The sequence below is a fragment of the Pseudopipra pipra genome, chromosome 6, assembly GCF_036250125.1.
Source record: "Pseudopipra pipra isolate bDixPip1 chromosome 6, bDixPip1.hap1, whole genome shotgun sequence".
Classification (NCBI taxonomy): domain Eukaryota; kingdom Metazoa; phylum Chordata; class Aves; order Passeriformes; family Pipridae; genus Pseudopipra; species Pseudopipra pipra.
Window position 1 is genome coordinate 19,962,521 of NC_087554.1, and position 72,089 is coordinate 20,034,609.

The 72,089-nt window shown below is 37.5% G+C and overlaps 2 protein-coding genes across 3 annotated transcripts; one reads left to right on the plus strand and one right to left on the minus strand.

Moving 5' to 3' along the window:
- Positions 1-4,100: 4,100 nt before the first annotated feature.
- Positions 4,101-18,593, minus strand: APIP (APAF1 interacting protein). 2 transcript variants are annotated; one of them, XM_064657738.1, is made up of 8 exons: positions 18,438-18,593; positions 15,826-15,926; positions 12,832-12,880; positions 11,395-11,512; positions 10,201-10,336; positions 7,491-7,658; positions 6,841-6,963; positions 4,101-5,607 (listed from the first exon to the last, which is right to left on the minus strand). In XM_064657738.1, exons 1-7 carry the CDS (start codon positions 18,465-18,467, stop codon positions 6,864-6,866), a joined length of 702 nt encoding a protein of 233 aa, XP_064513808.1. In that variant the 5' UTR covers positions 18,468-18,593; the 3' UTR covers positions 4,101-5,607; positions 6,841-6,863. The 2 variants fall into 2 exon arrangements, with proteins under 2 accessions (XP_064513808.1, XP_064513809.1); XM_064657739.1 differs by lacking the exon at positions 18,438-18,593 and adding an exon at positions 17,880-18,352.
- Positions 18,594-18,763: 170 nt separating this feature from the next.
- PDHX (pyruvate dehydrogenase complex component X) lies at positions 18,764-54,628 on the plus strand. Its single transcript, XM_064657737.1, has 11 exons — positions 18,764-18,943; positions 25,337-25,420; positions 30,116-30,216; positions 33,560-33,765; positions 35,177-35,275; positions 40,034-40,208; positions 42,215-42,362; positions 45,190-45,248; positions 48,761-48,919; positions 51,132-51,196; positions 53,166-54,628. The coding sequence occupies exons 1-11, from the start codon at positions 18,808-18,810 to the stop codon at positions 53,428-53,430; spliced, it is 1,497 nt and encodes a 498-aa protein (XP_064513807.1). The 5' UTR covers positions 18,764-18,807; the 3' UTR covers positions 53,431-54,628.
- The last annotated feature ends 17,461 nt before the right edge of the window (positions 54,629-72,089 follow it).

Here is a 72,089-nt window from a genome sequence, read left to right on the forward strand (position 1 = left end):
GGCAAGCGAGCATGACAGCAGCCTTGGGATTTTTTGCTTTCTTTTTTCCTGGCAACTGGCTTTTGGGTTCAAATAACTTACTCATCCAAGATGAGTGAAAAAAATCCAGACCTCTCAGACACTGCTACAGCCCCCTAGACATAAGCCTCTAAGCATGTTAACTGAAGGAAGTACCAGGTGACAAGTGTGACAAATTCTCCAAATAAAAACTTAAAGCATGCAACTGAATTTAAAACGGAAGTCAGAGACCTCCAGCCCTAAGTATTAAGATGTTCAGAAACAGCACTGTTGTGTGGCTTGATTTTTAATTGCTAATGTACTTTCTCTTGAGGTCCTTCTACCAAACTCCTATGTGGACAGTTCTTCATTTATATACAAGTTAAAAAACCCACTTGCTATGTTTTCTATAGGTGCAGTCCTGAACCCTTGTTTTTGTGGTGCATGCAGTATTTCCGAAGTTATCATAACCTGAAGGCGAGGGCATCAAATAAAATGATGACCCAAGAAGATGCGGTAGCTTGATTTTGAACACATGACAAAAATCATAAAAGGAATAATTTTTTTATTGTATTAATTAAGTTGCAGGGACTGTTAAGTTAAACTTAAAATAACCCTTTTAACAGTTGTTGAGGATAATGAATTACCCAGGAGGAGTTAGAGCCTGCTGCTGCCAACTAAAGTGCTTAGAGACTTGAGATAGAAGTGAACGATAAGAAGCAGCTTTCATATATTCAAATAAATTACATGTTGGGCTTGGTTTAATCCTGGCATCAGAATGATCTCAGGGGTTTTCCCTACATTATCTTAGTCTATGATTATGCAAATATCCTTTTAATGTAGTGACTCCTTAACAGGAAATCAGTCTCATACTTGCTCATATGCTCTTATGCTCTTGCAGTCAACAGACGCTTGCAAAATCCTAGTGTGTCTGAGATACAAAAGGCACATTAACTGTTTTAAGTACCAAAATTTTGCAAACACACAATAACAGGACATGCCTGGATATGTCAGGGATATAGCAGATGAATCAGGAAAGAGATGTTTCCTAACACAAAAATATTCTTGGGTTTGAAAGTTCAATCAGAATGCAAATGGTACTAAGTTCACATTTGGTTTCAAAGACTGTAAGGAAATCAGGGGAGGGGGGACAATCTTATAGAAAAGCAGGATTGAAACTGAATAAAACATGGAAATGAGACGAAGCATAAAGACAAAAGAAATGTAATCATTAGTGTTACATGCACAGCAACCTGCAGAGCCCGGGTAATCTACTGACATATTGCAGTGATGTTGTTTTCAGGAACGGCACTGAAATGGGGACTGTGAGGGTAACCTGCTTTGTTTGGAGAACAGGAATTTAAAAATGACATCTTAAAAGAGATGTTTCATCTGGAAAGACAGCTAGCTGGTATCCTTGGGGAGGTGAGGAACTTAAGTCATAAAAATTGTGCTGTGTTACTTGTGGTAATATTAATATGTATCTGAGTAAGCAGGAGAGCTTAGTTTCTGATTTCTTGCTTTTTTAAATTTCTTCTAGGTGAAATTAGTTTATGTAACCTTTTTCCTTAAAACTACAGGGTTCTAGTATGGAAACAAATAGCAGTTAAGCATTTGAGGACAAACTGGTATACACTAGTGATATGTACTCAAGGTGATCCCCACCGACCTTTTTTTTTTTTCCTTGATTGAAACAAAGACAGCTAAATCCTTGGGGAGCCTAATGAAATTAAGCACCTAACTTTCCAATGGGATTTAGGGTAGTATCTGATTCATTCAAGCTCTTTTGAAATTCCCATCAAAGTGAACTGTTCAAGGCATGACCTTAAGGTAACACTTGGATCAGCCACAAAATCTAGACTTCCAGCTCTTTGTTTTAAACGTAAGACCTATTCTTTCTTCTATATCCAGTGTATTCTGTTTGTAATTACCAGAAATTACCATCAGAGAAATCGGAGCTAATGTGAGGCTCATTAAAGAGCAAGAATTTATGTTTAACTATTTTAAAAAATTCTTGTTGATCTGGTTTCTGGAGATTAAACCTGTAATTTTATCTGTCATAGATGAGAGAAACTTGCTAGTACAATAGCACAGTATCTTAAAAGTAAAAAAACCCAACACACATATGCAAGTATATATAGAGAGAATGTTTGTAAATGTTATTCAGACTACATGAATTTCCACGATTCCCCATTAAATCCCATCTAGACAAACCTGCTCAGTCCATTTTCTGTACTGAGCACTAGCCAGTCACTAGTTTTCTTCTGACTGTTCTAGCAAAATCTAGTAGATGCTAGATTAAGTCTTGAGACTATAGAAAATATTAAAAATTTAATATATGGAAATGCTTTTGATTTCAATAGATTAAAATCCTAAGAAACAGACAATGGTTGTGGTTACACTCGAGGTTCACCTCCAAAATAATTTTGCAATGGTGCACTCAGTATGCTGAACCCCTAGCACTCAAATTTAGCAGAAACATGACCCTGTGCTAATGATGTCAACCAAAAAATAGTGAGATTTTATTTATCATCTGATTTACATAGTAAAACCTTGGCCAGTATCAGGATAAATGCCTGACAGCTCTTTTCCAGATTCAGGGACTTAAAAATCTGCTCTTTTAAAAATCATGTTGGGTAGTATTCTTCGGGAGTAACAGCTTTTAACATGAAGTTGGCTTGAAATTAAGCCAAATATACAGATCCATCGACTTCTATGAAAGCTTTAAAGAGCTGGTAGCAAAGCGCAGTCACAGGCACCTCCACACACTCTGCTACAAAAGTCTCTCAGCTCAGAGGGCTCTGGGTCTGCAAGGCAGAATTTAAATTTCACTTAACAAGTAGGCAAAGAAAACAAAAACAAAGCCTGCAAGGGTTCACCTCTCCTTAGAACAAAACCTAAATGAAAGTCCAAAGCAACTTGAAAAATGAAGCATTCTCCTAATTTCCTTATTGCTTACAAATCTCTAGAGATAACTCTCTTCCGTAGGAATGCCTAAACTTGTATCTGCTCAGAGCTTTTTTAACAATTTTGAAATTAGGAAGGATTAATATCGAACTGGGTATTTTTTTCTGCTGCTTGATACAATAGTAATCCATTTAACGTGCTCCAGGGATTTTTTTGCCAATTTGTCGTCATCTGTAAAACAGCAAGAAATTGTTGCAAACCTATTTGCCCAAAAAGCATGGCAAAAAACAACCTAGAAGAAGGCTACTAATGTATTTGTATTGTTCCATTAGACAGTGAGCTTTTTTAATGTTAATTTTTAAATTACAATTTCAGAGATAAAGCAAATTGGATGCCAGTTGTTCAGGCACTACAGCTTTCACTACAGAACATATATTGGCATCATAACTGCTTACTCTAAGTTACGAGTTCTGTCTCTTAATGTTTCAAGATGCTGTATTCTGCAGTTTTATTTCCTTCTTGGAAAGCAAACAGGATGTTTGGTAGGAAGTTACTTTTATTGAGAAATGTTGGAACTTAGCTTTTTGGATGAGCCACTTGAAATGGGAATTATGTCATTTTGACATAAGCCTATCTGGTGATACTAAACCTAGATAATCGGCTCAATGGAGATCAAGCTTTTCCTGCAAACATATAAAAATATCTAGCTGGCTTATTAGCCCACAATTCACATCAGAAAATGATATACACTTAAAAATTATGTGAGCTTAGAAGTTTTAAATCACATGATCAATTTTCCTATTTTTGTTCTACATAATTGGATCTGAACTGGAGGAGCTTTCTGAACACTCCAGAAAACAGTAATCATTTCACAAGTTTATGAGCCACCAAAGCTGTAAAGGCACTAATTTCTTTGATGACAGTTCACATGAGAAGAGTGCATTTAGCTCAGTTCTATATCACTGAATGGGACTCCAAACATCTTGGAATCCTATATGACAAAACTTCTTGACTACTATAGAAATTGGATGTTTTACACAAATTTTAGAATAGCTACAGAGTGGCAAATTGGAGCTGGATGAGAAAGTGAATATTTGTAATTAACATGACCCTAGAGGAATATATTTGGCAAAAAAACCTTTCCTCATGAATGTTCTTTTATAGTTTGTCATTATACATGCAAAATAAACCAATACTAAGTGTAAATATACTGCTTTATACGTTCTTTATACTTACAGAACATTAGTATTATGGAATTATACAATTATGATCTATTCTGAAAGCATCATCAGAATACCACAGGAATTTACTTTTTGCAGAAATCAGGCAGTTCAAATATTTATCACTGACAAACAAGTGTCTAATACTGAAAAAATGTATTGATAAACATACAACCTTCAATAAGGTAGTGATAACCACTATTTCACAATAACCAAGGTCACTCCCCCCCCCCCATAATGCTTAAAGATTGCACACTGCAGGTACAGCACTGTATAGTAGGGAAAGACAAACACGTCCAACATTTCCAAGACATTGAACTTAACTGTCATCTCCATGAAAAGGGGAAAGTGTTGTCTGCCATCTCCAGTATCAGCCATCTCATCTTTTGCCCTGGCTCTGGATCTCTTTGAACCCACCTTTGACTTGATTCAACATTTTACCAGTGCCTTATTAGGAAACAATTTAGTAATTTTCCTTCCCCCACTCCCACAGTAGTTTCCTTTTAGGTTGAAGAGTTAATTAACCTCATGGAAGCTCAAAAAAGTGCCAGAGATGATGTAGGGGAAAGTGGCAGGAATGCAAGGCCCCTAGCAGAGAACACGGTCAGTCAGTGCTTACCCTGTCTCAATTCCCCCTTGGGCATAAAGTCTCAACGCTCAACCAAAAAACTGGTCACTCAAGGCTTACACTCAAGGCCACTGGGGAGCCACTGAAGAAGATCCTGAAAGACACTGTGTCATAAATATGCGATACGATGTTTTAATGAGCACTTTGATTAAATCTACCTTAGGGGGGCTAAGCAGAGGTCATAAAAAGCTGTCTTAAAGTTGCAATAAACAAAATCTTACTCAAAGTGAAGGAATGTAAAGATGTAAAAACCAGACAAGACCCAGAGCAGTCTTTCAGTAATAACTACAAAATATACACTATAAAATTATGTGTTTCCTACTCATTATAATGACAATTAGGAGAATTTAAAAATACATACGCTACAGGCTTAATTAAAAGAAAAACAACCCTATGAACATGGCATGAAAGAATCACAGTTCAAACAATGCTTTAAATTTTATTAACTTCTAATTAAGGGGTCGTCCTCACTTTTTTCCTGAAGAATAAAAGCTACTATAACTTTCAGAAATAGAAAGTTATAACAACTTAAATGATGTAGAATTACAGCAGGATCAGCCAATGCAGATTGTTGAAATATCCATTTTTAAGGCACACAAACAAAATGTCATGTTAGTTCTCCATAGTTGTTCAAAATCTTTTTTTTGCATCTCAATTTTCATTCCTCCTACTGTAGCACTTGACAGGATTCATAAATAGCAACTCAGTTGTTTTGAAGTCTCCTTTTCTTCTTGGGTGCGTTGAACAGTCAAAACCGCCTGCTGGCATCTGTCAATCCCCTGAGTATAACAGCACCCCCTTCTGGCTTCAACAGCATGAGCTGAAATCTGGAACTCCCATCACCATGTAAGAAACCTGTACAGGAGAAACAAGGTAAGAGAGAAAATATTCTAAAACTAGGCATTCAGTCATAATAAATAGGCAAAGGAATATTAATGCCACTACATTAGCCCAACCTATTCAACTGTAGGGGCTGAGGTGTAATTTTAGAATGGTTCTCATGGGCCAGGAGGTAGTTCTGTTCAGGTGTGGCAGCCAGCATGTCTTTATCACTGTATGCACTGGCAGCACTCCAAATGTCTGCTAACACAGAGACTCACTGACAGGAAGCCTCCTGTCCAGCTGCTTCGTCCTCCAGTGTGGGCATAAAGGCTAATGATCCAAGTCCCCGTCTGTTCTGGGCTCATGCAGCCTGAGCAACCATGCGTCATTTCTTCTGATGAAAACGTGGTGGGTGCAGTGGATTATCTGATAGCACAACTCTGCAACAAGTTAGCCTATCCTGTTTAATTACGCCACCACTTTGGCCAAGAAGTCCTTTTATAATCTCTGTACTGGAATCTTTTAACTTGCTTACGTTTTCAGGAAGAGGTGTCTCAAACTCTGAAGTGTTATGCTGCCACTGTGTTTTGCCATACCAAGCTGTACATTGCTTTTGTGAGAACTGTTTCAGGGATCCTTCATGTTATCTGTGTTATCTGTGTGCTTTTACTTTGAACAATTTCTTATGAAAACTTTCAAAACCGATCATTGCTACACTAGAAAACAGAAAGTCAAGGTAATTCGCTGCATGAGGTAAACAGGTGACAGTAACCAGTGAAACTCTAACTGCAACCAGCCAAGTCCGCTGAAGGAAAAAAACAAATCCACAAAACCCCCCAACCAATCCACCCTACAAGTAACACAAGGGATGGACTGATATCAAACCTGATCCTGCAAGATGAAGAACAACTGTGGGTGTTCAGACGTCTCTGTACAGATTATTTTACTAGGCTGGGGTATTCTTAGTCCACTGCTTTTACTGGTAATGCTTGATACTGTTTTGTTTTAAAAAGCAATTGCACTCCATGCTGTAAATAGGTGCTAAATATGGACAGAACATACTCGACTATTAATACATATTTTTTTTGTTGTATTGTATGGAAAAGGAGCGTTATTTCAGGCATAGACATAATTGCAGTGGTAACAAAGCAGACTGGGGGGAGATGAGCAATACTGAAGTTTCCTGAGTGGGAAAGAAGACTGAAGTGATGGTGTCATCTGTAGTCCCTCCCTCCAAACAGATCATCTTTACAGATAAATTCACACCTGAATATAAATGTTGTTGACATTTACAAGATCCCGTTTTCTCCAGATGGATGTTTTGAAGGATCCAGCCCATGCTGCTTCATCTGCACTGCGATATCAAACAGGTAATCATAACACTCACACCTAAAATTAATAAGGAAAAAAAGTGAAATGTTAGTAAGGCTCAAGTCTTACCATGTTTTATGAAAACTAGTATTTTCCTTCCTTAAGCTTTATATCACCAATGCAATAGTCTGAATGGACAGCTCTATTACTGTTACTTCCAACACTGTGGTATGGAAAGTGCCCAGCACTTTTGTTGCATTTCTATCAGCAGATGAAGTAAATTCCAAAACTGGTACTAGGGAAGACTACACAAACAGTATTGGGAGGTGTCATATAAAAGCAGGGATTGTCTGCAGGTTTCATATGAGGAAGGACTTGTCCATATGAAAGGAAAATGTTGGCAACCTTATTAGCTAACACTGATTTGAGAGAAAAAGCAAGCACTGGAATTATGGATGAACCCACTCCCAAAAGCTCCCCATACATGCAGTGAGGCCTCAATGTTCTGAATCATTGTCAATGGGTTGAAAATACACACGACATTAAGTTCACTAAGGTTTTGAGGTATAGCAGCAAAAGACAGCACGTTGCTGAATTGTACTCACATCGTTTTGGCTTTTTCCCATGTTCCTCCCCACACGTAAACACCATGACGTCTGACCAACACAGCACAAGAGTCTGGGTACTTTTCCATTGCACGTGCCATTCTTTCCTTGAGATCCTTCTCTTCTGGTGTATTTTCAATAATGGGAACCACTAGTGTATCATCATATCTGAAAGAAAAATGAATGTTCATGTATTTAAAAAACCCCTGTGCTTGGATCTATGAAGCTTTTCCCTAAGAAAGAGATTCTCCTTTGACTGTGTAAAGATGTTAATAAATTTTCAGCACTAATGATATCTTCTCTTGTGAGTCATGCTGGAACATAAGAATTCTCAGGAACATCTCTCACTCCCAAACACATACTATGCTGGCAATACTGAGCTACACTTGAGGCACAAAAAGAAAATAACACTTTAATCTATTAGGTGTAGCTGTTTATTCACATATCACTTTGTAGTTGGGTCTCTTTACAACTTTTTCTAACTCTCCATCCTGTATTGGCATCATCTACAAGCTTTACCTCAGATTAAATTATTTAAAAGAATCATATCATGAAGAAGGAAATGAAGCTGCTTGCTGGAGAGCAGAAAAAAATTAATTCAGGTAGTCCAAAAAGCCCCTGGAAGATTGTCCTTCTGAGGCATATAAATAGAAAGTAGAGTCAACACATGAAAAATAAATTCTCTGTGATGGAGTCATTGGTGGGCTACATGTGATCTTAAGAGAGCCTCAGAACCCCAGTTCCAAAGACAAGATTATGCATGTTACTCAGTGGAACTTGCCTAAGAGTTCTTCTGAAGGAGGACTGGGATATTTGGCATTGTTTGAACCTTAATTAACACTGGCAGAAACTTGTTTAAATAGTTTTAATAAGTCCCCACTTCAGGTTCAGGTTTATCATTGAGATCACTTAGATATTTCATGAGTGGATGCTAGTAGTACTTACTTTTATAAAACACAGAAAGAAAGCAATGGTAAAAAACCCCAAAGCAACAGCTTGTACTTCAAATCAAATATTCAGAAAATTAAAGTCTCATCCCTTACAGTTTTCAATGCTGATACTTTCTCAAGGAAGCTATAAAAATAGTGAATGAAAAAAATTAAGTGGCATTTGCAGTTTGACTCATATATACTGATCACCAAAACTAGATTTGAGGCCAAATGAGCTAACGGATTGGCTTCCTAGTTCTGCTTTCTACGTGAGCTTGGATGCGGGTATAAATAATATAATTGATCCCTAATGATAACCATAAGCTTTTTATCAAAAACTAGAATCTATAAAATGTCAAGAAAACTCTGAATGAGCTAAATACTTGATATGTCTTTAGTTTTATGGAAATACAAGCAGCCTACATTTAGTCAAAACTTAATTTAAAATACCTTGTCATAGTCTGGATTTTCAAAGCTGTTTACTACTGATCTAATTCTCCTTCTACAGAAGTTGAAGGGAAAATTACTCTGGCATCACTAGAGTCGTATTTAGGCAAAAAAATACTTCTGATTATCATATCTGTAGCGTTTTCATGGATAGCTTCCAATTAGAAACAACATACTTTCAATCCCTTTCTTGAAAGGTTCCATTTTCTACTATCAAATTTCTTTGGAATTCAATGGGGACCCTTGTGTGAGACAAGACAGTGGAATCGCTCTAGTATGGATAAATATGTGCTTATGAACCATATAATCTGAAGCTTTGATTTTTTCAGTTTTTCTGGTAAATTAACAGGGTGATACCAGACAACTTGGAGATATGGAACCTGATAAATATTACGTCTCCTGACTAAAATACGATGTCTCCTCACTAATATTTAGCAATATTTGAGAGTTCAAAATGCATATCCAAAATAGAAAATTGATGTGGATGTTTTTAAAACTAGTGTTGTTAGAAAATTCAATACAAGGGATTGTATTTTGCCACATTAAAAATGCACATGCTAATGCTGATGAGAAGGTAAAGGTTGGCAAGTTAACCAAAATGGAACAAAATATGCTTGGGCATAAAATCACATATGGCTTGCTCCCTTGCCAAAGGGCAATAGTTAGATACAAAAATTAACATCAAAAAGTGGAAAGAATTTAACATTTCAATTTCTCATCTACTTGTCACATGTTATATAAATGTTGTTTGCAGATCCCAATTCAACACTCTGTGGGTGGAGACCTCAAAACAAGCCATCACACATAATTTGGAATAACTCAGCACTTACCTCAGAGCTCATCCTTGAAAAGTAATAACATTATCTTTAATGAGCTGTTTATTCTGAATTCTCTTTCAAACTCTGTCAAGTAAAATCTGAAATCCTCTACTCTCTTAACATGCCCTAAACTAGCACAGGCAGTGATATGTGAAGTCCACCCAAATGTAGTTTTCACATGCTATCAATGCAACCTAATGTTGGTTGGCTCCAGTTTCAGCTTAACACTGTATAGATGTGTCAACATCTCAGGATGTAGCTCTTTATTTGGTTTGTTGCTGTAGCTCAACAGACCACAGTAGTCTTGACATTACAATATTTTATCTCAGATCTCTTCCACAGGCGTGTGACCTTACAGAAATGACTCATTTATTCCAGAGGTCTTTTTACTTCTTATTCCTAACATTTTATATTACACACTTTAATGCACATAACTTGAATAACTCATCATCTATTTGTATTGTTGAAAACAAATGATCAAATATCATGCCTCTTTTCTTAAATATAGAGAAGTACCTGTAATAGCCTCCTGAAGTACACTTTTGGATTCCTTTTATCATCTCCTGATGGGTAATACGGAACTCAGTCCCTGGGTAAAGAAGGGTAGCCATAACAGCAGCCTTGGAATGAGTATGGATCACTGCACCTGCCCCTAAGAACACAAAAAGAAGAAAAAAAATTTAGCATTAATTTAAAAATGTATCTATTAGAAAAATTTTATTCACATACTTGATTAATTTCCTTTGATTGGGTCTCTTAGCAAACGGTGATCTACTGCATTAGAGGAAAAAACATACAGCAATCTAAATGAAGATATGAGATCATTACTCACCTATAAAGGATAATTATAGATTGTCTTAGGACACCAGTGCTAACTTTTAGTTAGTGACAAATTCCAGGAGACAAACTACTTGTACAAATTCAAGGAGAAACACTACTTCTACATTTCTTTACATACTGCAATGACTGAAACACATTATTTATTTTATCAGAGTTCTGAGATTTTAAAGAATTCCCAAACTTATTTGTGAAATGAAAGTTTAGAGACTTTTACTTTGTTTTTATGTCTTCTTCAATTATCTACTGACTCTCTGAAAAAACATTTGTCATCACCTTACTGTGTCATGATGGAAAAATGGGCAGACAATAATTATAATCCACTTATAAAGTTGCAATGTTGCCATTCCTCAGGTACACATGTAAGCTTCTTGTGCAGGAAGACTTGAAGAGACTTCCTAAACCCTTTCTAAAACAACAGATGTAAATCTTACACAACATCAAAAGCTCGCTATTACTGTCCACCTGCAAGAGAAAAGTTTCATACCTTTTTCACCTATTCATAATTGTTAATCTCAGCCAATGGATGCAACGGGCTCTAAACCATAGCTGCTGGATAGGCAAAACTACTGGTTTAAAGCTGCTGTAAATCCCCCCACAACCTATCAATATACTGCACTAAAAATTAATGATGATGATCACAGGAATAGCTACACAAGAAGATAAAATTGTAAATTGTAAATGACACTGACAGGATGTTACTACGGATTCTCTTCCATTGTATATATATCTGTGCAAATCAATTTATTTACAGTTTCATGTTTATTTCATTGTAAATTCTATGTATAAAAAATATGGTATTGAATATCAATTTTGTGGATGTACATTTACAGTGTTTCAGACATGGATGAACTAAAGACATTTGCTACATACCTCTCATAGTGTAGGCGTTCATAAAGAGAGGTGTGCACTGGCTTTTCTTTAGCTTCTTGTGCAGTGGAGGACCACTGATGTCCTGCTCATTCATGTCACAAACAAACATATCTTCTGGCTGTAAGAATGAAGAAACTATTTTGACCTGTGATGACTTGAATAGCTTTGTTTTTCTTCTAGGGAAACAAATACATATGCACCGTATATTTAATATAGAATGTGATTTTAACTTTATAAAAGTGCTGGAATGTACCACATTTATTCTAGCTGTTAATAGTACTTACTGACATTGTGTAATGGAATTAATTTTAGGTACTCTTTTTATTATGAGGGTAATTAAGCAGGTATTTGTAAATCTACAATTTTCTCAGAAAGGAGACAGCCTGTACCCAAATAACAGAAAACAGATCAAAAGGAAAAGTAGTAACTGATTTAAAAAAAAAAGAAATGTAGATGTATTTTTCCTTTCCCACTTAAAGAACCAACAAAGGACACAAATTAAACTTACAAATAATCTATTCAACTTGTAGAGCTATTTCTTTTTAAACCTTGCTTTTAGTAGTTTTACATGAATGGTACCTTTGTATCAATTAGATACTCATAATAGTACAAAGAATTGGCCAGGGCAGTAATAAAACTTTCTTTTTTAATGTTAACAGTCAGCAGAAAATACAGTTGCAAGAGATTTCCTCACTCACTGCACTCAAGCCACTGCTACTGATAGCACAGAAGAGACCATCATGGTTATCTTACGTACCTCTGCCTGCCTTACTTGTTCACATCCCCAAACAATGCTGCTAAACCCTGCGTTTCTATCAGTGAAGGGATTCCTTTTACTCCTCATGGTATTTATCCTCAGATCTATGAAATGATAAATCCTTTCCACATATTATGCTATTCTGGGGGAGTTCCTGCTGTCATCAAATAGTTACCATTTACCATTCTCCCCTTCACTTACATTTTGGGGGTTTTTTTGGAAAAGAGACAGATAGACAAGGTCACCTTTTCATGGGGAGAGCCCAAATATTTACTGAGACTATCAAGAAAAATATTTGTAATCACTCAAATGAAAATAAACAGTGACGAGGCATTAATGCTTCTTTATGTATGTGCCAGAGTAACTTGAAACTGTGGCCAGACAGCTGTAAAGATACTCAAGCTTGACAAAGAATAAAGCTGCACTCGAGTTCAAATCCCACACAGTTTTGTGCTTATTTAAAGCAAAGAGATCTTCAAGACTAATATACACTGGCCACTGAAACACATACTGGCTTGCTATGGTAGTGGAGTACTGGGAGAAATCATCAGTTGTTTCAGTAAGCTGTTTCAACAGCGCAACAAGTTTCCAAGTTTACATAAGAAAAAATGAAACTCTAACCAAAGGCACTTTCCTGTATTTCAGGATGAGCTCTGAGGTAAAAGTACAGCTTAACGTACCTGTATTCTTTCCTTTTGGACTCCTGAAGGAGCGATGTAGATTTCATTCCTATGAAAAGTTGCAGACGGGGAAAATCAGTAAACACAGCTGAACAATGACTTTCCAACTGCACAGGCATTAGAGCCCTTGATCCCTGAAAAGGAAATAGCAAATCTAGCCCCTAAGAACTTTCTTGCTCCTTCTATACATTGACATGTAGATGGTCATCAAAATAAAACCAAATTGTAGAAGGGCCTATAAAATCTTTAACTTGCAGTGGTACAAAACCCTATTTTCACCTTTGTAAGAGGAAGTAGGAAGTGCAGCCTTATTTTTCCTACCCCAAAAAAAAAAAAGCCTCTCCCTTCAATAATTCAAATTCTAATTCCCAGAATTCAGAATAAAAATTAAATGAGAAATTGCAAGCAGATACTGATCTGTGACAAAGCAAGTCACAAAACTATTACTAAAAAACCACAGACTACCTATAAACAGTAATAATTATCTGTAGCATTCTTCAATATAAATACTTTACTTTTTAACAGTGCAGTTTAGGTTTTTTGTGCAGTTATAAATCTATTTGTATTGATAAAGAGATAACACTGATACAATGAAATTAAATGAAATTCAAGTAGAAGTGCATCACTTCTTGCAAGGTCTACATGAACAAAACCCACAAAAATTGATTTAAATTAAAATTATTTTAAGATGGTGTCTGAATTATTCTCCATATTAGCAAAAAACCCCAACTAGATTATCTCTCTCAATTGTAATCACTATTTGGCTTCAACAGTCACACAGTAAATTCAGGAGCACAGAGACATCTAGTGAATAATTAGTCAAGTTACAGATACATTTCCTACAGACCATGAGAAGTTTGTATTCCTGGACAAGAGCAATGGAGCTGGTGAAGGGTCTGGATCACAAATCTTATGAGGAGAGACTGAGGGAGCTGGAGTTGTTTAGGCTGGAGAAGAGGAGGCTCAGGGGAGACCTCATCACTCTCTACAACTACCTGAGAGGAAGTTGTAGCCAGGTGGGGGTCAGACTCTTCTCCCAGGTAACAAGTAACAAGAGAATTGGAAATGGCCTCAAGTTGCACCAGGGGAGGTTTAGATTTCATATTAGGAAAAGTTTCTTCACTGAAAGGGTTATCAAGCATTGGAACAGGCTGCCCAGGGGAGCAGTTGGCTCACCATCTCTGGAAGTGTTCGAAACACTTTAGGAATGGTGATTAGGGATGTGTTTTAGTGGTGAACTTGGCAGTGGCAGGTTTATGTGGACTCGAGGATCTTAATGGTCTGTATCAACCTAAACAATTCTGTGATTTTAATTCTTCTAAAAATAAAAACTCTTAAGATGATGTATATCCATAGGGGTAAAATGTCTGTGAAGTACATCAAAATGTAGCTTTATCATATTTGTAATTTTTAACATTCATGAATTAACACTGCCAACATTGCATTAATTTAGCCCTTTGCGTGAGCAAGATGACTGAGAGCGACATATGGAGAAATCAAGTGGTGATTCAGTTACCAATGAAAGACATGCAACTTTTTTTAAAAACGGACTTTTTTCTTTTTAACCAGAAAGAAAAACTCTAATGATGAAATACAGCCTTCAAAATACAAGATATCTGACAATGAATTTTAGATCCATTTTTTAGTATGTTAACTCATATCCAAAGTGGCATTTTTTTTCTGAATAGTTGATATGAACAGTGAGTAAAGCTGATTAGAATTAGCTGGTAAAACCAATTGTTGTATTTTAATCAAATTGTAATTGTTCAATTCTAAGATAGTCTGATCTCTGCCTTATAGCTACTCATTTTGAAACAAAGCTACTGCTACTGTAGATATAAAGCAGTATAGTACACACACATAACTATTCCTAGACCATGTACAATATTGATATCAACTAAAACATGTATTTATTTAGGCGTAGTCTGAGCAACCAAGTAACAGAACTGCTGAGGAAAACTATACTACTATGTTAGTGAATTCTCTGATAATGCCATTTGTCTTGCCACAACCAATATGAGTCACACTGAAATGACAAAGAAAATAGGTTACATTTAGCTACTGATGACAAATTAGTGCTAGAAAGATCCTTCCAGAGACAGCTTTGAAAACAAAAAATAACCCTCTTATCATTGCTCACATTGTTATTACTGCTCTTGGCTTTGCTGGCAAAAATCAAGCAGGGAGGTGAAATGACCTGCACAAAGTCCAAACAGCACAAATATTTGCATTTAGAATCTTTTCTTCTATATAAAAATATATATATATAATATATATTTGAATAGCAATGGCTGTGCATGCATGCATGCAAGTGTATATCAGAAAATGAAAAGTCAGACACTCTCAAGTTAGTATCACAACCCTGTGACTGGGGACAGAATTGCAGGCTTTCTGTAAGGCATTTTGCAGAACGAGAACTTTTTTCGTGGCCACTGAGAGGAGCCCTGTCTCCACAAAAGCTTGGAAATTATGAATGCAGGGAGACAAGCAAATTAAAACACAAAGCAGTGCTTCTTAGTAGCAGATACACACCAAAAATTGTTGCTATTACCTCTGTAGAATAGTAATCTCCTGCTTAAAGGAAACTACTTGCCTGCAAAATGTCTAGGGTGAGACTGATCTCATTTAACCAAAGGCATTTGAAAGCCTTGTGCCTGGTGTAACCCACTCTAAATTCCACAGTCAGCAAAATGAAAAAGAGGGAATGCATTGTGCTTTGAAGACAATTCATCTACCTTCAACAAAGATAGGAAAAGGACAGAAAAAAGTCCCCCTCTGAAGTTGTCTCTCTCCATTGAAGGGATTGCAGTGATTAATCCAGACTAGTCAGCTCCCTTCTACATGGTTAAATTTGACAGACTGTTCATTTCCCCCTCTGCTTTCTTGCTCACTCCTGACTTTCATTTTTCATGGAACTGAAATGCCCTCACCAACTACTAAACACAGCCAGCCCCTCTCTAACCATCACATTGTTTCTCTTTCATCATTACTTACCCATGTTTCAAGCTGATTCCTCCACCAGTTCCTGTTACCCAGCCTAAATCATAAAACAGTCTACAAAGCTCTGGGATAAGATTCCTTGGATGTAACTTATCCTAAAAATAAATTAAAGAAATAAATAAAAAACATCAGATATGCCACAAACCTAAGAATTTAAATTCTGAAACTGAGTTTAAAGGAGTAGTACTGTCGTACTGCCATACAACAGTCTAATTTATGTTTTCTGTGAATTTATTTTGCTTGATTTACAAATTTCAGCAGAACAGATTTTATTAGTTGTTGTACATTTTTAAACAGCAGTCAAAAATAGCATAGAAAATATAGGCAAATTGTTTTGTGAACTTCATATTCCTACATTTTTACAATATGAGGTTACTTCACATGCAGTTTAGCCAGAAGGTAAATTGCATTATTTTAACATTTCTTTCAGAAGGAAAAAAAAGTTCTTAATTTTTCCATATTCCATTGTTTATTACATCAATGAGTAAATCTGTATCTATACATTAACCAAAGGTATCTGTAGCATCAGAGATTCATTTATAGTTAATCTAAACCAGAACCAAGCCAAAACTATTTATTGGAAATGCTAAACATGATTCTGCACTGAACATATACAGCTGAGAAAGCTGTTCCTCACAGGTAGTAGTCTTTAATAAGTGAGTACTACACTGGAAAACAAAAAATTTTGAATATTGGAAGGGTATTTTTAGGTGAGAAACAAAATAATTCTAATGAAGAGACAGGAAAGCAATGTGGTGAGAATTCCTCCTCCGCTAAAAGCTTTGGACTGTCAGTTTTTGTAGCAACTACGAACCTCCCACTGAAACTGATAATTTATGGCCTTTTCAATTTTTTTTTACTGCAGTAACTAGAAGATTTAACAGTTTTTTAAAATGACAAATGATTAGCTGCTCTACTGCCCACCTTAGTCATTTATGCCCATGAAAGGATGTTTCCAAGACAAACGTTATTTTAGCAGCAAGAATCCACATTAGAGGGGAGTATTTTGTCAATACCCACAAAAGAGAGGGAACAAAAGCAAAAGAAAAAGCAGCACAGCAAAACTGGCAGGCAGTTGGTTAGTTGGTACCAGTATCTTTGCTGAAATATTTAGAAAAAAGTGCTGCTGTCACTGCTGTCCCCCATCACTCCAATGCCCCAGTGACCCAGCTGAATGCTGAGTGATTCTTGAGGGTCTAAAGGCTGTAAGAATCAAGCAAAGGGGAATTGGGATTTTGTGACACCTCAAGACTGTCTCCTGGCCCACAGAACCACAACAAGCCGAGGCTTTGCCTAATGCAGTCCCTCTGAACAGACAGAACACCTGCACACTGTTGCAGCTGCTGGAGGAAAATGCTTCCAGTTGGTGTTGGACTTGCAGAACGAGATGAGGGGAGGCACAGGTGCAAGAGCACAGCAGTGGTTCTGAGGCAGGAAACAGGGAAGGTGAATTAATGGAGATGGCAGCCTGGGGCAAGCTTGACAAGGTTTGGAGCGTCCTACTTTAACCTCATCTTTACAACCTCCAACAATAGCGAGGCACAGGATCCTCAGGCAACCCATTTAACTGTTTCAGGTTAGAAATATTTTCCTAATGCCTACCCTAAACCTTGCTTGACAAAACTTGAATCTGTCCTCTCTTACCTAACAGTTATATACATAAAAAAAAGGGTCTTCCCTTTCATATCTCTAACAACATTTTACATATTAAGACAACGACTCCATTTGCCCCTCATTTTATTTTACGACCAAGGAGATTCATTCCCTCATTCCTAACAGGCCACATCACCCAGTCTGCTGATTAGCCCCATGTCCCAGCTGAGGTTCATACTGGTCTCTCGACCAGTGCCACACACAACCCAGAGAGGTACTTAGAGCCCCATCCAGGTCATGTTTCATGTGCTCCAGCACAGTGTTTGGTTCGTCTGATGAAGCACAGCACTGCCAACTCACCTTCTGGTTGTGATGATGTATAAAACCCCAATCAAAAACAAAAAAATCACCCAAACAGAAAAAATCACAGAACAAACCTAAAAAACCCCAGTTACCATAAAAAGGGCCACAAGTCCTGTAGCTGCAGCCAAACTGACAGCTGGCAACGTTTTGGGAACTGCAGGGAATTTCCTAATATCTTGATAGAGAATCACAGAACTCTTAGGGTTGGAAGGGGTCTCTAGTGATCATCCAGTCTAGTCCCTCTGCCAAGGCAGAGCCACCTGGAGCAGGTGACACAGGAACGTGTCCACGTGGCTTTGGAGTGTCCCCAGAGAGGGAGACTCCACGACTTCCCTGTTCCAGTGCTCTGCCACCCTCAACGTCAGGAAGTTTTTCCTCATGTTGAGGTGGAAGTTCTCGCGTTTTACTTCATGCCCATTACTCCTCGAATACTGGAGGCCGAACACGCTCAGCTCCTGCCGCTGCATTGCCCGCTGGCCGCCGGGGCACTGCCGGCTCACAGTCAGCTTGTCACCCACCAACACTCCCAGGTCCTCTCTAACAATTAGCAACTACGAAGGCCCATGCTAATTACGGTGGTTTCATGGGCAGCCCCGGCCCCCGCGGTCGCTCCGCTCCCCAGACCACAGGGGGACCCCCTGCCCCGGTACCTGCTCCCAGTCTCCCGCCGCGGCGGCCATGGCGCGGGGTCCTCGCTCGGGGGCCTCTTGCGGGCGCCGCGGGGCGCCTGCGGATCGCCTGCGGATCGCCGGACATCCCCTGACCGCAGGCACCGACCTGGACTGGGGGGGATGGAGAGACCGGGCGGCGGCAGTGACCGGGGGAGGTGCGGGGGCGGGCGGGACCCGGCTGTCCCTGCGGTTGGCGTTTGCTCGTGCCCGGGGCAATAGGGGCACTCGGTGCCGCGGGCGGGGGCGGTGAAGCCGTTGCTTCGCAGGGCTGAGACGGCGGCACCGCGGGCGGGACGGGTTCTTTCTGCTCAGGCAGGGAGAGGGGCAGCCCCGGGGCGGGAGCGGAAAGATGGCGGCGTCCCTGCGGCTGAGCGGGGAGCGGGCGCTGAGGCTGCTCCGGGCCGGGCGGGCGGCGCTGGGCGCGGGGCTCCCCGTCGCCGGACGAGCGGGATGGAGGCACCTGCACGGCACCCGGGAGCTGCTGGGTGAGTGACAGGCCGCCGTGATGGCTGCTCTGCTGCGGATGTGCCTGCGGCGACCTGCGGCGGGGAGTGAGGAGTGAGGGCGGGTTGTTGCGGTGGATTGACCTTGGCTGGGTGTTTGGCACCCACCGCAGCCGCGCTGTTACTGCCTCCGCATCTGGACGGGGGAGAGAGGGTATAAGAGAAAGTTCATGCTTTGAGATAAGGGCAATGGGAGGTCACTCAGCCACTGCTGTCGTGTGCAGAACAGACACGACGCGGGGATAGTAATTGGATTTATTACCAGTCGAAATCAGAGCAGGATAATGGAAAGTAAAGCAAATCTTAAAAACACTTTTCTCCTAGCACTCCCAGCGGTGCAGGAAGACGGGAATGGAGGTTACGGTCAGTCCATCCCGGTTTGTTCTGGCGCTGCTCCGGTAGAGGAGTCGGAGTCCTTTCCCTGCTCCAGCCTAGGGTCCCTCCCACGGGCGGCAGTTCGTCCTGAACTGGGCAAGAAGTGAAGGCTGTGCGAGGGCAGGGAGCTGTGAATGCCCGGTGTTGCCCGGTGGGTCTTGGGGTGAGAGGCCGCTGGTGCTGGGCGGAAACTGAGCAGCAGTGATGGGGAGGTGGATGAGCTGGGTTTGTTTGGCAGTGTGCTCTTTGGTTTGGTCTCCCGTGGCACTGCAAGTGCATTAGGATGCGTATGGGCTGAAAGGAGAAATTGCAGAGAGAGGTGAAAATTAGTAAAGGTAAAAACACCTAAAGGAGTTGGAATGTAGAGAGGAAAATGGAGCGATGGGAGGTTAGGCCTTCAAATATGAAAATGTTCTCTTGTTGATAAGAAGAAAATAGGGGAGTGTTTTCTAGGTGTTAAGTATAGCTAAGCACTGAAAAAAAGAAACTTTTTAACTGGTTTAATTGGTGGTATTTTGGGTCCATGTTTGGAGATTCCACCACACTTCTGTCCTCTTACTCTTCAGGTAATGTTTCAACTAATTAGAGAAGGGCATGGAATGTGTATTTTATGTAATTTTTTTCCCTTTTTTAATTTTTTTATTTAACAGAGAAATGGAGTTTGTATTTATTAATTGCATGTCTAGCATACACTTCCACGTAGGAATCAAGGTGTGAGGTTATGACAACAACTTTTCAAGATGCATTTTTCAGTAGTTTTGTTGCAGAATTATCAGGCAGATCATCTATTGACCTTCCATATTTTCCTCTGTCTCTGAGAGATGTGGGAAGAGTTTTGGATGCTGAAATGAAATGTAATCTTTCCCTACTTGATCTGTAAGTTACAAGTTGTAAAACATTTAAACAATAACCAGGTGCATTGTTATGAGGTCCTGGTGTGATGCTGAGCATGAACTCTTTGGGTTTTAAGTGCACTTTTAAAGAAATAAGCTTGTGTAATAAAACTCAGTAGTAGTTCAGAGACTTTTTAGGGACTGTGGTTTAGATCTCAGTATTCCCTTCTTTCCAGCACTCGTTGCTTTTGCAGCTTTGCAGTATGAAAATCTTTTCCTTTTGCAAAACCTGCTGTGTGTAATATAGGGAAGTCTATCCCTTTCTTGAAATGAGTGTTACTTATTTTCAAATTTTATTAGAAAAAATTTGCTTCTTTCTTCATATAATATGTTTGTCTTTTTGCCCAATGCAGGATTACCTACCTTGAAATGAGTCTTGTTATTTAACTCTTTAGAGACCTCTTGTCTACAGTCCTTCCACGCAATCTTTGTGGTGACTGTATTTTGTATCTAGTCGGAGTTAAATTTCTAAATTTGGATATGGAAATGAGTGAAACCTTTTTTACTTCCTTACAGTAAGCTTTTGTGTTTTAAGGTGGATATATCACTCCTTGAACTCATTCAGTCTTTCCTCTCTGAACCCTTCTAATATTCCTTACAGCTTTTCAAGGTGGTGCATATCTTGGTGACATTGTCTTTCTTAAATGTTTATTGTGGCCTCTAAAATGAAAACAAAGAGAAAACTCACGTTTTCTCTGGTAAACTACAGCTCTTCTGGACATAAAACTCACTCTTGGTTCCTAGTTTGAGAATTTAAAGTTAAGTCAGTTTTATTTTAGCATTAGTTTTATTTTTTCTCTTTTCTGTTTCTGAAAATAGCACCATTTGAAGTATTGGCTCATATGGATCTAGTTTGGTTGTGTTACTTTTTTTGTTTCTCTCTGTGTTTCTATCCTTGTCTATGGTGGTGGTAGAGGAAAAGTTGTCTTGCATAATTAAAACAATTAATTCAAAATGGAATTCCTAGTTTGTTGGTCATAGGGAAGGAAGAAAAACAGAAAATAGAAAGAATAGAATGACCTCTTTATGTTAGAGGTCTGTCAATTTTTTGTTTGTTTTTATTGTATCTTAGTCTTAGAATTGGTATCAAGTTGGAGTAAATGTTTCAGTTATTGACTACAGAGTATGAATTAGGAAGTTATGAAATACCTCTCTGGGGGGCACATTAAAGCATTTCTCTTCAGTTCACTGCAGGCTTTTTTGGTATGAAAATGCTGTGGTTGGTTCCATATCAAAAGGGGACAAGAAGAGGTAATAAAACTGTGTTACACTGAGTAAGTTTAAATTCCCTGTCATTGGGATTCTTAGATTGTAGTTTATAGGAAATGATAGAGGTCTACTGGTCTGTTCTTCTCTTAAAGCCCTGCTCTTCTCACTGTTTGATATACAGCCTAAATATGCATTGAATCCCTTCATGGAGAAGGTGGAAAGCTGAGGAAGGATGAAGGAAAGAATTTTTTTGAGTTACCATTTTATTTGTCTGAATTCCCATTTAGTAGAGGTTTTGCAGTTTTTATGTAGTGTCAAGTGGGTTTATTCTGTGTGGCATGATTTTGTTTTAGTGGGACTGTTAGTAATAAGTAGTTAAGTGCCCGGGAAGATTGTTAACTACTGTATTGGCTATTAAAGATGTAGTCAGAGACCTTCTAGGTCAGTTTGAGTTCTGCTTCTCCATTACAGTTACCAGTTCTGCTGTAGGGCACAATAGTAGAGAAAGTGGCAGTTTCTCATTTTCAGACTTGACATGTACCTTAACTTTTTTTGAATTCCCCCTTCTGCTTTGTATCCTTTTTTTTTTTTTTTGACTTTTTAATGGGTACTTGCTGCTGAATCTTCTCTCCTGACTTGATCAAAGGACCAGAATGGATTGTATGTTTTGTGGTAGTTGCTCATAACACTGAAGGGAAAATGTTGCAGTTGCACAAATTTATTGCTTAGTTTTGTATTTATGCCAAAGTATGGAGCATGTTCTGGGAAATGGATTAAGTGGCTCTTCGTGGAAGTGAAACATGTAAACCACCGTGTTTAAAAATTAATTTTTTCCTCATTAAAAATGTGGATTATTTTCACTTTTTTTTTCTGGGAATTCTATCCACTAGTTCTCAGTAGTCCTAGATATTTGTGGGATATGACTTCAAAATAATGTTTTGATTGTCAAAGTTAGACTTGTCGAGTTAGACCAATGAAACTGAGAACACTTTGCATCCTGTAATGTATTCTTTTTCTGCTTGCTGCTATCTGTTAATACTCTTTATAAATATGTATAGTGTAAAGCCTATTGTTAGCTTGTAATTTGTCAGTCATTTTTCAAATAGTACAAAACTATATTTGGAAAATTAACATAGATAGACATTCAGATACTTAATGTTAGTCCATTTTTTTGTGTAATAGTCCAAGATGAGAGGTTGCAAGAATAAACTTTTTAAAGAAAATCCTTGAAGGTAATTCATATGGGACTTGTCAGCATTACAAGGAACATTGTCTGGATAAATTTCTAAACATTACAGTCTTGAGTAATATTAAACTGAAAAACATTTAAGTACTATGGTAAATCTGAGACAAAAAATATGTGTATTTGCTCATGCAGTCTTCTGGGAACATCATCCATGCAACTGGGCTGATTTCCACAAAATACAAGTGTTTGGGGGAGCATGATCCTGATTGTGTTGCTGTCTGGGAGGGCTCTAGGGGGTAAATTACTCCCTTTCTGCTCTTGGTGCATTTTAAAATGTTGAGATCATTGATGGCTGCTTAGGTCATTAGGGGTTCACTACAGTGTTTCCATTTCACATTTTTTAAAAAATCACTGAAGGGTTTGGGTTGGAAGGTACCTTTAAAAGTCATCTAGTCCAACCCCCTGCAGTGAGCAGGGACATCTTCAGCTAGATTAGGTTGCTCAGAGCCCCATCCAACCTGGCCTTGAGTATTTCCACTGATGGGGCATCTGCCAACTCTCTGAGCAACCTGTTCTTGCGTTTCACCAAAATCTTCCTTATATCTGGTCTAAATCTGCCCCCTTTCAGTTTAAAACCATTACCCCTTGTCCTGTTGCTGTAGGCCCTATTAGAAGGTTTGTCTCCATCTTTCTTAGAAGCTCCCTTTAAGTATTAAAAGGCTGCAATAAGGTCTCTATGGAACCTTCTCTTCTCCGGACTGAACAACCCCAACTCTCTTGATGTTTCTTCATAGAAGAGGTGTTCCATCCCTCATGATTTTTGTGGCATTCTTCTGGACCCCCTCCAACATATCCATGTGTTTTCTGTACTGAGGATTCCAGAGCTGGATGCAGTACACCAGGTGGGATCTCACCAGAGTAGAGCAGAGAGGCAGAATTACCTCCCTTGACCTGCTGGGCATGCTGCTTTTGATGCAGCCCAGGATATGGTTTGCCTTCTGGGCTGTGAGCCAGAAGGCTGCCACATGACCACCTTTTCATCCACCAGGACCCCAAGAGGTAGTTTTTACTGATGTCCATTGGAGCATTGAGACATTGCCCACTACCCTCTGGATGCGACCATCCAACCAAATCCTCATCCACAGAACAGTCCACCCATCATATCCTTATTTCACCAGTTTAGAGAGAACGATGTTGGGGGGGACTATGTCAAAGGTCTTACAGAAGTCCAGAGAGATGATACCCATAGCCTTTCCCTTGTCCATTGATGTAGTCACTCCATCACAGAAGGCCATTGTGTTGGTCAGGCAGGACTTGCCCTTGGTGAAGCCGTGCTGGCTGTCCCAAATCACCTCCCTGTCCTCCATGGACCTTAGCACAGCTTCTGGAAGAAAAAGGACAACGAAGAACTAGAAGAATTTTGAACTGTAAAGCAGATAATGAGTAAAAAAAAGAATTAAAAAGGATTAATTTCGAAGTTTTTTTAGCTGTTTCTGCTTGCTCTAAGCAATATAGCAACTGGGAGAAATGTGGTGTTGTTTCCTATTGAATGATAATAACCCTTGTTGATAGGTATTAGAGAAAAGGGAATATGAAGCAGAGTTGAACCTTGCTGTTGTATACAACGTACTTTCTATGTGTCTGTTTCTGTTCTCTAACTAAATACAGATTCAGATGTAATAGTTTAAAAAAGAACCTCAAAAATGAGCCAGGTACTGGAAAACTGCTTTTACAAAGTTGTACCTAAAAAGATATTTTCTTTTGGCATCATAACTGTTCTTGGAAGTTAGAAAGGTAGTATCCCTTGTGTTAATGTCAGACTACTGCTTTGGTGTAGCGGATCAAGTGACAAGAGATGTAATTTGCTACGAAGCCAAGGAATGTGCTGTATTCCTGAGCTGTGCCCTCGGAAGAATCCCACTAACATGGCAGGCAGGTTGCTGTTACACGGTGCCGTTTCTGTGCGCGGGTTTACTGAGCCAGCTCAGTCAACTGGCAAAGTGCAGTGACCTGCCCGCTGGCTGTGTCTGGTGCAGAGTGGTGCAGGGCCAAAGAGGTTATGCTATTGTGTTAATACATTGGACTCTTCAGATCTTTTTATTTGGCTTGTCAAAGGAAAAAAAGTTTAAGAATTTACCTGTTCTCTCCGTAGACACCCACCCGTGAGAAGAAACGCTAATGAGAAATTTTTCAAGCTTTTTAACAGATGCTTAAGATAAAATCACTGAAACTTGAAATTAGGCAATTTCTGCTAAGATATAGTTAACGAGTAAAAAGTATAAATAAACATTGGAAAATATCAATGAAGAAGGCAGATCATAAGTTCCTGAAGTACTAGGGTCACAAAGGATTTATTAATTTAAAAGATATGCTCTAATTGGGAAAAAATTCCACAGCCTGGGTCGAGGAGGAGGATAGGAGAAAGAAAGATGTAGTGCTTGTGGTGGATTTTGATACAATCAGCAAAACTTCAGGTCTAGGAATTCAGAGTTCTTGAATTTCCGTTTCTTTTTGTAGTGTGCCTTGTTTTCTTTCGTGCTCCTTGGAGGGCATGCTTGTATGCAAGCTTAAAAAAAAGAGCATAATAGTGAATCTTTTGTTCTGTCTTTAAGATTAATGCAATTTTAATTTCATTTGTGTTAAGCAGTTAATTGAGAAAATAATTATACTGAAAAAGTATTTAGTCTGGATAACCATGTGCTTGTTTTGCAGGTACACCTGGTATTAAAATTCTTATGCCTGCACTTTCTCCTACAATGGAAGAAGGAAACATTGTGAAATGGTTAAAAAAGGAAGGTAAGACAGCATTTTCTATGGCCATGTTTCATAATTTTTTAGCTATGTAAATCTATTCTGTAAAAATAAGATTATTCTTTCTGGTTATGGATGAGTATTTTGAAGCAAAATGTTTGCTATATGGATGCTATCATCTTGAACAATACCTGCTTTGAAATTGTTTGGTTCTGAAATGTTTTTCCTTTAGTTGCCTTCCAAAAGGTTGTATTGATCATATTTTTTAAAAGTTTCCCTTAGGATGTTCCATGCTGTGGGTGGATGTGCTGTTTTTAATTCCCAATTTTGTCATGCTGATCCGTAACTTGAAAGTCTGAGAGCCATTGACTTTGAGGAGAGTCTCTGTTTCATTTTTCTGCTGTGACATGAAATACTATGAAAGATATGGTATTTTTATAGTTGCTTACTGGGGTTTCCTGTTAAATATCTTAATTATAGTCTACGGTTAAAGCTGATAGAAAAATCTAAATTACTTTCATAACCCTGTTTCCAAATGTGGAAATTTTTCCCTAAAAGAACCCAAACAAAAAGCCAAACTACTCTTCCAAAAAAAGCCCTAACAACCTTTTAGGTTATCTTATGTTCTTTGTGCTCTGACAACTGTGTCCTTCTGTTAAAATATGTTGGAGCAACTGGATAAGAAGTGTCAGTTTTGTCTTCTCACAAGTTGAATGTAAATGAAAAATGATCTGTAGAAGAATCAGCAGTTTCTGTTCATCAGTTCCTGTTCTGTAAAGAGACCTTTTTCCTGTTTCCTCCTACCCTTTCCTCTCTTCAATTTAATATTAAAACAGAGTTTTGACAGTAACTTTGGATCCCAGGTAGCAGTTGTCCATTTTTACAGGACGTACTGCAGAGTTAGATGACTGTAGGAGTATATCTTGTTCACAGACATTTTTAGATTTGCTAAAGAGATGAATACATCTGGAGAAGAGAAAATCTCGTAAAGGTTGTTATCTTTGACAGATACAATTTGAATAGCTAAATGTGTTTTGACTATCTGCCTAGATAAACCATTTCCTTTGGCTTATCCTTTTAAGGGTTGATACAGCTTCCATCATTCTTTTATGAGAGCACTTTTGCTTTTACACATTTTGAATATGTTTTGAGAGGTGGCTGGAAGGCAGCTTGTTGCTCCAGTAGTGGATGTGACCTTTTGCTCATGAAACTTCCAGTAAGAATTGCTGCAGAATTTACTAGTAACGATATGGCAGTTTATGTCTATTAAAAGAAATTGCACCAGTGTTTTTGAAACTTGAAGCTTCAGTTAATTGAGTCCAAGATTATGAGAGAAAGGAATGATCCAAAGTCCTTTTTCTATTCATTACTTTCCAGTAATTGTAAGACATTAAAAATCAACAGCAACCTGTTTGACAATAATTATAGCATTCAAAATTGCAAAAGAAAGCAAAGAGAGCATGGTAGAAGTTGAAGGAGATTCCTGTTTGCTCTACAACATGAATGAGTAAGCTTTCCTCTTAAAAAAGGTGTTAGGATGCAAAAGCCTTACAATGGTTTTTCTCAGTCTTTCCACTACACTTCTACCCTAATGCAAAAGGCAAAAAAGCTTCACACCTATTTTAGTTAATTAAAATAAAATCTTAATTGATAGTTGGACTTTGAGAGAAAACTATTTTAGTATTTTTATTGCTGGGCTTTATATTTAGGAAAAAACCTCAAAACTGAATAAGTATGTTGTCTTATTTGGCTACATCTGTGACCAAATAAGTTCCCATCAATATCTTTTTTTTCTCTAATAGTCTGGAAAATAAACATACTGACAACATTAAAAAAAACCTCAAGATAAATTTTGAAGAAAATAGCAAAAGTGATTTAATGCTTGTACTCCTCCTCTGTGTAAGGGATGCTCTTAACTACTTAATCCTCCAGAAAACTGGCCATCTAAAAGTAGTGGCATTGCTGAATATGAATGTTTGATAATCTAATATCCAAGAAAATAAATATTTTTTTATCAATTGAGAGAAGAAAGCTGCTTCCATATGAAATGTTTTTCCCACTGTATAACCAGAAGGGGTCAGTATAATACTATTCTGATAATTTTTCCCATTCTTTTTGTAAATATCAAATGTTTTCATTTTACAGTTTCACAGGATGGACAGATGATTTCAGTACTGCAGAAGAAAAAGCACTAAATTTAATTGACAGATTTACTTTCCTTCTCATTGTTAATGCAGTTTCATATTGATTCCTGTGGGTAATAAAGTCGTTCTTACAGAGATTAAAAATATGTTTTTAAAAACTTGTATTTATTATGTATGCATTTAATGTTGATGAAAGATGATAGACTGACAGCCCAGGAGACCAAAATCCTCTTGTTATTGTGGGCAGGAAATATAATGTACAACAGTGCTAGCAGCTTCCATATGCAGTGTAACTCTTGCCACCTTTTGAGACATTAGCTCCAGGGAGTTCAGTCTCTATGTTCAGTCGACTCTGATTTGATTTGCAAAGAGTACATTAAGGAATGCAGTTTGTATCCTGTGACTTGGATACTTGTCTGTCAGTAGCTGAACAGAGCATGTAGGCTATTGAATGCCAATTGGATGTGATCTCCCAGAGGGAAACTCTGCTTCAGTAGAGATCCTGAGCATTCAGCCTAGCTGTAAGAACTTACGTTAAAAAAAAATGAAAAAAAGGCAACCCCCCCCCCCCTCAGATTTTTCAGGCAACTTCTGTTGCAAATACTGCTCTCTCAGTTTAAAGTGTAAGGGCAAAGATATGCTTTGTAAAAGTATTTTTTTCCAATCCTAGATATTGAGAAAGCTGATTTGTAGTTGACATCAAAGTGGGCATTGATTAGGAGCTATAGCAAATTTCATAATCTCTACTGAAAATAACTGTGGTCCTTTCTATTACACTTGGGTATTGAAACACATAAGACTTGAATGCTGCTATGATTTATTCTTAAAATTGCATTTAATAAATTGCCTTCCAAATTTATGACCACTTTATGGCTGCAGCAATGAAAGGAAAACAAAAAAAGTACTGGAAAACTGGATTATTTGGTTATCTGAAGACTTTTCCTCTTGCCCTCCCTGTGCAAGGAAATCCTTAGTTTTCTGTGAACTACCTCAGGTACCCAAGGTAGGAGATGTCATGTGTGACAAACACATGGATGAAAGTATTTCCTTTGTCTCTCTACACTGCTGGAGGTATTGCAGCAGGTCTCTTAGCACAGAGATTTCTTTTTAATGGTGCAGAACACTTACAGTCTGATCGCAGATTAAGATAGAGAGTTAAGCTCCTTTCTGCTTGCCAATCTCAGCTCTGTAGATTACAGAATTTGCCCAACAATTTGATTTCTTAACAGCTAAGAAGTACTTGCCTAATGAGCTAATATATGGGCTTCTTGAATTAATGATCCAGTGAAATTAAAACACTAGTGTAGAGCCTGGAGTTCTGACTTCCTTGTATAAATTGTTTATGCTCTAGTTATTGCAAAGTGCATTTTGGCTGTTAGATTATTACATTAAAGAGATCAGGTGCTACCTTATGTATTTCTCTGCCAATTTCTATAATATGAACATTTATGACTTAAAAACTATGTAAGCGACTCAGTGTTGAATGCTTCCATTGTTTCCTACTGCAGAGATCACAAGGATCACACAACATCTAAGTTTCCCCTTCTAATTCATGTAGTCCCAAAACGGCAAATAATATTTTTTTAAAAAGTATTTGTCTCTTACCTAAATACAGGTGATAACCTGCACTAGGTTTGTTTTGATGCTTAAGCACAATAGAGCAATGTCAGGGATTCAACTAAATGCTTAGATCAGTAACGCGGTTGCAGCGTTTCTGGTAATGAGGAAATATTAAAATTTTACTTCATATAAAATTATAGGCATGTTTTAAGCTTGTATGTATTGTCTCTATAAGAAAAAAGTTGTATTTTGTTGGAGGTCAAAATGTTCAACTACCTCAAAATTTTTAATGTAATTTGAGTTTTAGTGTTGGCCATCTAGTCAGTATTGATTTGTTGAAATAATCCAGACTCCTAATACCTTTATCATCTGCTAGCAGATACAGATATTCTTCAAAAGCAGCAGAAGAGTATCCTTCAGAATTAATCATGGATTTGTGTAACGTAGCAAAAGCAATTTCTAGCACTTGTGCATATTTTTATTTCACAAAGTAAGTATGTTCCTAAAAGACCTTTTTTAACTATATAGGAGATTAAACAAGCTTTCAGATGTGCTTTCCCAAAGAGAATGAAATTCCTGGGGTTTTTATTTAAATGTCTTTAGTAGTGTAGATACTAGTTAAAGAACTGTGATACTTAAAGATGTTGTCGCCTGTGACCATTGTCTTAAACAGTTTTAAATGGCTTGCTCTGGCTGGTGGCTGACAATGAATATGGAAGGGTCAGTATTTTATTCATGGCAGTGTTACTGAGTATGTGGTTCTGGAAATAAATTTCATTGTGTCTGTACTTTCTCTTGGAAAACCTACTGTAAACATCAGTATTTGGAACACATAACAGCAGTTTGTGTTTCTTGAATCTTGGCAGTTTTATTTGGAAAGAAAAGATGCAATATGATTAAAAACAATGGGGGAGCAACTAGCTTTAAAATGTATTAAAGTATATAAAATGACTATATTATATGGCTAGATCTCTTATTTCTATAATCTGAAAAGAAGTTTAGGATAAGTATCCTTAAGTTCTGTTATATTTTGCAGGTGAAACAGTGAATGTTGGAGATGCGTTGTGTGAAATTGAAACGGACAAAGCAGTGGTTACCATGGAATCGAGTGAGGAGGGCATATTGGCTAAAATACTGGTAGGAATTCTGCATGTCTGGATAGGATGATGTAACTTCTCTTTAGACTGCTGTTTAGCATATTTCCTCAAAAATTAGTTTAGATAGCTAAATTTCTGCTCAGCTTCGAAAATAATGCACTTGCTTGCATTTCTAGGGAGAACTAATTGCTCTATTTGTTTTGCACATGTACCAGACAACTGGTACATAGCACATGATTCTAGGTATGTATGTAATGGATTTTCAGTTACCCTGATTGAATTATGTTGTTTTGTATGGTTTACACCTTATGAATTATGTTCATGCAATATTGTAGTTCATGACATCTCTTACTCTGAGTTATAGAAAACAAGTCACAATCAGTTGGAATGTGGAATTTTGGGTGGTACTTTATCTGGGATGTGTGGTCTCTGTGCTAGATTATCTTGTGCTAGTCATTCAGGGTGGAACATTATACAACACGGGCTGACCCAGAGGACAATTCTTGGAGTTAATAGTTTTCTGTATTAAAATTAGATTGATTAAGGTTAATATAAAGAACGAGAACTAGGATGAGTGTGAAGTTCTCTGAAAATAATTTGGGAGTATTGATGTTTATGTGCATATATAACAGAGATAATGCTGAGTTTGTTTGGGTTCCTTTTTTATGTTTGGCTTTAAATCCTGTTCTGGACAAGAGAGATCAGGATGGAGGACTTGGTTCTAACCCTAGATTGCTTAAGGTCTGCTTGCAGGTCCTATGCTGTGCTTTACATACAGTGATCTAAAAAGACAAGTTAAATTCTGTCTCTTTTCCTATTCTCCTCCTTCTCTTTTCTAACGTTTTTAAAAAGTATTTCTTATTTCAAAATGGCCTGATGCTAATTCTCCTCAAAATTAAGAAGGGTAGGGCTGTAATTCTGTAGCATTCTGTTGCGGCTGCTATGTACAAGTAAATATTACATTTCTTGAAAGCTCATATTTGATGCTTAAAAATTAAGGGAAACTTTGTCTTGTGCATTAAATATGTAAAATGGAAATATTTTCAAGTTTCTTATCTCTGGGGAGGGAAGTTAAAGTGTATTGTTAACTGTGTATAAAGGCAGGGTAAGTATTTACCCTCCCTTTCAATATTCACCACTTTTCTAAAATTTTCTCCAAACAATTTTCAAATATGTGGAGTTCCCTCATGTGTCCTGTGAAGGCTTAAACTGTCAACTAGCCTGTAGCACTTCCAACAAGAACAAGGATATCTTTTCTTTTTCCCTTTTAGAAATTGTGCAGATAATCGTGGATGATCTTAAATAATAAATTTACTTTTTGTTCCAAAACATGTTTTCCAGATATTCCCAGTGCTTAAAGGCTAGTCTATGCCTCACTTGAAAGAAAAGAAGACATGTAAATTATAGTCTGTTCCTTACACTCCAAGGCTCCATCCTCAAGGTTTACTTGGGAGGACTAACATTTTGTGCTTTTCTCTCTCAAATTCTTGACTTTGAAATTTTCTAAACAGTCTCATTTCTATGCTGGTGGTGTATTGCAGCTGTTTCCTCTCTCCCTCGGCAATAATTAAACAATAGAGTGATTTGGAAGAACTTGAAATAAAATAAAAATGAGATGTGTATTTATAGTAAATATTATGTAATTTGATCAGGGAGATCTCATCTAGAGAATAGCTACACAAGAGGTACGGAGTGCTTAATTATATATATTAGATATACTGATATTAATTGCAGTCCAACCACTTAGGAAACAGCAGAATGGGTGTGAGTATGAACTAGTTCCTAGCAAATTCTATCCTATGCACAGTGAGACACCTGTTTGTGCTGTTATCACAAAAGCTTTTTGGACTGGTATATGAGGTTGCCTATCTCTTCTACAGTTGCATTTTCTTACAGCAGCATGTATTTGCATAGTTACCCTTTGACAAAACAGAAAAGGGAGGGTAGCATCCCACGTAACAGCTTTTAAGAACTGATGTCCTGTTTAGCATCTTCCTTTTTTGTATAAGCAAAGGGGCAGCATCCTTTGCAAAAATCAAAGCATCAAAATAAGTGGAGGGCTGGGTAGGGAGGAGAGGTGGTATAAGATGGAACTCAGCTGCAAGTGAAATATATCAGGATTTACAAGAAATTGTCATTAGTGTTTAATTTCTACAGGATAACTTGCATGTAAGCACTAGTTTATGTTAACAAGTAATATTTCTGTAAGTCTTTTCCTTCTTTTAATTCCACTGCTAGAGTATTTTTTTCCCAGATGTTCAATTTTTTTGTAGCACCTTGAAACTTCTGAGATTTTGTTTTCAACTGTGGAGCAACAAACATAATAATCTTCAGAGAATCTATTCTGCAGTTCCAGGATGAAGTCTCACATCAGATGTATTTTTTAATCTGTTTTTATTCTCCCTGTAGTTATTTAAATAATTGCTTAGTAATGCTTTCACTATTTTTAATTCTGTCTTCTTCAGCTTTGAATGTTTCCAAAAAATTATTTTGCACTTAATAGCCTAGACAAAAAACTTGTGCAACCTATTCTGCATTTGCAGACACTACTTTGTTAAATTGTATGAGGAGGAGATATGGGCATTGTCTCTGTCTGACTGTGAAGGCCACTATAATGTCTCTCCAAGGCCTTCCCTTCTCCAGGCTGAACAATCCCAGCTCTCAGCCTGTGTTGGTAGGAGAGGTGCTCCAGCCCTCTGGTCACCTATGTGGCTCGTCCTCTGGGCCTGCTCTAACAGGTCCATGTCTTTCCTGTGTTGAGGACTGCAGACCTGGACACATCACTCTAGGTAGGGTTTAACCAGTAGAGGGGCAGAATCACCTCCCTCAACCTGCTGCTCACGCTGCTTTAGATGCAGCACAGGATGGGTTTGGCTTTCTGGGCTGCGAGTGCACACTGTTGGCTCATGTCCAGTTTCTCAGCCATCAGAGCCCGCAAGTCCTTCTACTTATTTCAGGTTTTTCTACATCAGAGATTCTTGGGTTCATTGAGATTTATGCAGAGGATTTTTGGTATTGTGAAAAGTGAAAATGAAGCAGTGACTCAAAAATCCAGGCGTTGAAAAGTTAAGCAAAATTGTAACAGTTTGTCTATTCTAGTTCTGAGCTGCAAAGGCTGTGTGTTTAAAAACTTACTTTGATTTCTGAATGCTAACTTGAGGTGTATGGAATTTGGGGACATAGGTTAATATTCCTAACCTTATAATAGCAATTATAGTTCATTTCAGTCTTGAGTCATCTTACTAATAATAGGAATAAAATGGGATATATTTTATTGATGAATTGCCATTAACACACCTAAAACTTTCACATCTACCATTTTTATTCATATTAGAGTAGGCAGCACAATATGTAACTTAATGTTCTCATCACCTTAAATTTAGTTGGATGAAGGAAGCAAAAATGTACGCTTGGGCTCGCTAATTGGTCTGCTGGTAGAGGAAGGACAGGACTGGAAGCAAGTTGAAATACCAGCTGCTGATAGTGATCCATCTTCCCTGGCTCCACCGCCACCTGCTCGTCCCTCAGCTCCTGCAAGTCCTTCTGTTGCAGCTCCTCCTAAATTGGAACCTCAACCTGGAAAACTGCAGTAGGTTTCTGTGTTTGTTATGAAATGGAACTCTTTGTTAGATTAGTATACATGAACCAAAGATAGTCTTTTATCCCTTTTTACCTCAAGTAATAGGCTGTTAGTTTAAGAACGTTTCAGCATGTGTGAGATAATAAGGCTTGCATGCCTAGAATATTTCTTTGCTTGTAAGCCCAAGAAGTCAGTTCAAACAACATAATTTTATTAGAATAAAATGTACTTTCATTCTGACATGCAATTGCTTTATGAAGGATTTTAAGCTTACAATTAGGAAGAAGTTGTGTTAATATATGGTGGACACTAATGCTTATGCATCAGATGCTCAATGTATCTATAACTTGTTTCCTGTTTCTATTTCTAGGAGATTTAAAAAACCCAAACAAATGGCACACTCTAAAACCCTTTCAAGCTCTTGTATTTTTTATTTCTTCTAATTTTCATAACAGTGGAATGTGAAAAACTCAAAAGAGTGGGTTTATGTGGTCTTTGTTTTGTTTTGTTTTAATCTGTTAAGGTGCTCTAAGCATTATAAACATTCTGGAGGGGGAGTCAGCCCCAGAGGGTTAGTCAGGTAACAATAATCTGTAAATCACGGCTTCATCTTGCATGATATATCTTATTTGCAGTGAATTGTGATAGCACAAAAGCTGTGATATTACAGCCTGTTAAAGAAAAGATAGGGAACTAATTTTGGTAGCATGTGTTATGTAAACTTTGTAGTTTGAAGTTTTGTATTTTCTTGTTTGTGAGATTTTTCTTTTTTTCCTTTTTTTCCCCCCAACCTCATTACCTTTTCAGTCTGGTTTATTCTGTTTACTAAGTGCTGGGAGCATTCAGGCTTTTCTCATGCAAGTGAAAGACAACTAATTGAGGTCATTGCCCAAGCCTTACCTGTAGTAGGAGGATGATCCACTGAAAGGATCCTTGAAAGGATTATGTCTTACCAACGAATATCAGACAGTGATGTCTCACTGCAGCTGTTAATTAGAGATGTATCCACATGTTCAGAACCAAGTGATCATTTTTGACATACCTTTTTTTGGTAAGAGCTTAATAGACAGTTCTTAAAATTCAATGAGGTGCAAATACAGTCTCCTTTAGGAAATAATGAATTGGAGGTTTTGTGAAAAGACTTGAAACCAAGTATTTATTCTTTTATGAATATGTTGCTTCTTTTGTATCTAAGAATTCTGAAATATCTACATGTTGGCTCTTTTCCTCATTTCAGAAAGCAAGTCATGCTAAGGTACTAGGTAGCTATGGTACTGGGTACTCTGTAGCTATGTACTCTGCTTTGTAGTTAATCACATTTCTGTTTCCAGACAGAAATGTAGTTTCTCTTGATGTACATTAAATGAAATAAGTTAATCTTATTATTTAAATAGTTTACTTTTTCCCCTCATGTCTTTAGGGTTCGTTTAAGTCCTGCAGCTCGCAACATTCTGGAAACACATGGACTAGATCCAAGCAATGTGACACCTACTGGGCCTCGAGGAATCTTCACTAAAGAGTATGTAGATATTTTGGTAAAGCTACAACCCCATATTTCTTTATTTCTTCCTTTGAAACTAGAGCAATCACCATGAGATTAATATCAATATATTCAAAAAGCCTAGTCTTTGTTCTATTTTTTCCTGTGGATTGGCTTAGTTAAATCTGAAAAACCTAATGAAAAGATAGGGAGAATAGATTAGGAAATATTTTAAGAAGCCTTAATTAAAAACAAACAAACAAACATTAATATTTTTTATGTCCCACCTTAGCTGTGTGGTAATGCTGTCACATTTCCTGCAGCTCAGCCTAATGATGACTGTTGACTCCTAAGCACCACTGTGAGCTACCGTTGTGTATCTCAAGTACTTTGCTTCTCCAAGATGCATACAGAGCCAAAATAAAATACCAGTGGTGTGTTTTCTTTAACTCTTGGGGATTTCAGATCTTTTGCTTTTTTTCACTGAAGTTCAGTTATGAGATCTGTCAGGATTTCATTTGTTCCCATTTTTAGTAGACTGGGGAGAGCAATGAAGTGTAATGATAAGAAATTCCAGAATTCTGTTTTTCTCCCTTTTTTCCCTGTCTGCAATTTAAACAATGTTTGTTTACGAAGCTGTGGTTTGTTATGATCAGGCTTCTAGTAGTTTATTAAACTTTTTGAGTGTTCTCTTGTAATCATTGGCAGTCAAGCCTCTGAGTGGGGAAGTTGTATATAAAAACACGGTAGATCCAGCGCCTTTAGTCTTGAAATGATGCATTATCTTCACATGAGCATGTATGTTATTGGAGGTGAGGATTTTGGCAGAAATAAATATTTTCGTTCTCGGTAAAATTATTCCTTTCAACAAATGCCATCATTCTCTTACACAGACCTTTCAGGCTGCTGTTGTTTTAGTTCCAGTCAAAGACAACCAGGACCAAGTCAGTATAACTTGGAATTGAACCCAGAAAAGCAGACAGTTTTTTCGAAACTTTTTTTCCTTATGATCTTTGCCTGAGTTGAGATAAAATAAGGAATTGCATAGATATAATATCCTGTGTAACAGAAATCATCAGAGATAATTTCTTCTTAATTATGTAACTGTAACGGTAATTTATGGTGTGTAACAAGACTATGGCAGGTGGAAAACCCTCTAGGACTTTGAGCTAGTAAATTAACATTTCCTAGTTGTCATGGAGATGTAGCAAAGATTTTTCTGTAGCTATGAGAATTATCTAGCAAAATAATTTCTTTTTAAAACTGCTTTCTTTTATACAAAAGATTTGACTTTGTAATTCTTTTTAAGGTACAGAATGCCTGGGGTTTTTTAACCATTCTTTTGAAATGGGGTTAATCTTTCATATGCCTACAGATTCTGCCATTATGTTCAGTTTGAAATAAAGTGTGCAGATTTTTATAGAGAGCTGGTACAGATATTCAGGGAGGTATTTCCTTTGCTACACTCACCAGATTAAAATAAACAAAGAAAGATATTTAGTTACATAAGCAAGCAAGAGTCTTTCCCCCGACTTTCTATCTTTAAATACAACTCACTGTAAAATTTTTAATAGCAATAGAAATTTTTACTTAATAGCTTTCTCTGCCAAAATCTGCTTCCTTAGTGGGCTGATACTTTATTTATTTATATTCTTTTATTTATTTATATTTTTCTTATGTGTCTGTGCAAGGCTGATTTACAGTTGTCTTCCTCTTGCTTGTTTTGTTGTTGGTTTTTTTGTGGTTTTTTTTTTTAAAGGAGTGGCAGCTTTTTTTTTATTATTTCTAAGCAAAATCCTTTGGTTTCTTCAAAAACATACTAGAAAACTGATGGGTCAGTACCAAGTAATTCACAAATTCTGTCAAAGATTGTACCATGCTTCTACTCATCAGCTCAGACACTGTGTTTGGGGGAGCTATGTTAAAATTGATCGCTACAGGCCACTCCTGTCCTTTCCCATCCTATTTAGTGATCTAGGGATTTATAAATGCAGCCATGAAAAGGTGGGGAGGTTAGTTACAAAGAACTGTGTTTTTCTGAGGCCATGTTCCTCCCATCAGTGCCTTCCCACCAGCTCTTGTTAAGTTAGTGTGGTTTGGGATCTCTGCTCAGACCTTTTCAGCTTGCAAATAAAGCACAGTGCAGAGATGCAGTGCTGTTTTTCTGGAGATTATATTCATGTGTATTTGTTGGGTACAGCAGGATCTCTGCTGTGTGCAGTTTGTCGGCTGCCATTATGAAGGAATGAGCTCCTTCTATAATGCTAATAGGGCAATAAGTCTGATTCCTAAAAGTTTGATGTGTAGCATTCTCTGTTCACTGTTTTCCTTCTTCCAGGATATCTTATAGGAATTGAGTAAAGAGATGTGCATATGAGAGGGGATGAGGACAGTTTAGTAACAGTAACTGCCACCAGAGGAGGCTTGTGTCAATCCATACATCTCTTGTTGCACCTTGGATTCTTAGTGATTTTTAGGTGTCTGTATAATTGTCCATTTCAAGCAATGTATTTGGAATGCAAAATACTCGGTTTACTGTCACTGTGTTTTTGGATTTTTGCTATAAAAGACAATACACTTCTGGAGTAGTGGTAAACTGAAGTGTAACAGAGTTGCCAGAATCTGCATACTTCTAATAATAACAATTTGGTAAGGCATTTTTTTGTTTAATAAATGTTTATTAGGCTGTGGTATCTTTTCTGGGGAGCAGACTGCTCTTTCATGTTTGTTACCCCGCTCTCTCATCATTCTCTCTTGCTATCCTGTGTTGTTAGAAGTTTATAGACTTGTTGGAAAGATGTGACCAACCCTTGCTTTTCCAGTTTAATGAAGTATCTATTTGCCTGACTTGTACTAAAACTTGTTTAATTTTATTTGGTTTGATGCCTCCTCCAACTTTACTTATATTCAGGCTTGCAGTATTGCAACCATAACAGTCATAACATTGCTGTACCTGTTTTTCCTAATCAGTTAAATGGTGTGGAATTGCGGGGGGGGGAGGGAAGTCTATTCATATGTATGTGTAACAAATGTTTATGAATTTTGATTTTTATATATGTATATTTTATACATATTTTTATGTAATGCTCACAAATGAGTTTCAAAAAGTCTTGAGTGAATCTTCTAAAAATAAGCTCAATTTTGGCAATACATTTTTCAGTTAACACACTAAAAACCACCAAAACCAGATGGTCTCTCTTATGACTGCCAAGTTAAAACCCTTAGGTAATTTTTGGTAGCTTCTAATGTGTTAACTAAAAAAGTTGCGTTATGTCAGGCAGTTACTTTTTTTGTTTCAAATTATAATGGTAGGGAATGATTTTTATTCTGTGAAATCTAATTTCTTTCCCTGATATACTGGTGGTGTTAAATACTAAACACGTAATTTTAAAACAAATCTTGGCTAGCATGTTAATGTGGGAAAACAAGTAACAACTTTTAATTATGTCAAATTATATCTTGAGCTCAGTTTTTATTTTTAATATTGTTTGCTGAAGCAAAAAATCATTTGTTGAGCTAAAAATAAATTGAAGCAAGTCAGCAATTGATAAAATGCAGTATGTAGAACATACAGAGCGTTTCGGTTTTCAGTTCTTGGTGCTGGAGTGCTACTTTTTAAGAAGAAATAAGAATGCATAATGTTCTGAGATTTTGTTCTTTCTACATTTAATTTAATGAATAAATTTAATAACAAACTCTTGGCTGTCACTCAAGAATAGACTCTCACTCAAACAGTAATCCACTGAAATTAGACAGCTTTATTTAGTATTTATGGCTTGTGTTTCAAAACCATGCTAGGGTTGTAAAGAGTCTGATTTTTAATTTGTTTTTAATTTTCTCTGCCAATTTATGGAGTAAAACTGTGTACATGCTGTGGTGATGTCTTCATGAAGTAATAGAGACTTATCTAATAACATGATACAGGCTTTTCTAATCAGATCTGGGGCATAAAGAGGGGGGATCTACAGCTTACTTCCAGTTGCAGTTGGCAGTGGTGGTGTAAATGCAATCTGTTTAGCCTCGTAGATGCAAATCTTCAGCATGCTGCTTTATAAATACAGTGTACCTGGGGTAGATGTAGTATCATGGTTTAAGATGGGAGTTACTCCTATCTGTCATAATGTGCCCAAAAGAGGGAAATGTTGAGGTGGTAGCTATAAAATACTGGGAGAATAGAGTAGGCAAGGTTCAACCACAGCTGGGACTGTTTAGATGTTACCCAGGTTTTGGCTTTTTTTCTCTAGTGTGGTGCTGTCTTTCACATGGCTTAAAGAGTATGGACCTGTTTGCCATCTGTACTTGACTGTATGGCAGAAGGGTACAGAGAAATGAGTGATAAAATTTATTACTTAATTTTCAATTAGCACTAAGTAATTACATTAAATTCATATTATTACAAATATAACAGATGAAACAGCTTTTACTTGAGACTTTATAGCCTGAATAAGTGTACCATCTTATTTAGAAGAATTGTTAGTGCAATTCAGAAATCACATTGTACACTCACAGTTACTAATGATGATTGTTATGCTTCTCTAACACAAATGTTTTCTGTTACTGCATATTCAAGCCCTTTTATTCATAGAAGTTAATGAGAATATACTAAGAAGATACTACAAAAATAACATAAATTTAATATCAGTTACTAATAATCACCTTCTTAATGTTTGGTTTGGCAACAGAAATTTAAATGTACAGACGTGGCTAATTAGTTAGAATAAGTGATGGAATAGTAATACTTAGGGACTTAGTGAAATACTGACAACAAAGAAACTATTTAATGTGTTTAATCACCAGGGATGCTCTCAAACTTCTGCAAGAGAAGCAGAAGGGTAAACCCACTGAACTGAAACCTATGGTTTCTCCAGCTCCTCTCCAGCCTGCTGCAGTGCCTTCTGCTTCGCCAGCAACAGCTGCTTATCCAAGGCCAGCGGTTCCACCAGTTTCCACGCCAGGACAACCTGCTGCTCTGGTAACACTCCTGTTAAGATTTCAGCATTCCTACAGCTGAATAGTGCAATGGCTGCTTAAGTAACTTTATGAGATTTCTAGAACTGGAGAGAGGGAGGAAACTAAGGCCACCCAGATGGCCTTAGAAAGCCCAGTCATGTGCAATTGTTAGTAATTTTCAGGGATCCTAAAGCAGTGTAATTCAAACTCTGAAATTCATAAAATTATGGCCTGCATAGTGCTTTGTGTAGCTTGCAAATTGAAGCCATGGAAAAACTTACACTACAGGCCTTGGAAATGGAAAAGTCAGAGAGGCAGCAGTTTTATTTCAGTCCCCAAACAAGATGCCACTACTTTGGAAATCAACAATATTCTCTTTCCCTCAATCACTACAGGATCAGTATGTGAATGTGTATTTCCAAACTTGGAGAAACTAGAATCATGATTTATTTTTACTGTACTTCATTCATTTGCTTTCCTGCAAGATGTAAATGGCCATTGATGAGTTGCCAAGAAGTGAGCAAGGAAAGGGGTTGGTGATTGCTTTGAAGAGTGATTTTGCAAACTTTAGCACCTAAATACAGTGTCTATGTTAAATTGAAGTGTTAGACATATTAGAAATTATTTTTAAGAATAAATCATAGAATCAGCTGGGTTGGAAGGGACCTCTGAGATCATGAAGTCCAACCCTCGATCCGCTACCACCGTGGTTACTAGACCATGGCACTAAGTGCCACATCCAGTCTCATCTTAAAAACCTCCAGGGACAGGGAATCCACCACTTCCCTGGGCAGCCCATTCCAATGCCTGATTACCCTCTCTGTGAGAATTTCCTAATATCTAACCTAAACCTCCCCTGGCAGAGCTTAAGACCCTGCCCTCTTGTCTTGCTGATAGTTGCCTGGGAGAAGAGACCAACCCCCACCTGGCTACAACCTCCTTTCAGGGAGTTGTAGAGAGTGATGAGGTCTCCTCTGAGCCTCCTCTTCTCCAGGCTAAACAGCCCCAGCTCCCTCAGCCTCTCCTCATAGGACTTGTGCTCCAGTCCCTTCACCAGCCTTGTTGCTCTACTCTGAACTTGCTGAAATAGACATTAGTAGAAATGGAAAAGCTTTTGTGAAAATTTTCTGGCTCTAGAACTAGATTTGATGTATCTTCTTAGGCTGAAGTTTACAATGTACCTACAATTTATAATATTCAGAAAATGTTGCCTTTTTTTTGCACTGTACAAGGAACCAAACAAAGAACACAGAAGCTCAAACTTAGATATTTTTCCATTACAGAATAAAACATTTCCATGATTGCACCGGAACATACATATTGCAGTTTGTTGTGTGTTGAGGGCTATTCAGTATGCACTTAGGATTCTATGACTCCTTGTATGTTCAGGTGATATGTGTTAAAGATTAGGTACACAAAGTAATGTTTTACAGATTCACTTATTTTCTTGCTTTTTGTAGTCACTGGTATTTCAAGAGATTTCTTGCAAGTTGACTTGCTTCTGTGAAGAAGCTGGCTATTGAAACATTATTGAATATATCTGGAAAGAGGAAGAAGAATAACAAAAAAGATACAGTAAAGCCTGTCTTAAGGAACCACTCACGAACTGAAAAAGCAGTAGCTTACTGAGGAAATATTCTATTATATTTTAAGTGAAACCAAGTATAATCTGAGCAATATACCAAGTCTGGGCACATAGAATAGTGCTTATATACTCTGGTTGAAAAGTAATGCCTCAACATTTGTTTTTTTGGGGTTTTTTTGTTGTTTTGAAAGAGGATTCATTCTATACTGTAAAATGAAACTATTGTGTAAAATCTTTTATGTTGATCCCACTTGGGAGGAACAGACTAGAACACTCAGTGGTCTTAATCATATTAATTTCAGTAGTTGGAATGTATCGCTTTTGAATAATTAGAGGAGCAGGAGTCACTGATGGTAACACATAAATGCTGGAGTACTGTTTCAGCAGAGGGGAAGTGTATTTGCTCTCTTGATAATTAATATCCAGCATATGATTTCTTTCAGGGCACATTCACAGAAATCCCAGCTAGCAACATCCGAAGAGTTATTGCTAAGAGATTAACAGAGTCTAAAACTACGATACCTCATGCATATGCTGCTGCTGACTGTAACATTGATGCTGTTTTGAAATTAAGAAAACAATTGGCCAAAGGTTAGTAGTTTAACTGATTCACTATAACATGTGCTACTAATGAATAGCTTGTTTTGTTTACATAAACTTCCCCAGGAGGTGTAGATTTTTGCATAGGCAGACGACTGTGCGTTCAAATAATTTTTTTCAGTGTTCTATTTGTTGGAGTCAAGCTGTAGTTCCCTGTGATTATTGAACTGGACAACTTTTAGGATAAGATATAGGAAGACAGAGGTGTTACTTTGCCAACTAACACAGCACTCTGTAGACATCTGCAGTTTGGCACAGGACTAAACATTGTCCAGTAGGTTTTTGTTTCCTTCCATCCAGATCCAGCAATATTTACTTCTTAATGGTTAAAATCTCAATTTATTCATGTGAAAGATAATAAGGGAAGCTTCAAATTAAAATACGTTCATGCTCTGTACTTCTAGGTACAATAACAAATTTTAGTTTTGCTGGCCTCTTTGTGGAACTAACTGGGAAAGGAAAGTTAATGCATCCTTCTCAAATTATGAGTGAGAATGACTTTATCCATGGTGAGCAAAGAAAGTGAGTTTTAGTACATGCCAGCTAGTGCTTGGTAAATTCTTCTAGAAGGCAAAGTAATGGTATTAGTGTGAAGGAAGCAGGGTTATCTCTTTCACTGAAATTTATATACATGCTTAAAGCTTATGTTAAACTATTAGAATAGAAATCTGTCCCGCAGAAAACTGAATTATTTTAAATATACACTGAGAATTAGATTAAAAACTGTACATGTCAATATATATGTGTGTGTGTGTAAATTCCAATTTTCATGTGTCCAGTGTGTCTTATTTATACACAAGTGCTTATGTATAAGATCAAGAAGTTAAATTTTCCCTTTTTATCTCAACTCCTGTTCACTGAAGTGACTTACTTAGAAAAAGTTCTTAAAGCTCAAGATATAATAAAAAAATTACTTTCTTTTGGCTAAAAATGTTTTTGTTTTTACTGAAATCAGCAATTACTAAAATTGCATGTACCATGCAATAGGATGCTTTAATAGTTTCAAAATTAACTTTGCAGACTAGAATCTTCTTTCCCAAATCTCAGTTCAGCAAAGTATGTATGACATGAATTTAAAAAAAATAAACAGAATAATTTTTCAAGAGAACACTCTTTGGGCAGGTACTTCATTTTCATGCAAAATATCACAGAAGTGGGTTTTCCTTAGTGTCTTTTTGTTTTAGAACTTGTATTTAGTTGGGTAAAAATCCTGAATGAAAGTTCTTTACTTTACATCATAATCTTCTGAATTTAAATGATTTTTATTATATTTAAAAATATTTGGTCAATATTCTGAATTTAATACTGTCTACAGGAAGTGGCTCTAATTTAATGGTTCTTGAAGATACTAAACCAAAACCTGTGGAAACCCTTTAGGGAAGCTATCCCTTTTACTCTTCTGATTTTCTCCCACCTTCCTCTGTGGGGAAGTGAGCGAGCAGCTGCCTGGTGCTTAGTTGCCACCTGGGATTAAACCGTGACGCACCTTCACTTATCTCCTAAACTACTTGCAGAGGCTACAGATTTTTTTGGAGATAATTTTTCTTCACAGAAAAGCTGGATTAAACTGTTGCAAAAATGCACTGTTTGTTTTTGCCTCTCTAGTATCTTCGTTCCCTCTCATGCCAAAACTTGAGTTATTTTAAGCTCTCCCGATCCATGGATACATTTCGACATCAGACCTGTAAAACAGTTAATACAAACATAATTGAGGGGATAACTGCAAAGTAAGAAGCAGTAGCTGAGGGGAAGGGAGACAAGGTGGGGGCAATCCCTGGCTGCAATTTGCTTCTTGTTCATGGAGCTCTAATTCTAATACATTGAGAAATGAAGTTTGTCTTCAGCTGTCCAGGAAGAGCAACCTTCTCAGGAAATCTCTCTGGTTTTAAGGCAGAACTTGATAAGTCAGTCAAGATAATGTGTTATGATTGCAATATCTGCAAGGGATTCTTCTCATCTTAAATTTCTATAAAATGTGAACTATTCTTCAAAAATAATCATTTTCTTCAAGTGTCAGAAGTTAAAAATATTGTTTATTGAGTTGACCTCTGCCTAAAATGAAATTTCTTGCCTTTTATCTGCTGGAAACCAGTTGAGATAAGCTGATGTCTACTTTATCAGTTGCAGCCAAATTAATTAAGAATGGCTTTTTTAATTATTCTTCATGCTCTTAGAGGAGATGTCCCTTTTCAAATCAAATTGGGAAAATATTGATTACTTTTTCTTTTGATAGGTTTAGCTAATTATGCTGGTGAAATGAGAATTCATTTGTTTACAGAACTTCTCAATGCCTACAAAGTTTGGGTACTATTGCAGGCACACTCTCTGCCACTTAGTGCATTTAATTTTCTTTCGTCATTCAGTCTAACTTCAGAAATCTCATTTTCCACAATGTTTACGGTGTATAAGCAAGTAGTGAAGTTCTGTTTGCTGAAGGAGACATGCAGACATGCACCTCATAGACTGGTACTAAGTGTGTGGCTTGGGTAAAAAAAAGTCTAAAGGCCCATTATTTTATAAAGTGAAGAAACAGTGGGGTGGTTTTTCTCCTATCTTTCTGCTATACTTCTTTTTAAAAAAAAAAACACAAAGATCAATTCTAAAGACTGAATACATTCTTGAAGATATTCTTTTTGTCCCAAGGGGGAGAAAAGTTTTCTTGCTTTTATGATTGTAGTTTGAAGGTGAGTGACTTTCTGGCAGTGATTCAAAGAAGTAAATCTACTGAATTGCTGGAATCCTGTCATCACACAAATACTGATAAAGAAATCTTAGGAGCAATAATTGTTGTCTTTTTTTTTTCCTTTTCTTTTTGCAGATGACATTAAAGTATCTGTAAATGATTTTATTATCAAGGCAACTGCAGTTACTCTGAAGGTAAGCAAATAATTGACTTTTAAAATATATTTTTGATAGTCAACTGCCAAGGAGACAAAAGTATTTTGTGAGCCTCTGTGGAGATATGAATGTGATCATAGCGAAGTTGGTAATTCTGTATTGCTTATTGTCAGGTTTTTTAGGTCTCCAGATAAAATTCTCTGCACTGTCTTTGCTGTGAACTGCATAAAATGAGAACTTCTTAGTAAAGGTCCACATACTATAGTTAACAGCTGCAGATAATAGTAGTTGCTTTGTCAGCAGACTAAAGCAATGGTCAAGTCTTCTATTCTTTGTTGCATCTTATTTCTCTTATAGTTATAAACAAATATTTATCTAAGTCTTATGTATACCTCAAATATATTCTGATGGCATATTCAGTGACACCTGCTTTGAAATAAAAGTTCTTCAGGCAACCAGTCTTTCCTCATTGCCAAGACTTGTCATTGTTCCCTTTGTCAATGTAAAAATTAAATGATTGTTATACATGCTGAAGTTAAAATTTAAATTTCATTAGTATCTCCATAATCCATGCCAAGCTACAGAGGCATTACAGTAACCATAAGCTATTTGTGTGTTCTCTGTGTAGACCTGGAGACATTGCCTTCCAATTTGTGTCTATTGCTCTGTTTGGAAAGCATTCCCAGTACCACTTAATTTCTTGAAACTAAAATGTTACAGAGATACTTCTTTAGGAGAACTCCCATGCTTTGGAACTACTTCCTCTTAGTCCAGGTTGTCTCAAATATAATCACTTGGAAAACATAATGTAAAATTAATCTTATTACCAAACTTATGAAAAGAAAGAACCATTATGGTTTCACTTACGTGTGGAAGGTGTTTGAAGGGGGTTTAGTTTTAATTCAGTTTGCACTTATTTTAAAATTAAGTCATAGAGGGGAGCTTTGACCAGCCTGAAAGCCAGGAAGATTCAGAAGGAAATAGTGTCTTTTAGTCATCACTAATAGCTGGAATGTAGAAAGATAATTAAGGGGGACACACACTTGATCCTTAAAACTGTCCGATGGAGTTTGCCCTTGTCATCAGGGCAACGTACTAATGTGTTACAAGGAAGAAATGCAGATTTTGAAGCAGTTTGGTATTGCAATGGATTTGTTTCCTATACCTTCTTAAATGCACAGTGATGACACCTTCTAGCTATATGATAAATGCCTAGAAAAGCTAGACTTTTCTGATATCAGTGCATCATTTGAGCAGCCGTTTCCGAAAGCTGCTATTTTAACTATTTAAAACTGAGGGAGGAATTTACGTTTAAGTTGGGGAACTATTCCTGTTCTCATGGATGTATGGAATTAGGAGAGAGTGCTGGACTTGAATGGACTTGACAACTTTCTAGTCAAACCTGTTCTAAATAGTAACATATAATAGTAAGAGCTATAGATTAATGCATAATTGCAATCTGGACAGAAAATATACAGAATACTAGGCAGTTTCATAAGTAAGTGCCTGAGAGAAATTCTGGGCGTTAGCTAGACTAGAAAAAAACTCCACAAGTTAATCAACACCAGAAACAGAAGGAGGGGCTAAATGTGTGCTGTCCTTTTGTTAGATGTGTACATAGCAAGAAGCTTCTTTTTGTGGCCCAGTGAAACCTTACATGAAAATGGTGGCATCCAGAATTTACTGTGAATTGCTAAGTGTGAGCATGGGATGACAGATTTCTGCACCAGAGAACAGGTGAAAGGAACAGGAGGCAGAGAGCAAGAGGAATGAAATATTAGGTTATGTGTTTTGTTTTCTGAGTGGGTTGTTAGATTGCTTTTTAGGGGACATTAATATTGTGTCGATATGGAAGTAATCAATTAATTCTTCTATTTTATTGCTTTGTCACAAATCCATGCTAACATTTGTTTGACTATTAAAATAATAACTTTAAAAAACCCAAACAGATTTAACTCAGTATATCAGGAAGCAAGTTCATGATCAAACTCATGTCTCAGCTATTTTCTGTCGTCATTTCAGAAAAAGATGTGGGCTACTTGTTTAAAAAAAGAAAACTCACTTCCATCTGCACCTCCCTACCCTGAAATTTGGTGGTGTAAATGCATTTGCAAGTTTAAATTCAGGGCAGCTTTATCAACTCTTTTCTGGGCACTGTTCAATCCATATTTTATTAGTATTTTCTTCCTGAACAACGAAAAATATGCTCTCCTAGCTTTAATGAGCCAACTGCAGCTGGTTTGACAGTTCATGATTGGTTGGCAAACACATCAAGATACTGCTTATATCAGTTCTTTAACATGGCAAGCTTCTCCCTCACACCTGTAGGATCACAAGTCCAATTATGAGTTCTGTGGTTTGGCTCGGTCTTGCCATTTGACAAACAGAATTTTCTAAATGTGCCAGTGGGCCCACCAGATGATAACCCATTAGAGTAATTCTGTCTTTCTGGAACAAGGAGGCATAAGTACTTTATAAGACTTACTTTAAAAGTAAGTCTTCCATTGCTGAAGTGACAAACTCTTTGTCCCTAGCATCTCTTTTGAATACCTTATATAGATAGTCATAGTTGTACAGCACCTACTTGAGGGCATCTTACAAGTGTGTGTACTGTGGGACTTATGAAGTTTATTCAGTTTCCAAAGAGTAGTACTAATACTTTTTTTTTTTTTTAACTATACATTCTCATGTTGAAGAATAGGAATTGAAGGTAGTGTCACACCGCTTCTTCTGGGAGTGCAATTGATTTAGATAAACAGAGATAGGTAGTGGAGTTAGTTTTGATAGAGATAGATAGTAGAGTTACTTTTGATAATATGTCCCTCTCATACTTTTTTCTGGAATACCTTCTTCACTAGGAAGTCAACGTCCAAATTCGTAATTTCATTAAGGTCATTAAATACTAATCTTGGATTTATTAGAAATAATTCCTTCACAGTATCTATGACCACCTTACCTGAGGCTTCACCTATATGTTGGGATATTTTTTCCCCTGAGCTGTTTCAGCTTTACATGATAAACTCAAAAAACTCATGGAAATTATCAGTAAACATCTTAATTTTAATTGATTCCACAAAAAAAAGTTGGATGCATTTTAGGAGAACCTTATCTGAATAACAGTGCGTGTACCTGCAACATATTCTTGTTGAGAGTCATGCTTGAGACACAAATGGAAAACAACACTAGGGTATAGTAGGATGGCCACTTCCATGCTTTCTGATTCAACATAATTTGATTTATTTTGGGTAATTGCACTACTTTGAAGCTTTACATGCTGGGAAACCATAGGGTGGTATCAATGAAGGAATTTGTAGGGTTTTTTTAATTTTTTTCGTTAATTTCTGGCCATTTCTGCCATTTTCAGTTTCTGGAGCATACATTCATGCTTTTTGACAAGGTAAATTTAAATAAAATAAAGGCAAGCTAATTAATTTGGTGAATGTGCCTGTACATAACTATGTGCCTTAATACCCTTTTTCTTAACAGCTGATTACACCGTTGTTCTTTGAAAAGCTGTCTCTTTTTTTTTTTATTCCCTGTCTGCCTTTTAGCAAATGCCAGATGTGAATGTAACCTGGGATGGAGAAGGCTGCAGGCAGCTGCAGTCCATTGACATATCTATTGCCGTGGCAACAGACCGAGGTCTCATTACACCAATCATAAAAGATGTTGCTGCCAAGGGAATACAAGAAATTGCTGCCTCTGCAAAGGTAGGTCTTAAATGTGCAGTAGGCTGAGGAATAGAGTAGCTACACTGTTTTTTGTAGCAGAAAATGTAGCATGACCCAGATACACATCAGTAATAGCAAAGGCAGTGGGTCTAAAGCAGTGTCAGCATTACTTATACTTCAAAATTATTCCTAATTTTGCAACTCCATTTTTAATTAACAGTAAGTTAGTCATCATGTTATTTAGTTGAATGATGGCTAGACTGCTTGAAACCTGTACAGACTTTTGTAATTTTATGTAATTGTGTTTTTGTAATCCTCATTAAAGCTAGATAATGTTAATTTCAGTAGTATTTCCGGTCTTTGGGTTTGTAATTTTGGTTTTTTGGTGTTTTTTTCCCTTCCCTTTCCCAGAAATTTGCTTTTATCTGTGTTACTCTCTTTACAATTATGTTATAGAACCTATTTCTGTCTGCATTTTTTCAATATGCGATTCAGTTGAGGATGTCATCCTATAGATAACATTGAACTCCTCAGACTAATGAGCAGTATTTTGCCTAGGCCAGGTGCCAGTTAGAGTGATCTGTGGCCATTGCTGCCAGACAGAGAAGGAGTATTTTGTGACAGGCAAAAGTACAATGAATGATGAAATGCCCCAACACAAGCCTTTTTCTGTCACATAATGAGTGCTAATCAAAGGCCTATAGCATCTGAGGAATGCAATGGGCATAAAACTGCTGCAAGGTCATAAAACTGTCCCCAGACTAGACACCACTGTGCTGTGTAAATTCTTGCCAAAACTACAGAAATCATATTAGTCTGTGTGTAGCAGAAAAAGGTGTGTCATATCACAAAACATTTATAATTGGATGTTTTTAACATTTTTCCCGTCCATATTGCTTACTTTATGTTGAATGTGTTGTAAAAACAATTTCTTTCACTAATATAATAGCCAGCAGAGGACAGTCAGCTGAGATTGTTCTGAGATTAGTGATAGAATGATGAGAAGAAAAGCGTTATAAGAAGTAAAGTATGTCATGTTTTCCTTATCATTCCCAATACCTGTAATACTGTGCAGTATTGAAAACCTCTCCTATCATAAATCACAGTGTCCTGTAGTTCTCATGATGGAAATGCAATCTTGCATCATGTTTAATATGGCCATGATAAAATGAGCATTACCCTTCTGTTTCAAATGGAATATGTGTAACATAAGTCACACTACTCACTGTAAAAGACACTGGGTTACATAGATTGCAGATGTCCACGCTAACACAGTTCTGCTTTTCACTTTTTCACTGAATTAGTGAAATAAATATGTAGCTGGCATGCACATGGGGGAGGCACAAACTAAAACTGCAGCTGCTTCTCTGTCAGTCTCCCTGACAGTTTGGTAGGCACTTCCATTGTGTAATTGCTTATATGTCCTCTTCTGCTGCATGTTAATTTTAACTTCTTTCCAGTTCATGTACATCTTTGTACCATATTTTCATCATTCAAGTAATGCAATTGCACAAATGCATTACGCTTATATTGACCCTATTGTGTGTATGTTATTCCCGTGGCTATTGTCTTCTGGTTCACTAATTATTCAGAGATGAGTAAAAACCTAAAATATAATGCAATGTGTCCTTGTAACTTGGACACCTTTATTATGAATTTAAAAGTTCTGTAAAACTCTGGTATTATCTTAGAACATAGTATGAACTTCTTGGGCTGTATTTTAACATTTCTTCAGTTGCATTTAGAAGTCTCACAAATTAAATAGGGATCACAGAAAGGGTGGTCTTAAAGGCACCTTCAAAAGGTGGTTGAATACTTAGCTGGAAGAAATACTTTCTTTCATTGTGGTAGAAAGTTCTGAAATGGTACATGTCAGTTTCTTTAAACAAGTCTGTTAAGAGGAATATTGTGATTTTGTCTCATCAGTATTTTGCTGGATAATCTAAAAACACTAGGGAGAATGGTGGTTCCATTTTGAAAATTGGAGCAACATTTTTTTTTTTGGTAAGATGAGAGAACAGCTTTTATTGAACAGCCAGTACTGTTGGGAAAATACGTTTTGTGTGCTAGTCTCTTTGCCATATTATTGCAGATACAACAGTGTTGCTGAGGTGCTTCCCTAAATCCAAAAGCAGATGACTTTTTAATGTCTGTATGGTACTTAAAATGTCTTACTGAATTAAAAAAAATTTGTCTATTACAACATGCTATTTTTTTTCTCTGCCTCTTTTTCTTCTTTCATTTTCCTTAGGCTCTAGCAAAGAAGGCTAGAGATGGAAAACTGTTACCAGAAGAGTACCAGGGAGGATCTTTTAGGTAAAACTCTCTAGCAGCATTTAATACATGCAGCATGGGTTCAGAACTGTTTTATCCTCACTATTCCACTGTGTTTTAATGCATTGCTTTTAAAGTCTTCCTTCACGTAGGAAGAAACTTCATTTGATGATTCTGAGGGCCAAACATACACTGTCTTGTATCAGGGCGAAGCGATTATCTTGGTTCGGGTTAATTTCATTTGCACTTGACGCTGGTGATGCCGCAACTTGAGTATTGTGTTCAATTTTGACCACTTCCCCCAAGAAAAACACTGAGGTGCTGGAGCAAGTCCAGAGAAGGGCAAGAATGCTGATGAAAGGTCCAAAACACAAGTCTCGCAAGGAGCAGCTGGGGAAGCTGGGGTTCTTCAGCTTGGAGAAAAGGAGGCTCAGGGGGAACCTTATCACTCTGTACAATTACCTGAAAGGAGGTTGCAGTGAGGTGACGGGTGAGGAAAATGGCCTCAAGTGAGGAAATGGCCTGAAGTTGCACCAGGAGTAATTTATATTGGATATTAGGAAAAATTTCTTCATGAAATGGATTGTCAAGTGTTGGAACAGGCTACCCAGGGAAGTGATTGAGTCACCATCCCTCAAAGTGTTCAAAAAGCATGTCCATATGGCACTTAGGGACATGTATTAGTGGCAAGCATGGTGGTGCTGCCAGTTGATGGTTGGACTTGATCCTAAAAGTCTTTTCCAACCTGGTTCTGTGATTCCAGAAGTGGATACAGTATTCCAGGTGGGGTCTCACCAGAGCAGAGGGGCAGAATTACGTCCCTTGACCTGCTGGTCACACTGCTTTTGGTGCAGCCCAGGATACGGTTTGCCTCCTGAGCTGTGAGCATGCACTGCTGCCTCATGACCAGCTTTTTATCCACCAGCACTCCTGAGTTCATCTCTTCAGGGCTCCTCTTGATCAGTTCACCCCCCAGCCTGTATTGATATCAGGGGTTACTATGACTCAGGTGCAACACTTAGCACTTGACCTTGTTGAACCTTATGAGATTCCCATGAGCCCAGTTCTTGAGCTTGTCCTGGTCCCTCTGAATGACATCCTATCCCTCAGGTTTGTCAACCACACCACTCAGCTTGGTGTCATCTTCAAATTTGCTGAGAGTGCACTCTATTGTGCCATCTATGTCACTGATGAAGACATTACACAGCACTGGTCCCGTGAGGGTCACAACTTGTCCCACACAGGTTGCCCAGAGAGGTGATAGATGCCCCATCCTAGAAACATTCAAGGTCAGGTTGGAGGGGGCTCTGAGCAACTTGATCTAGTTGAGGATGTTCCTGCTCATTGCAGGAGAAGCTGGGCTAGATGACCTTTATATGTCCCTTCAAACCCAAACTATTCTATGATTCTTTACAGTTTAATTGTTTTTCCACTCTTTGCCATAATTATAACCCAAAGGAGGAAATGGTGTGTCAGCTTTCTCAACTGACAATCTGTCACAAAAGAGTCCAAGCCTTTCCTTATATACCATTTCACAGTTGGTGACACAGACAGAAATGTTCAGGGGAGAAAGGCACAATGATGTTTTCCAGTGCCTGAGTGATACCTAGGTGCCCAAATTGTGTCACCTGGTGGATATCAGCAGCCATTCTAATTTGAAGTTGTGAGATTCAGTGTAGAAGACATTTAACTTGGAACAGGGATAGGCAAAGTGTATTTAAAGTCATCGCTTTGCTGGCCTACTTTCTGCCTTTAGTGTGTGCTGTGCAAGAATATATCACCGTAAATAAATAGGACTTTTAAAAGGGTGCATTAATTGTAATTGCAAAAATCCCAAACTCTTTAGAAGAGTCTAAACGTGCTCAACTGAAAACAGTTCAGATCTATTTTTAACTTAATGAGTTTTGCCTTAGAAGAGATTTAGATCATAGTACTCATTGAATATAGCTTATTTCTTCTAGGGAATATGCAATTTCTGATGTTACTGATAACTCTTTTCTCTTTCATTCAGTATCTCCAATCTGGGCATGTTTGGCATCAGTGGTTTCACTGCAGTCATAAACCCTCCTCAGGCCTGCATCCTAGCTGTGGGCCGAGCAAGACCAGAGCTCAGGATTGTGGAAGATGAAGAAGGGAATGAGAAACTTGAACAGCATCAGCGCATGACAGTGACTCTTTCAAGTGATGGTCGAGTGGTGGATGATGAACTGGCTTCCAAGTTTCTGGAGACCTTGAAAGCCAACATAGAGAATCCAATACGACTTGCCTTATGTTGAACTTGGTGAAGATTGCTTCCTGTTTTGACAACATAGATAACAATTATATACTTAGGGTTGTTTTTCTGTATAGAGGAGTAAATAGCTGGAAATGGACAGTTAAAAATATTTAAATTATGAATTAATGTAAAACACTTAAGTTTCATGCTTTTAGTCTTCTGTAATGACCAGGTTTTATACTGTAAAGCTAAAAGACTTTAAAGTTAACTTACTACATTTCTTTAAATTTTTAGTACCAATGGCACAGGTTTGCATAGGAAAGTCAATCTCATCTGTAAAGAAAAACTCAATAAAACTTTAAAATTTAATCCAGCTTCCCCTGCAATGAGCAGAGACATCTTCAGAGCCCTGTCCAACTGACCTTGAATGTTTCCAGGGATAGGGCATCTACCACCTCTCTGGACAACCCGTGTTTCACCACCCTCATTGCAAAAATGTTCTTCCTTATGTCTAGTTTGAATCTGCCCTTTTTCAGTTTAAAACCATTACCCTTTGTCCTATTGTAACAGGTCCTGCTAAAGGTTTGTTCCCATCTTTCTTAGAAGCCCCCTCTAATTATTGAAAAAAACACAAGTTAATTGTGCCAGCAGTGTTCTCATGGAGGTCCCAGTATGAAAGGTCAGATTTTGCACAGTGAATATTTGCTGATTAATGCTGTTCTTTGCATGTTTTGGATATAGATAAAAGTAGAAAGTGTTTCATCATCAGTGTATATTGAATTGTAACTCAGAGGCTCAAGTGCAGTGACCTGAAGTTTAAATTAACAGAAGTCAGTTGGTATTTTTGTTATATGTAAATATGGAACTACATATTGTATGTATTTGTTATGAAATAACTGTGTTTACAGGACCTCATGAGAATATAAATTGTCAGTAGAATTATGGGAGTTTGTCTTATTCTGGTTTGTGCAAGCACTTTTTTTTAATGATTTGTAGGACTTGATTATGGCAGCAGCTCAACAAGTAAAAAGCTAATTGCAAGACAAAATTTGTATTTAATACTGCATCGAGAGTTTTTGCTAAATGAGCTTACTTTCTTTAGCTTGTTCTGATATTGTAAATTTCATAGATTATTAATCTGACAGTCGGGAGAGATTTTGATTACCAGATCTAGTTTACTGTGCGGCAACAGACATACCCATTCTGTATTTCCAGGAGTTAATCACTGATAAACTATATTAAAGATTGGGTGCTGAGGATTAATTTGCAATTTGAAATGATTAACTGTTAATTTTTCCAAAGCTTTTTGTCAATCCCATATTACTTTGGGGAAAAAACCCCAATTTATATGTTTTCCTTACTGTACAAGAAGCTCTCATTATTTGCATAACTAAATCTGCTCTGCCCAAGGGATTTTGGAGACAAATTTGAAACCTGATATACTGCTTTTCATTTTCGTACATGGTGCTCTAGTGGTGCTGTGTGCTCCCCAGCATTGTGTGTCCTGCTCCCAAAGTGTGGCTGATGTTTGCAGCTGTAGTTTTACATGTGTGTGTTCACATAGTGGGAGTCAGTGTTTTACTTCTGCTTTTGGAGCCACTGGAAGGCGCTGTTGTATGTAAGTATGCCGTGTGTGTCCTGTCTTATTTGTGTGGGTGCTCAGACATCCATTGTGCTTTCCCTGTAGACAGTGCAGCCTCTTCTGCAGGTTAAATAAACCTTTGTAACTTTTGAACTGGGCAGGTCTCAGGAGGGCTAATACAGGCTTGAATTCCAGTTTCTTTACACCTGCTTGCTTGCCAGCATTGTCAGTTGAAATGGATATGACTCGTCAGTCATCAGCCTGGGAAGGAAATGTATGGAATTCAGACATGTGATAGCAGTCAGGTCTCGTTAATTTAGAGTGAGATTACTGTTTGATAACATCTTCCATTTAAACAGAAGTAAGACAACAAATATATACCCATGCAGATGAAAATTAAACGTTCAGTATCTTCTTGGTGATTTGGGGTAAAATGTCCTGGAAAGTGAATCATATGTGGTGGTTATGCTTACTTTTGAACCAAATTTGCCTCAAAGTAAAAATTTCAGAGATGAAAAATATAGCTTTTTATGTTTTATTCTTTCAAATGTCTCTTGTCAGGCTAAGCTAAGCTAAAAATACGATGAAGAGATCTGCTTTCTTGAGTAATTTAGAAAAAAAACTAAGGAGTATACTAATATCTGCTGGAAATGTGTGCCTTTAGGATACTTACTATCTTTATATCATTTTCCTTTGCAGGATGCATGATTAGAAAAAAATAAAGGGTAGCTATTTTGGATTTTGTCGTTGCTGACAAATCTTGAACTCTGTGTCACACTTTAATCCCTAATTACACTGTCAGAATATTTGACTTTTGGGGATTTTTTTTTTCCTGCAATATATTCTTATGAAATAAAATTTCTATAACTTATCTTCCTGCTTGATACTGTATCCTGCACTCCAGGATACAGCTGACCCTTTTGGCTGCCAGGACACACTGCTGACTCATTCAATGATGTTCTGTTCCATTTGTCCTTAAAATGTTGAAGGCATAGAGAGCAGATTCCTCTTAAGTCAGCATGGCAATTGGGTCCATAAGAGAGTAAACAACAAAAAAAAATCCAATCAGCTGAAAGTACCTTTCAGCATGTTCTTAGTTAAGTGTAAGTTTTAAACTTATAACCTCTGGGGATTTTTTTCTTTGTAGTCCTGCTTGAGTAAAGCAGGAGGATGTTCATGGTAGCCTGGTAGAGATGTGTAGAAACATGCTAATCTGTAAGTGTTCCAAGAAACACAGAAACCTAGGATTTGGGTGAAATCACGTGTGTTGATTAAACTGGAAGCTTGACTGGCTACTTTGCACAGTTACTTTACAAAATCTGCCTAACCTGTGTCAGTGTAAAGCCATCACTGTTTGCTTGAATTCAGTTTGCACTCCTTCCCTTTTATGTCAATTTTGCTTGAACTTAAAGTATCATAGTAGATAATTATTCTGATACAATGACCATATTGTTCTTCCCTCGCTCCACAATAGTGGTCCTACCTGGCAAGTTAAACATTTGTGTCATTATGAGAAATAACGAGCTGGAAAATGACAGACTTTTCTGTTTGTTCAGTACCTGTAGTAAGGAAAATGATTCATGCTGTGTTAATGAATACCACTTTTTATATCCTTAAAAGATTAGAGATCAAGAGAAGATTCTCTTTTATAACTTGGAAGTTTCTCTCACATGGGCTAGACCTAGATAGGAAGAAAGGGCAGCTGTGAACATTTTATTTCTGTTCACTGTTGTATGAAAAATATGCTGAATTGTTAGAGCAGGAGCTCTCCTCTCCTACGTTTTTGTGATTTTTGTGTTTTCTATGTAACATTCATTGCCACATGCTGTTCACTTCACTTGGCAAGGGATCCAAACAATTGAACCTTGTAGGATACTCTCCATTGACCTAGTGATCAATTAAGTCCTGTTTCAGCTTCCTATCTTAAGAAAATAACTATGTTTCATTTTGAAACTTTAATGCACTTTTAATTTCTTCTCTGCCAAATAAATTATAAGCTTAAATATCCGTGGAGGGCGTTTGCTTGTGCAGATGCTCATACTTGCTGTGTCATGTCCCAGTCTCCATAAGCAGCATGCACTGACTTTTTCTAGGTTTCAGCAGACGGTAGTACTCTGTTTCCTCTTCCTTGCATGGAGAATAGGAACTGTAACAGATCCCTTGGTTGATCAGGAAAGGAACTCTTCTTACACTCTTCCGAAGTTTGAGAATTCTGGCTTACAGTGTAAATTTCACTCAATATTCTGAGTGCAATACATTACTTACTCTCTTATTCTAGAATTCTAGGCAAGGATTCTAGAGCATCTTTACTATTCACTTTATATTACTTTCATTTGAATCTGTGCATTATTTGTAACAATAATTTCTCCCCCCTCCCTGAATATTTAGTAGTCTTTCCTCTCTCCATTCCTATTTTGAACCTAATATAGCTATCATAGTGTTCAAAGCAGGTGGTGTCTTAACCTTATAACAAGGGCTAACTCCCAGTCTGGAGCAGAAGAAACATTTTGGGATATGCAAAGTTATCCTAAATAATGCTGTAAGGTACATCCTTGGCTGCTATTCATATATATTTGTACGCTATCTGACAGGCTTCAGCTACTCTGACAGCTGCAGGTGGAGGCTATAAAGAGAGGGTCTAGACCCTCTTATTGAAAGGGATAATACTAATAAAGGAGAAGAAATGTGATAATTCAAGTTGAGCTGTCAGGACTATCTCAAATATTATTCACATGGCTTAAATATTAAGTGTGATCTGAGCTGAGAGAGAGGCATTTTAGCCAAAGACTACATTTGGGCAGTTGCAAGAAAACATCTTTAATTTTGAAGACAATCCCTGTTGTGCAGGGTAGAAAAGACAAAAGAAAGTCAAAAGAAAGTAGTCTTCTTCATCTGTACTTGAACTCAACTTTCTTTGTATAAGCATTATATCTATTTTATTGATTATCCAGGAATGCCTGGATATCTTTAAGCCATAAAGTACAAGCATGACCTCTGTCCATGTAATTGAGTTGGGCATACTCTGAAGGAAATAATACTTCAAAATCTTAATATTCTGTGATGCATTTAAGAAAGGGGATTTTACTTCTTGGACCTTCTTTTAAAAGAGGTGCATACTTTGCATGTGTGTGTGTGCCCGTGTGTAACCTCTGTACATGCGGGGATAGACTGGTAAAGAGGGGTCAGCTGATATTTCAGCCACGTTTGTTAAAGCTTTTCAGATTCGGGTTACAGGAGGAACCAAGGCAGGCTTCTGAATTCCCCTGCTGAGACTTCAACATTTCTGCTTTAATGTGTGTGTGCCAGTGTATGTGTGTATAGGTACAACACTGAGGGAGGCCTAAGAGAAACCTGCCCTGATTACATTTGAAGAAACTAGTTGCAACATTGCATCTGTTGCTCAAACACAAGTGATGAGACAGGTGCAATGATAGCTGGGAGCAATTACTCTTGGCTAAGAGAGAGACCCTGAAGGATCTATGAAGCAATCTCTGTGTGAGAACGCAGCCTTCCCTTATATGCACCTCATCACGGTATTTTGGGGGATGTGGTGGTAGAAAGAGTGAAAATAATTTGTCCAGTGCACCTGAAGAGGTTTTAAATATTTATTTTTGTTAAATAATAAAAAGACAATGAACTAAGCAGGTAAAACATAAAATTTTTGCAGAGTACTTTACGAAACTTGTGGATAAGTCTAACAGTCCAGAAAGGGATATTCTAGAAAACATATGGTATTAGGACTGATTTAGGCATAGGCTAAACCATTATTTTTCTCTGCACTTTCCTCAACCTGAGTCTGGTTTAATTTTAAAGCTGTTTAATGCAGTGATTGTCCCCTTGTGGATGTGCACTATATTCAGCTCAGTTGTGTGTGTGTATGTGTGTGTGTGTGTGTGTGTGTACCATTTATATCAAACTAGTCATGGATGGTAATTGCCAATTTACTTTCAATTTCGGAATTGATTAGACAGACATCAATGCCACAGGAAATGCCATCTTTAAAACAACAATAACAAACAAGACAAACAAAAATCCAACCAGCAAAGCAAACTACCCCTACTGAGTAGCCATAATGCTTGCTCCACTGAGACATCAGTTTGTCTAACTAGTGACACAAAAGCAAGAGAGATTAGGACAGGAAAACAGTGACTCTGTTGAGAACTCAGTGACAAAAGAACTCTGGATTCTTGCATGCTTAAAGACTGTGGGGATGGGGACTGTTTGTTTTGGTTTTTTTCAGTTTTCAGATTAATTAAACACAGAAAAATGTGGGTTTGTCTTGTTAAGTGACAATTTTTTCCCATAGCAACCACAAGTTCTAATTAAAAACTCTACAATGTGTTCTTTTGACTCTGGAAGTTATAGAGGTTTCTTCTGAAGTTTTTGTGGTACTAAAAATAAATGTTGTCATGTGGTTTGCTATTATTTTTGTGGTCTTTTAGAATATTTGGCTGGAGTTTCATAAGTGAAGAGAATATTAAACAATTATAGATTGCAATTTCATTTGCTTGAGGTATGCAACTGCTAGGTAAGTTTTCTGGAGCAGGTGCCCATGTCACCAGTGATAGGAAATGTAAAGATGACCTTTTTGGAGGCTCTAAACCAAGTGAGAGCAACAACTAATTTTCTTTTACTCAATTTTCTTTTTTTTCCACTTAAAATTCGTTTCAGTGTCCTGAAAAAATTGGTGGCCTAGTTTACCACAACACTTATAAATACACTGATGTTCTCACAAAATTGTGGATTGTATCTATACATAAAAATGTTTTCATGTGAATTCCTATGAACATTTTAAAGATATTCAATTGCACAAGTTTTGTTTTAGATGTAGATTTATATAAATAATAAAGTGTATGCATAGAGATTATTTTAGTACTGACCACCACTTTTAAAATAAGAAGTCATCTTTGTGTCAGTTGTTTAAATCATTTGAAGAATTTCTTATCTGGCACTGCTTAATCAGTTTTTCCGACAATCCCAGAATGCCTTGACTCACCTCATCATGAGTTACTAGGAACTTATGTTATCTCTGACATCCTTATACAAACAGACTGTTTTATAATGAAAGCATATTTGGACTTGGAAGTAAACTTCAACTTTTTTTGAAGCCTGTGAGGAGTAAACTTTCTCAGAAAGAGTTAAAGTTTTTATGAATTTCTGTCTGTCCTTTCCTTAGTAACTGTTTTCTTGCTAATATGCAAATAGAATACTGAGTTCTGAAATGAAAATAGAAAATACAGAATACAGAAAATAGTCTTAAATTAAACTATTACTCAAGCTGTTCACAGAAGTACACTGAACTCTCTGTCCACAGAGAGGAACTGAAAAGATTAGGATAGCAGCTTCAACTACATCTTAAAAAGCTGCCTTTGGCTTCCAGTGATACTGTGAAATGTCAGTGAAACAGTCCTTTGTGTTCATGTGTCTGAGGTCTCCTGGCACTCAGTCTCATGTCTTTCAAGTCATCAAATTGTGAGAAGACAAAGAAAACAACTGATCACACAGCAGAAAGCTGAAGCATCTTTCAAAAAATTGCCAACAGTCTCGGCTCACCGGGGAGGTCCCATTTGACTGAAAGTGAGCAAAAGTGTTGCCCATCTACAATAAGGGCTGGAAGGAGGATTCAGGGAACTACAGGCCTGTCTGCCTGACCTCGGTGCTGGGGAAGGTTGTGGAGCAGCTCATCCTGAGTGTGATCATGTGGCACATGCAGGACAACCGGGGGATTAGGCCCGGCCAGCATGGGTTTGTGAAAGGCAGGTCCTGCTTGACTGACCTGATCTCCTCTTGTGAAAAGGCAACTGGCTTAGTGGATGAGGGAAAGGCTGTGGATGTTATCTACCTGGACTTCAGTAAAACCTTTGACACTGTTTCCCACAGCATTCTCATGAAGAAACTGATAGTCCATGGCTTGGATGGGTGTTTGCTGAGTAAAAAACTGGTTGGATGGCTGTGCCTAGAGAGTAGTGGTGAATGGAGTTACATCAATGATGTCAAGCAATGGAACAAGCTGCCCAGGGAAGTGGTTGAATCACCACCATCCCTGGAGGTATTAAAAGACATGTAGATGTGGCACTTAGGGACATGGTTTATTGTGGGCAGTGGTAGGTGTACAATTGGACTTGATGATCTCAAGGACCTTTTCCAACCTAAATGATTCTATGATCTAGTTCAGCTACTTGGGGACATTATATAAAGATTCTAGAGATTAAAGGGGAGAGAAATTTTACCAGATAATCAGATTTATATTTTCCTTGTGATGATTTCAGCAGTGTACCTGTACTGTATCTTAAATTATAACAATTTCTCCACCATTGTAAATGTGAAGGCTTGTGTTGAGCTTATTCTGACTGTGATTGAGATGATCTAGAGGCACTTGGTTCACGTCTGTTGGATGCAAGTCTTGAGAACTGAGCCAGTGTGTGAATCATATACTTAAGGTGAAAATCCTAACAGCCCTGCTGCCTCCTTTTCTGTGAGCTTGGGTTGCTATCCTTTCTCAGTTGTTAGGTCATCTTCCCACTGGTTTTGAATAATCCTTGCTGGTGCTGTTTCTCCTTGAAGCTATCTTCTCTGCTTACCAGCACTGTGACAGAAACTGGTTGATATTTATCTTCACTTTTTTATCAGATTCTGCAAAGGGAGTAAAGCAGCAGCTATAAGTAAAAATCCGTGATTATTTTCTATATACACGCATGTGACTGTTTTAGTCACTTTATACACGCAAGTTACTGTTTTAGAAAACAGTAGACTGTTTTCTACCCAGAAAAAATTCTTTGAATGGTTTGTTTTGAGCTAACTACTGAAAGCCTGTGAAGCAAGAGGAAGTATTAAGATTACTTTATTTCCTCCTTTGTAAACTGTTCTTGTAATCCAGCAGGATTTGCCACTTCTTCAAAAGAGTTTCTTTGTCCATCTGCAAACTGATTTAATTCTTCAAGATTCACTAAACTAGGACTCATTAATAACATAATATGTTTTACATTTTAGACCAGAGTATCTGTGACTGTTACCAAATCACTTTATTAGAGACTGTTCACTGAGAGATATATCAAACACAACATTGTTGAAGCCAGCACGGTTTATAATTTTATAATTTACTGTTTTATTTTTTTTTTACCCCTCAGGTCCCATGTTGGGATTGTAGTGGCCCTTTACATCTGGTTTAAAAAAAAAAAAAAAAAGAAAAGGAAAAGCTAAAAGAATAGAGGACAACAGCTACTCTTCAGAAGTAGTAGCTAGAGACTAGGTGGGATATCCAAAGGTGTCTAAAATGAAGCTTGCATTTAAACAACAAACTCTCATTGCTGAGTTACATCACAGGTAAGTGTGGACAGAAACCAAAAACTGTTAGGTTTTTGACATGCTGTTTCTTGTTTCCCTAGAGAATGAACACGAAAGATTATTTTTTTTAAATTGAATGTTTTTTTGACAGGACCTTTGTACTTTCACTGCAAAAGGCAAGAAATCATCTTGCAAGCTACTCTCATACTGTGAAGCAAAGCACTTACTGAAGAACAACTTGATTTTATTATCTTTCTGATAAGTTTCAGATCATTTATAGCAGTGAACTGAACTTCAGTGAAATAGTAACAGAAAGAAAGAGACACTTTAGTCTTTACGTTTGATTAAAACTGATCTCATCTTCAGCATCAACTACTGTTATTTATAATTTGGAGATTTGGATCATGAAGCAAAAAGGAGGAAACTTGTCTAGTAAGTCCTGGCACAAAACTAGATGTATACAGATGACTGTTGAGTTTTAAGTTTAGGTGCCCAGGAAACTCCAGACTTCAAACATAGTATCACTCCAGATTTCCAAGGACTGCCTGCTAACCACGTGCTTACCAAGGGATTTACTGAAGCATGTTGAAGAAGATACAGAAATTTTTGAAAATCAGGAACTGAAAAATACATAACTGCTACTAAAACTGGGTAAGATGCATGGAAGTAAATTAGAAGTGTGCTCTGATTTCGTATTGAACACATCCAGCCAGCAGGACAATTGGACTCCTTTACTGAGTATTTAGAATAGAAATAAAAATTAAATAGTGCTCCTCAGTATAAATGTGTTACATGGTAAATTAATATGAAATATAGTTATTTCTTCCTTAAGCATTCTTTGATTTTTTTAAATGAAAAAGCCCTCAACCTACACATAAACAAAACCAAAAATCCTACTATAAGTATACAGACTTTTTCCAGCATACATCACTTTCCAAAACCTAAGAATAATTAGGTAGACATCTAAATACCTTGCATGTACACAATAAAACATTTCTTTAGTGAATAGGCTGAAACTATGGCAGGAAAACAGTAGGGGAAAAAAGCAAGAGATGCATGTACGTGTTGGTGCTGATTACAACACACCAGCTTTGTTGTCTTAAACCAAGAACATCATCAAACCAATGCCTTTGATCTTAAAAACTAAGGCAAATGAATAGCTATAAAAGACCATACACTGGATTTCCCCCAGTACTATTCCAGCTGATTATTTGGAATAAGAATTAACAATTAATTAACTTTATTGTAATTCAAAGTAATGTAATTAACTCTCTAATTTGGTGTGATTTTTAGAACAGATGAGAATGCAATTCCTGTTATATTCCGAGGAAGATAAATTGTCTCAAGGGGGGAGTACATGCGAGCAGATGAGACAGGAGGTTACAGAAGGAGACCATGCTAAGAGAGTTATGGAATTTTCAAGAAGAGGTACATATGCTGGAGATTAGAGGTGGGTATAAAAATGGAGATGCAGGTCAACTGGCTGGCACTGCAGGAAGCAGAACAGGTCTGATGAACAGAGGCAGAAGCTGTTTGCTGTAGTGTCGTTTGCTGTCTGCTTGTGTATTCACCATGAGAACACAGTACTTCAAAGATCTTCTGCCTTTATCTTCTCCAGCAATTTTTTTCAATTCTGACATTTGAGAGAGTCAAATCTCTTATCCAGACATCAACACCCTGTATGGCAGATTCTTTTATGAAATTACTGCTGCTCTTTAGCTGGAGGAAAATATAATCTGGATTTTACACAGAAGACAATCTTTTCAGAATTATTAACAGTAGGGTGGGTACTTGAGAAAAAAAATGTTTCTCTATAATAGCTAAATACATGTTGTTGTATGTCATCCCTAAGGTAGCCTGATTAAACTCCAGTGGGGGTATCAGTCATTCTTTTTGGAACTTGGGAAACCGTTGTAACTTTTCAGGTTGCATTTCAACAATGTATTGTTTATCATTAATCTGCCAGAATTTTAAGCCGGTGTGCCCTCATATTTTGATGTTAAAATATTTTGTAGCACCTACTTCAGCAAGCAAGTTCAGTTTAATTTACTGTAAAGTAATCTCTGTTTTCTGGAGTGCATCAAGGGGTGTGGAAAACTGTCTAAATATGCCTACACTAGGGACAGAAAACAGAATGACGTAGGAAAAAGAGAGTTGCTGATACCAAAGACTGTTTAAAAAAAATCCACATACTAATTTACTGTATTACCTTATGACAGCTGGAGTGATGCAGAAAAGGATGATTGGAAAATGAGAGTCATTTGCAATTAAGTATGGGCATAGATATAGATACATCACTCATAAATTTTCAAGTTCCAGTGTGGAGAGAAAGAAACAGGAATCAAGGCCTGTAATACAACTGTCCCCTAGATTTGGAAAAAACTTGCTTCTTATTGTGACCTGAATTTTCCACAGGCCTTTTTTTTATCTCCAGCACATGATAGAATAAAACATTTACTATCCCGAAACTTTAAGAAAGTCAGGATTTCCATCCTTGACATTTAGGTCCTCTGCCAAACCACCAAAGTAACCGTTATCCTTAAAACAGAAGATAAATTCCTGTGGCAATGAGTAAGCTAAAGAAAAAACAGCAGTGTATTAGAGAGTGGGTAAACACTACTATATCTTCTTGAGTCCACTGTGCTTCATAAATAATATGCCTCATCTCTACTGTTTAATACAATCTTACTGCATCTCACTGAATAATTATTTACATTTCGTTTTAAGAAAGAAAAGTGCTGTCATTGCTCTTGTCTCAGCAGCAGGATTGTTATAATATGCCAATGTGTTTGGTGGCGTGCTAGCAATTCCCAGTTTCTAACAACACAAATGCACTATGACCTACAAACACCAAGCTCTTCTCTGCAGTTTTCATAGACTCCAGAAAGAACAGAAGCTTGCTTTGCTGTGCCTGCTGGGTAAACAGATGGCAGTCAACCACAGCATTGTGACTGTTGACTGCAACTAAAACAAGGCAAGAGCTATCAATTCAATCTTCTACTCAGGGGTCATTGAAACCAGAGGTAGAAAAGTCAGAACAAGGGACACATTTCTGCTGAAAGCAACCAGAGAATGGTTCTTCTGTATTTGTATTCCATACAAATACTTTTTATTTGTATGGAACTAGCCACAAGGCCTCTGTTTGCAGGTTGCTTTGCTGAATCTACCTGTCATACCTGTTGCCAACCTTTCCAGTTCCAGCAAGCCTTGTGTACCCAGTGTTTTATTTTTCAGACTGCCTCATCTTCTTTTCCCATATATCTTTGCTTACCTTCTTTCCTTGAGGCAGTTTTCTGCTTTTTCTCTGTTTTGGCATCTATAAGCATTTTCCTGGATGGATCTTATGGTTGTGTGATGACACAGTACCTGCAAAGGAACCATGATAAATCATAAATGCAATATTGCTGAAGACCTTAGAGGGCTCTATCAAAAGACATTATTGTTATAAATTTGTCTATAAATGCACTCTTAAGGAAAACCACCCATTTCAGAGTGCTTAAGTGAGATTTCTGAGGGTGTACACTTCCTTGGAACAGCTTCAGTTTGACTTAAGAAGTCAGTGCAGAGAAAAGGTGCAGAAAATAATCCTGTTGGGCATGTTACTTCGAGCTAAGTCCTCACCTGGAGAAATAGCTCCAAAATTATGCATATTAAATAACAATGTCTTCATGAAGCTTCTCAGACTGCAAAAAGCCATTTTTAAAGAAAAGTAGATTACAGGCATCAGACTTTGGCTTATCTCCTGGAATGTCTGTTGGATGTATATTATAGCCTTGTTTCTGGCTCTATCTTCTGCTCCTGGATGGACGCTGTACCTGGATGGACACCCTGGATGGACTCTGTACCTGATCCATCACTTGCCTTGCCTGGGAGTGTCATTAAACCCTGCTAAAAGCAGAATCTGGCTCTGCCCACCACTTTCAGTTTCTGTGGGACTGCTCTGGCCTTTGCTGCTCCAGTAATGAATCACTTTTTGATGCAGCTTTTGGAGACCTCAATGCACTATAACTTCCACATGCAATCTCCCTTGATGCAGCTTTACCAAAATCAAAAAACTGTTCTCAATTCCAGATCATCCTCTGGTAGTTCCAGTATTTTCTTAATACTTTTCCTGGTAGAATGTCAGCCTTGCAGATCATCTTTTACAGAGCTTTTCAAAATTACAGTTGTATTCATTTCCTATATGCTCTTTTAATAGATGGGAAGTTTAGTCTCAGAGATCCATTTATAATATACCCATCTTTTCACTTAAAAAATGAAGGGTTTTATTTTTACCCAAATTGCCTGTGTGTACTTGGCATACTAGAACCAGTTTAATTTTATCTTAGCATTAGACCTCTTTTCTAAAAGCCAGAGGTATAGCAAACTCAGGATGCTGTTGCTTTCTGCCTTGCTATGTTTTAGATTCAAAAAGGTCATTTGAGAAATATTAGGCCACACCGAAGTGGCCTAAGAAAGAAGAAATACACTGAGTTGCCAAGTGCACTGTCCCTGTAAAAAGGCAAAATAAACCCAGTCATTTTTAGGGCATTATAGTAGGAGTTCATCCTCTTCCTGGACAGCTACTACTTCTTCAAGAACAAGGACACAAGTGTGGGACGGGTTATGATGCAAAAAGGTCTTCCTCAAGTTGTGCCCATAACTGCTGAGTATCAGTCTTTAATGTTCTCTTGACTTCTAAACAACTAAAACATCAGACTGCTATCAGCATCATTCTACTGAGTCCAAAATACAGCACTGTACCATCTACTAAAAGAAAAGTAATTCTATCCCAGCCAAAACTAGGACTTTTCTTTGTTTGTAAGGACTGATTCCACAGCTGACATCTTTTTCAGAAATCTGCTGTAGTGATCTAATATCACAAGTATGCTTTGGAAAAAATATTTCTAATAATGCATCTACTTTACAGTCCTTATTGTTTTCTTTGCCATATTTATTTGTCAGGGTGAATTTAGTCTACAGTAGAATAATTTTTTTTGAATGCATTATTATCCAACACTTCAGTCAGAGTAGTGTTTTTCCTTGATTGATTTTCTCTTATTAAGGCACATTTTTATAAAGCAAAATGTTTCAAGGTGTCTTTTTAATTACTGATTTTCAAATACAAATGTGAAAGTGTTAAAGTCCCAAAGTTCAGGCCTACACTCCCCTTCTCTTGAGGCCATTGGCAGGTGCAAAACAAACAAGTTTTTTCAACTTGCTGTGAATGCAGCTGCCTTCAAGTTAGCCACAGTGACCCTACAGAAGGTTCAGGTGTTTTCCCATCTAGTTTATCATACAAGTCTGTGGTTATTGTTTTATGCTCTCTCCTCTACCTCCTCTTCTGACACCTGTTTTTGGTTCCTGACAAGTGGGCCTGTTTGCAGAACTGCAAAGTTCTTCTCATTCGAATCACTGTTCTAATTCTGACCTGCAGGAAGTGGTTACAGCCTTCCACTGTGTTGCAGCTCACTCTTGGTGCCAGTTAAAAGCCTGATGCAATGATCTGCCTGCTGGTCTGCAGACAGCTCTACAGACTCATCAAAACCTGTGGGTGATCTTCACCTACATGATTCTAGACCAGCATTCTGTCTAGTTTCTTCTATGTCTTCCAGTCTCTGAGCGTAGAGGTAAATTAAGTTATCTTTGCAGAGTCTTTTCTGAGTAGAAAAATATTCAGGTGCAGAGAGCTTATGCTCACTAGGACGGGAATTCCAGTCACTTTTTTACAGTCTGGCAATTTAACCTGGGACATAACTGTTCACCTCTGCGTCCTGTTTTCAGTGCTATGGTATGATAGGTGAGCTAAAGTAAAACAGGAACATGACACATGAGGAATCTATTCAAAGTTACACATGGAGGTGGAGAGAGGGTGGGAATTTTCCAGTGATTACGCTCTGGCTCATGAGACTTAAATATCCAAAATAGTCTGATAACTAATGAAATTTGTTTGCTTAGCTAACTCCCCTGATTAGTTCTGAGGAGGTGTGTGGCTTTCTTTCCACTTCAGGGAATTTCTTGTATAAGTTTCTTCTGAAGGTGGAAACCATCATATTTCCCTAAATGCAGCTGGCTCTGAGAAACAAACTCTGAGAATCAAACTCCGTGTTCAGCAACTGAATTTTCAATCTCATATGGGTTGATGGTTTCCTCTGCTACAGAAGTTTCTTTCTCCTTTTCAATACATACCTTGTACAAGTTGCTAGCTCACACTTCAGCATATGAAACAGTATCTTTAAAGTACACCTTTTTCAGAGTAAGCCCATTCAGCTGTGACATCTCATTCCAAAATTTATCTATGTGAATCTCTCGCATTGTATAAAAAAAGACAGAATTATCACAACCACTAGTTTGAATGGCAAAAACTCTTTAGAACACCAGTCTTTTTGTCCAGAAATTATTTGGATTGTCATCTAGATTTGGGGTTGGTTTTTAACAGTTCAGCAAATTGTAGTGTCCATGCATGGTGATCTAGGCTATAAATTGTTCAGTACACAGAACAGGTCATCTCTTGACAACACCAAACTCAACAGGTCAGATACTGTAAGATCTTTTGTGGAAATGAATATTTAGGACCTTCTATTTTGGTGTTTGTTTTGATCATCTGGAGACATTTCTAAAGACTTAATGGAAGAATACTTTTTTTCCTTTATGAAAGGAAAGGTCTCAGCCTGGCATAGTATGAAAGTTAGGCAAGCTGAGTGAAATCGAGAAGTTTTGCTATAAGCAAAGAAAGTAGAACATTAATAGTTCCTCTTTATGCATGTCACGTCTCCTTTGAAAGTAACTATTTGAAATGCTGACTACAGCTCACTATTAACATGGGCCCAGAAAGAGAGATGAGTTAATACTTCTACTGGTTTAATGTCATGCTGGACTAGCCTCATTTTAACAAACAACTCATTTTCAGGACGAAATGTGCTGCCTCAGTTCTCCTACTTTTTAGACATGGACAGTAATGCAACGTTTGTTGTTGTCTGTCTGCATATATGTTGTGTTTTCTGCTGCCATAATAGGTCTATCACATCCGAATCAGATTACACTTCGGTGATGTTATTTGATTTCTCATCTGAAATTGCCGGTAAATGTGCATATAGAAGAAGGAAACAGAGTATTGCACGGCAGCCGACAAGGCTCAGAAACTCTTTTTTTTTTCCTTCTCAAAGACATAAAGAGGAAGAACCCACTCGTCATGAAAACAGGATGTGACGCTCCTCAGGCTGTGATCAGAGGTGCATGCAAGGTTTCTCACTCCAGTTAAATCTTGTGGAGTAAATTATAGCTGCACATAATGGAAGAATACAGGTTTTCATCAGGTTCTTGTTATGACTGTAATGGCCTTGCCTGGTGAACCTTGAATGCAGAAGTATTTTTTCTTGGCATCCAGCATCTTAACATTATGAAGAAGCAAACAAGACATCTCTTGACTTGCAACACTCCGGCTTGCAGATTTTGGGAGAATATGAACTTCCAAACAAGGAAATTCAATTTACTGTTTCCTTCAAAAGGAAGAGAGAGACTTTGGTGCATGCTTTATATTCCTAATTCATGCCCTGAGATTTCTTAGTCTTTTGGACTGTCAAAATTATTGAAAATCATGGAAACTAATGACAGAAATCTCAGATGAAAAAAGGAGCATATAGATGTTAAGCTTCTTGCAATACATGGAGAACTGGGCTGGAAGCCAGCCTGGTTGTTCAAGGCAGAATGATAGAAGCAAGTAGAGAAGTAATTCTTAAATCGTGCCTTTTTTTTTCCTGGGCTTGGAATTCTACTTTAGTCATTGCTTGAGGTACATGGAAACCTGAAATTCCTGGTAAGAAACCCTCTTCTAGAGTTCGGAGACCCATTTGCCCTTGCAGTCAGGATTCCGGCTCAGTGGTGGTGGAATTTTTAGCATGCATTTCTCTGAAAGGAAATCTGACACTTAGACTTGCTCTGACAGCAGGAGACCTTGGATCAGTGCTTGCTTCTGACAAGGGTTCACCCTTCCAGTAAAAAAGCCATAGATAGACCAGAGGTTAAACTGGCACCTGGTTATCTCTACCCATATCATGTGGAAGGGCATCCTGGAGTCATGGTTCTCAGGAATAAGCCTATGCCTTATTAATCATTGCTTCCTATAAATAAGAATTGTCTTACTACCAGTAAGAACTGGGTGGACAGTAATTAATATTTCCCATCAATGATAAGAAATCTGATAACTTTCTAGCTCTTGTGATCTCAGTATATTTTGCAATTGGACCTTCCAAGCATATTCAGTAGCAGAAACCAAAAGCAATTGACTGACACAACCATGGAATGCTGAGATAAGATTGTTGGCATTCACAGCCTTGAGCTGAGAGCCCCCTGAATCCTTCCTGGTTTGTATGAGTCTGTTTTGGTCTGGTTCTATGTAGGTACACATTTCTTGGTTTTGCTGTTTAACAATGAATAAATGCTCTGCCTTTCAACTCTTAAAGAAAGGAAGGGCCAAGCATTTATCAGGGAAAGTAGACATAACCCTCCTGCCTGCAGCATGTTTTTCAGAGGGAAGTGATGTCTTCTGCAAAAGGAAGGTGTAAATATCTTATTTTCTTCCTTTCTGTCATAATACTCAATGGGAGAAGGGGAAAATGTTGTCTTCTAAATGATTGGTGCCACTTTCTACAGATGTTTCTTTATTAAGCATAACGATAGAGTAGTTAACATTTGAAAGTGCCAAAGGAAATGCAGCATACCGTGGCTTCACTATCTGTTTCTCTGGGTGAAATAATCCTGCCCAGAGATGAGATGTGTGTCAGTGAAGGAACCTGTCCCATACTGTGTGTGGTAGCTCACAGCCAGTAAAGCCAAGAGAAGTCTTGGACTGTGAGGAGCTAGACTGAGATAATAAAAAAGCCTGCACGCATGAGTTACATGAGAATGATTATCCCTGTCACAAAGTTTTCCATGATTATACTACATAGCTACAATGCACGCAAACGTTGTCCTGCTATAGCAACATGACTCATTTGTTCTTTTAAAGACATTTCTATTACATCAGGGAGACAATTTTTGGAAATCTGATAATTTTCACTGAGTCAGTTAACTGTCTTGTCTTTTCCAAAGGTGCCTGGTTATCTTCTGAATAAGCTTGGAGAATGTGATGCTGAATGACTATTGCTTTGGTCTGTCTGTCTACTGGCAGAAAATACCCTGAATAAATACAGGGTTTGTATGCCATGCCGGTGTTATTCATGCACGTACTATTTGAGAAATAGAGCAATTTAGCAAACCAGTAGTTTTTTTTCCCAATAGTAAGTTGAAAGATGTGCACTGAGGAAGAGATAACTCCTGTTTCTCAGAGGACTTTCTGGTTGGTTTTGTTTGCAAAAAAAATTCTTAAATTGGTACAGAATAGCTCCATAAACAAAGTCAGAATACTTCTTTGTGTTATACAAACAACATTTTATGAAAAAAACAACTTTGTATCACAATAAATAAGTCATAAGTAGTAAATTTTATAGATTTTTATATGTTGATATGATAAAAATATGAGGTTGTCTATTGTCATGTTGTCTACTTCAAAATTATTTTTGTTATAACTATATGGTCCTAAGTATTTTCACTGAATTTCTGGAAACTTCTTAACTAGAATTTTTTACCAAAAATGATCTGAGGAAATCAAGATTATATCTACTTCTATCTATGTATAATTTTATTGGAAAAGTTTATAATAGAAAGCTGTGTCTGTGTAAGCGCATATTGATGTGTGTGCTACTTAACAGAAGAAGAAGAAGCAGAATTTCTTGTTTATGAAACATTAAGCCCGCAGTAGTCATTTGATAGAAATCAGAGCCAAAAAAAAAAATCCCCGTGGGTAATATAAAAAAAAAATCTCACCTGCATACTGT

Coding starts and splice junctions, on each gene's coding strand:
- APIP (XM_064657738.1), bottom strand. CDS start 18,467: ATGGCCGCCGCGGCGGGAGACTGGGAGCAG. Junction 12,881..15,825: donor GGAATCAGCTTGAAACATGG/GTAAGTAATGAT, acceptor AACTTTTCATAG/GAATGAAATCTACATCGCTC. Junction 10,337..11,394: donor GAACGCCTACACTATGAGAG/GTATGTAGCAAA, acceptor TTGTGTTCTTAG/GGGCAGGTGCAGTGATCCAT.
- PDHX (XM_064657737.1), top strand. CDS start 18,808: ATGGCGGCGTCCCTGCGGCTGAGCGGGGAGCGGGCGCTGAGGCTGCTC. Junction 35,276..40,033: donor CGAGGAATCTTCACTAAAGA/GTATGTAGATAT, acceptor TTTAATCACCAG/GGATGCTCTCAAACTTCTGC. Junction 40,209..42,214: donor CAGGACAACCTGCTGCTCTG/GTAACACTCCTG, acceptor GATTTCTTTCAG/GGCACATTCACAGAAATCCC.